This window comes from Oryctolagus cuniculus, chromosome 4 (genome assembly GCF_964237555.1).
Source record: "Oryctolagus cuniculus chromosome 4, mOryCun1.1, whole genome shotgun sequence".
Lineage (NCBI taxonomy): Eukaryota > Metazoa > Chordata > Mammalia > Lagomorpha > Leporidae > Oryctolagus > Oryctolagus cuniculus.
The window spans coordinates 17,472,165-17,544,253 of record NC_091435.1 but is presented as its reverse complement, the minus strand read 5'-3'; the positions used below and the strand labels follow the sequence as shown (position 1 = coordinate 17,544,253).

At 37.5% G+C, this 72,089-nt stretch overlaps 2 long non-coding RNA genes across 2 annotated transcripts in view; one reads left to right on the top strand and one right to left on the bottom strand.

The window, feature by feature from the left end:
* Nucleotides 1-6,087, bottom strand: part of LOC127494007 (uncharacterized) — a 16,385-nt gene extending 10,298 nt beyond the window's left edge. The window contains exons 1-2 of the long non-coding RNA XR_007924774.2: nt 5,707-6,087; nt 4,707-4,861 (exon numbers count right to left, since the gene is read on the bottom strand). This is a non-coding gene — a long non-coding RNA (uncharacterized lncRNA). The remainder of the gene's footprint in view (nt 1-4,706; nt 4,862-5,706) is intronic.
* A 16,564-nt stretch (nt 6,088-22,651) lies between these two features.
* On the top strand, nt 22,652-52,666 carry LOC127494002 (uncharacterized). The gene is made up of 2 exons (XR_007924768.2): nt 22,652-22,762; nt 52,416-52,666. It is a non-coding gene; the product is annotated as an uncharacterized lncRNA (long non-coding RNA).
* The last annotated feature ends 19,423 nt before the right edge of the window (nt 52,667-72,089 follow it).

Below are 72,089 nucleotides of genomic sequence, written 5' to 3'. Positions count from 1 at the left end.
GGGGCAACCGGGACAGAATCCAGCACCCCAACTGCGACTAGAACCCAGGGTTCCAACGCCACAGGCAGAGGATTAGCCTATTGAGCCTCGGCGCCCTGCACCCCATGGGAGACCAGGAGAAGCACCTGTCTTCTGCCTTCAGATCAGCGTGGTGCACTGGCCGCAGCGGCCATTGGAGGGTGAACCAACGGTAAAGGAAGACCTTTCTCTCTGTCTCTCTCTCTCTCACTATCCACTCTGCCTGTCAAAAAAAAAAAAAACAAAAAAAACAAAAAAAAACAAAAAAAAACAAAAACAAACAAACAAAAAAACAAAAAACAAACAAACAAAAAAAACAAAGAATATATAACATGAAGGATTGAAGGATCATCTATTTGTGGCTTATCTAATTCCCTTATATACGAATTTTAAGAATAGTCAGAAACCAGCCAATGGAGCATAATAGAGAAAGTAGTGTTAGTAAGTACTGACAGAAGTCTCTTGTCCCTTTTTACCACCAACCCCACCAGCCTGATCCTCTCCTCTCTCACACCTCACATACCTCCTTAAGATTCAACTTGCTTTATATCTTCCAGGGATTTTTTTTTTTTTGCCTCTACTTTTTGTTTGAATAACATTGTTTTTTTCTTTAATTCTTCAGAACTTATCTATTTTATGAAACTTTTAGTGGACTAATTGAAACTGTTCTCCCTTCCTATCCGGGCACTTCCAGTCACTGTTTTCTCTCTTTAATCACATTGTATTACGTCTGCTGATTTGCATATCTTCCTTGTTACAAGACTGTTGGCTTTTTAAGGGCATGGACTCATCATTTTTATGTACCCATTGCTTTGAACAATGAGTATGTGGCACCTTAAGTATTCAGTTCATGGAAGGATGGTTCTTTCACCACTTGAGGAAATTATGGATGAATTTATTTGATCAAATTATAATAGAAATATTTTTAAGAAAACAAAACCACTGTATTGCTCTTGTGTTAGATGTGAGTTACTATTATGATGTCCTAGGGGTTCAGAATTATTTCCCCATTAAGATTTGATGGTTAAATGGGGCCCATATTGTCTTTTGTGTTAATTGTAAGAGAACAAAGTCAAAAGAATTTGTCTTATTGTCAACTTACCTATTTTTCCCCTAGGAAGTTATTTTCTCTAATCATTATTTAAGCCAGTGTGTTTCTTTCTCCTCTAAATCTCTTTCTCTTCTTCCTCCTTCCTTTACTTCCTCTTTGCAATAGGTTTTACTTCCTTGTGTGCTGGTGTAGTTTTCATTTGGTCTCCCAGATCCACTCTCCACTTGACTCTGTTCTGTCCCTCAGAGAGCCTCCATTATTAATTTCATACATTATCATAGGCTCCCAAACAACATCTCCAAAATGAAAACTCATTTTGAAGTGAAGGCAACAATCATAGACATAAATTTTAGTGATTTTACCATGTGTCCATAACCCAAGAGCGGGTGACTTGCTGTAACATTATGGCCAACTAAGTACTCAACTCATGAAAGGGAAAATAATAAGGACTCAATTCATTCACCAAATGGAGAACATTTGCAAAATTAGAGTCCTATCCAATGTGAAAGGTTATATGCCTTAAACTGGCTCTCAATATGGAGGTATTACTACCATAACCAGAATATATTGGGCAAGGAAACAGATTAAGACATGCAGTAAACCCTTTTGCTTTTATGATATTATCCACTGGAATGATTTTGGAGTCAGATTACCTAAGAATAAATACTTCCATCATGGAACAGTCATGGCCTGTTTAATGGTCTTCCAGCCATTTTGAGATTCTCATGATTGAACCCAAGGAAAAGAGAGAGAGAGCACTTATTTACTAAAATGACTGAAATAAATTAACCGTGAAATTGGGCTGCTACTCGTTTGGGACAAGGAAGTCTACATATGAAACTCAAGGTCTTTACCGCTGTACATCCTGGGACTCCCTTGCTTAATAACCTGGTCAGTGGGAACTACAGCAACACAATACAGACAGGACCACCATGGACCCAGGTCATTCAGGACCACCTCAACAGGTAAGGAGTGTTATTCTCCTGAGATGCTGCTAGAGTCAAGGTAAGACAGATGGGGAGTGGAGAAAGGAGGCTCTCACTATCAGATTAGGCCTCATGACTGGTATCAGAAAGAAGACTAAAGCAGAAAAGCATTATGTTAATTATTTCTTTTCCATTTTCTCTTCTTTATTTTCCTGCTTAATAGGAGAACCCTGGTGCTGCCTTGAAGTTCCTTGAGAAAATCCTTAAATTACCATCGATATAATTTATAAGACTTTGTGGGGATGGGTCCTTGTTGGGTACATAACATCTCATCTTGACAAAATGCCGGAGTGAACACACAGGATTACTCTCTGCTGGGCATTTCCCAACTGACCTACAGATCAACTGCCTGTCTTTATCTACACTGATCTGTGTTCCTGGAGGCTTATCTATAGAAAACATCAAGGAGCTCTCTCCTTTAGTCAGCAGTGAGGTTCAGTTAAAAGGACTCAGTAACAGAACAGAGTAAGGTAGATTTAGATGAAATATTTATTTCTGGGGCCAGCGCCTTGGCTTACATGGTTAATCCTCCCACTGTGGCGCCGGCATCCCATATGGAAGCCAGGTCCTAGTTCGGTTGCTCCTCTTCCAGTCCAACTCTCTGCTGTGGCCTGGGAGGGCAGTGGAGGATGGCCCAAGTGCTTGGACCCTGCACCCACATGGGAGACCAGGAAGAAGCACCTGGCTCCTGGCTTTGCATCAGTGAAGTGCTGGCCGTGGTGGCCATTTGAACCAATGGTAGGAAGACCTTTCTGTCTCTCTCTTTCACTGTCTATAACTCTACCTGTCAAAAAAAAGGCATTACTGTAAAAAAAAAAAAGAAATATTTATTTCCCTGTGTCTTGTGGATTAACTCTATCCTTCTGCCAAAGGATATCCTTATACCACAAGTCCTAAAAGACATTTTTATCAGTTATCCTAAGGGTTTCCAGTTACTATTATTCTCTTGTCACTTAATGCCGCTACTAAATTTTTTTAAAAAATGTTTGGTTTTTAACAAATTAAATGTGCTTTGTAGATACAGTTCTAAAAACATAATAATATTCCCTTCCTCCTTCTCCTGCAACCTCCTACTCTATCCTTCCCAATCTTTCCTTCTTTCTTTCTTTCTGATTTTTCTTTGTAGTTTTTAAGATAGCATATTTTATATTTATGTTACAGTAAAAAGGCTTAATATTTCACCAACTAAAAGTTTAACAATAAAAATCAAAAAGACCCTAGTTTAGTGGGCATATAGACAATGGCCATAAACAGTATTAGAATGGACCATTTCACCCATATACAGTAGATTTAAAAGTAATCACAAGTCATTGAAACTATAGCAATATAACATTCTTGGGGCCGGTGCTGTGGCATAGCAGGAAAAAGCTGCCACCTGCAGTGCCGGCATCCCATATGGGTGCCAATTCTAGTATCGGCTGCTCCACTTCCTATCCGGCTCTCTGCTATGGCCTGGGAAAGCTGTAGAAGATGCCCCAAGTCCTTGGGCCCCTGCACTGGAGTGGGAGACCCAGAAAAAGCTCCCGGGTCCTGGTTTCTGATTGGTGCAGCTTCGGCTGTTGTGGCCATCTGAGGAACGAACCAACAGATGGAAGACCTTTCTCTCTCTGTCTCTGCCTCTGCCTCTGCCTTTCTGTAACTCTGACTTTCAAATAAATAAATAAAATATTTAAAAAAAGAAACATTCTTAACCATTGGTTTGACAAAAGTATAAAACAAAGGTTTAAAAACTATATGTGCAGCAATACCGATACACACAGACATTTCTTCCTTTTTTATTTATTTTTTGTTTGCTTTTGGAATTTTAGATCCCACATATAAGGAAGAACATGTGGTATTTGTCTTTCTGGGTCTACTTATTTCACGCATCATGATGTCTTCCACTTGTGTCCATTTCTCTACAAATGGTGAATTTCATAGTTTATAATAATATTATATATTATATATATACATACTATAATAATATTCTATTGTGCATATGTACCACATTTTATTTATCCATTCATCTGAAGATGGACACCTTGGTTGATTCCAAATTTTGGTTATTGTGAACAGTGTTGCTAAGAACATGGTGGTGCTGGTATTTCTGATGCATTGTGTTCAAGTATTTTTGGTATATACACAGTAATGGGATTGCTGGATCATATAGCAAATCCACTTCTATATTTTTTAGGATATCTCTACACTGTTTTCCACAGCACCAACACTAATTTTTATTCCCACCAACAGTGTATAAGTGTTCCCCTTTGTCTACATCCTTGCTAGCATTTGTTAGTTACTCTCTGTGTTTTGGATTTAGCCATTTTGCCAGGAGTAAGGTGATATATCATTGTAGTTTTGATTTGCATGTCCTTAATGGCTATTGATTTTGAACATTTTTTTGCATACTGGTTGGCCATTTGTATTTCTTCGTTTGAGAACTGTCTATTGAAATTCTTTTCCCATTCCTGAAGTAGATTTATTTTTATTGTTGAGTTTTTTAAGTTGCTGATATATTTGGGGATTAATCCTTTGTCAGATAGGTGGTTTACAAATATTTTTTCCTATTCTGTTGGATATCTGTTAATTCTACTGATCGATTTTTTTATTAATTTATTTGACAGAGTTATAGACAGTGAGAGAGAGAGAGACAGAGAGAAAGGTCCTCCTACCGTTGGTTCAATCCCCAAATAGCTGCAACGGCTGGCGAGCTGCACCGATCCGAAGCCAGGAGCCAGGTGCTTCTTCCTGGTCTCCCATGTGGGTGCAGGGTCCAAGCACTTGGGCCATCCTCCACTGCCCTCCCAGGCCACAGCAGAGAGCTGGACTGGAAGAGAAGCAACCGTGACTAGAACCCGGCGCCCATATGGGATGCTGGCACTTCAGGCGGAGGACTAACCAAGTGAGCCACGTTGCCGGCCCCTAATACTGCTGATCATTTGCTTTGCTGTGCAATGCCTCTTAAGGCCTTGGAGAACATTAGTTCCCAATCCTTACTAGCCCCAGGTATTAATCCACCTTAATTCAGTTTCCTTAAGCTCAGTACAAAGCCTTGAAAGAAACTACCATTTAGTCAACCATCCCTTATTATATCTCCTCCTGCCACAAAAATATTTGAGACACAGTTGTCCACATCCAAAAATTATGTTCATTGCTAAGTCATATTAATCAAATACTTCATTTTCTTTTATAATGCATCATATTGAACTATGTTTTCCCAATATATTATTGAAGTACAAGTAAAGCTATACTAAACAATATAAGCAAATAATCATGGGAGTACTAAAACTGAAACATGTCTGCCAACAGTAGCCAAAAAGTGTTAAAAAATGTTAAGATTATTAGGATACATGGTTATATAGAAGCAAAACTTAGATCAAAGAAAGCACATTTTAATATACATATGAGTCAAGGTTACAGGAGATTGTAACCTTACACTGTTGTTTACAGGAGACTGCCACTGTTGGTGATGAAAAAGAAAAGTCAATGGCTTTAAATCTGAAGTGGTTACAGAGTGTAGGAGATGCTTTGGGGTGGCCTTGACATAATTTAAGCTCCAGAATACTTACAAAGCTGCCAAGTCATTCAACCACTCTGCCCCCAGCTCCCACCTCCTCAGCACGCACAGAGCAGCTGTCCATTGTGTTTCCCAGCTGAAGACTTCATATTTACCCTGAACAGAAGAGTCTCCTGGGTGGTCCCACATTGCAGCTGCAGTTGCAGTGAAGGGGAACAGAGGCAGAAAGGAGTTGGGGACAGCTCTGGATCTCCTGGGCGAGCTGGGCATCTAAGATAGAGAACAATCAATTCTACCTCAAGTAAAATTAATCAAAATACTCCTTTCCCAAAGTACTGTCTTCCACCGACCGGTCATTGCTAGTCTGATTGCTCTGCATGCTGCTAGTGTAAAGAGAAGGTTTCCTAGTAAACTGGCCTGGCTCACACACAATCAGGCCTCTGTCTATGCAGGAGGTGATCTCAGGACAACAAATCTAAAAAGCAGTAAAACACATCCTGCTGGACAACAGATTAATCACCACCACAGCTAATTGGTAAATACGCACGACACACTGAAAACCAGTCAGCAGTTATTAAATCGCAACAGCAAAAATAAAATACTCACAGAAAATAGAGATAATGTAAAATGTAGAAATAATTATTCTAAAGGGTAAAATTAATTATCTTAGAGAGATTCAGAGGATACTGCATGTCTAAAATAAAATCAGATTTCCAAAATAAAAACAAGAAAGAGTTATTATAAATGAAAAGTATGATGACCAAATTAGTAAAAATAATCAACAGAAATACTTCATAAAATGAGTAGTTATGGATTAGCAATCTGAATAATAAAGGTAATGAAGTATTTTGGAATATAATTGAGAACAATAAGAAATAAAAACTATTTAAAATTTTATCTGCCATTTATAAAAAGTGTAACAAATTGGAGAACAAGAAGGAAAAGAGATACTTGATGAGCAAAAATGGTAATCGAAATAATAGGAAACAAATCTCTAAGAAAGGGAAAGACTCAAAGGATTCTATGGATTGTAAGTAAAAGGACGAGAGCAATCAGAAAGTAATGAAACTTCAGAATTCCAAAAACCGAATCATAATGATTTGTCAAGAAACAAAAAAATAATCTACAGAAGAAAGAGAATTATATTGGCACTGGACAGTTTATTAGTTCCATTGTGTGAGAGAAAAGAGACTACATATCTCAGAAAATATATTACATACACATACACAAACACAAAAACATACATACACACACACACACACACGTGATAGACTACTTCTCAGCCATAAAGAGTGAAATCCTGTCTTTCTCAACAAAATGGATTGCAATTCAGAACCATTATGCCTAGTGAAATAAGACATTGCTCCAAAAGACAAATATATATTTTCCCCTTTTTGTGGTAACAAATATGCAGAGTGCAAAAAAAGTAATATATTTGAGCAAAATTGACATTTTATACTCTTGAGGAACAGTGTTTTTTCTACTTATAACTCGTTGAATTCTTTGTTTAGTGGAGGGTTAAGCTTGTGAATATAAAATAAGTTGAAAGTATGTCCCTGTAAAAATTAAAAGAAAAATAAGAAAGGGAGATGGAGGAGGAGAGTGAGAGAGAGGGATTGATGGAGGGTAGGATGGGAAGTGTCATTATGCTCTTAGATTATTTATTTATTTGACAGGTAGAGTTTACAGACAGTGAGAGAGAGAGAGACAGAGAGAAAGGTCTTCCTTCCATTGGTTCACTCTCCAAATGGCCACAACGGCTGGAGCTGTGCTGATCCGAAGCCAGGGGCCACAGCAGAGAGCTGGACTGGAAGAGAAGCAACTGGGACTAGAACCGGTGCCCATATGGGATGCCGGCCACAGGAAGAGGATTTATCTTTTTTTTTTTTTTTTTTTTTTTTCCCACAGGCAGAGTGGACAGTGAGAGAGAAAGGTCTTCCTTTTCCGTTGGTTAACCCCCCAAATGGCCGCCATGGCCGGCGCACTGCACTGATCTGAAGCCAGGAGCCAGGTGCTTCTCCTGGTCTCCCATGGGGGTGCAGGGCCCAAGCACTTGGCACTTGGGCCATCCTCCACTGAACTCCCGGGCCATACCAGAGAGCTGGACAGGAAGAGGAGCAACCGGGACAGAATCCGGCGCCCTAACTGGGACTAGAACCCGGGGTGCCAGGGCTGCAGGCGGAGGATTAGCCTATTGAGCTACGGCAGCGCCGGCAGGAAGAGGATTTATCTAGTGCGCCATGGCACCAGCCCCTCACTATGCTCTTAAAACTGTATATATGAAATACATGAAACTGATTTCCCTTACACAAAAATTTAAAATAGAATAAAATTCTATGCTCAAGAAAATTTTTAATTTAATATGAAAAAAATTTTAAAACAAAAAATTTAAGATGTGGGTGCTAGTGTCCATGAGATTCCTTAGAAGAAAAATAATCCATGGCTGGACATTTGGACTAGTAATTAAGATGCTATTTGTAATACTCATATCTCATATCTGAGTGCCTGAATTCAAATCTCAACTCTGTTCTCAGTTCCAGCTTCCTGCTAAAGCAGGAGGTTGCAGATGATAACTCAAGTATTTGGGTCCCTGTCACCCATGTAGTACTGGATAGACTTCCTAGCTTGACTTCATCCAGGCCTAGTCCCAGTTGTTGGACGCATTTGGTGAATGAACTGTCAGATGGGAAATTAAATTCTCTCTCCCTTTTTCTCTCTCACCTCTCTTCCTTTCAAATTAATTAATTAATTTAAAAACTGTAATATAGAGAAACAAAAACAAAGCAAGAAAGAACTCATGGATCTGAAAGAATGACCCAACAGAAGAGTAATTGAAAGCACGGAGCAGTGTAAACAGAAGGCGATTTGGTACTAACAATTCTTCAAGAACGAAATAAGTGTCTTTATTATATTGTGCAATTAATTCAACTCTCAGTTTAATGATGTTAAATGACATATCTATTATTTCAACAGCAATAGAATAAAATTTAAAAATCAAGTAGAAAAAAAAGCTATGCATGGATGACAGAGTCCAAGAAATAAAGAACTATTGGCTTGAGCAACTGATTGAATGAGAGAAAAGATAATTTTTTGGTTAAATACACTGAGAAAAAACTGTGAGCCAAAAATTAGATAAGAAATTTTCCTAAATGTTGACATATTTAATTCTTATAAGTTTTTATGTAAGCATTATGGTCATATGACAATATATGGACAAATAATGAAATTAATTCTCAAAGCATTTAAATTCCTTGACCAAAGACCTTTCAGATAATAATAAAAGAAGTAAGATATAATGCCCAACAGTAAAATGGCCAAACTGAATAATGATGAGATTTCTGCCACTAAATTTAAAAATATTTTGGATATTCATTTGTCAGGAAAATTTAGTTTCCTTATGAAAGGAAAACGTTGGAGTAGAAAGCTAGTTTTCTTATTTACCTATTCAACAAATATTTACCATGTTAATATTATAAGCCAGATAGCATATTCAAAATGCAAAGAAAAATAAAATACCTCAGTCTTCAAGAAGAGTACAATTTAGTAGATTAGGATTCAAAGACAGAGGCACACTGGTGTCATTGAACTTTTGAATATGGTAATCCTACATCCTCCTTCCAGATACCTCATAAAGACACCTACAACTTATTTTTTTAGAGAAGTCAATACTATTTTGACCCTTTAACAGATAAAGTGACATTATTGAAGTTTCCAAAGCTTTATAATGGTGCCTCCAGATCTTTCTAATTCCATATGACACTTGTGAACAAAGTATACCTGAGAGAGGCAATGGGAGCATAAGATTGAAGAAATTCAAAAGGATATGAAAATGGAAAGAGAAACATGTCATTGTAAATTACAGGCCCAACTGAGTTCTAACAGAGGGAGAAGAAATTGAAAACGGCCCTTTGTTGTGAGACAAACTCAGCCTGTAACCCATTATGGGAATTTCACCATGTGACCTTTGAGAAGATTTGAAGTTCCTGGTTCTTTATAATACGTTATTGAGACATTTAAAAATTAATGGAAATTGTATGACTCAACCTTGTCCAGTAATATTAATTGGTGAAAAAAGTGACATAGATTTTATTGTAGACACATTAATTCCCAGAAGTGACATGCTTGCAAATAGTAACTCTTTCAGTTAATTAATTTCTTTGAATCATGGGATTTAAGGGACTCAGTAAGCATGAAAAGGAAAACATTTAAGTCAGTAAAACATTAACTGCTGTGTTAGACTAGGAACACAATTTTACACAATGTTCTATGCTTCATTAACTGTTACATTTTCTATCAAGCAGGTTAAGAAACTAGTTGCAACTCTTGACCACATTCTGGAAATTCAGGTTATAAATAATGATGATTTAATCTATTTTGTCACAAAAGGTAACAGATTTTCCTTTAGAAATAGCAAACATAACATAAAAGAAAGTGATTCCACTTAAATGTAAGATATTTTAAAGATATTTTGTATCTTTATCTTATATTTTTATATTTTAATATGCATTTTATGTTAAAGATATAATAAAGATATTCTTAGTTAAAATGTTTTCCTAATCCATTCTATTTCAGTGAGTTGTTAATTTGTTGTTGTTTACTGTTCAGTTTCTCCCTTCAAGATTTTATTGTCTTGAGTAAATGGCTACACTAAAAATTAATCATTGCTGCCTTTTTAAATTTAGTACAGCAACATTTAAAAATTCTATAAAAGCGGCCGGCGCCGTGGCTCAATAGGCTAATCCTCTGCCTTGCAGCGCCGGCACACCGGGTTCTAGTCCCGGTCGGGGCAACGGATTCTGTCCCGATTGCTCCTCTTCCAGGCCAGCTCTCTGCTGTGGCCAGGGAGTGCAGTGGAGGATGGCCCAAGTCCTTGGGCCCTGCACCCCATGGGAGATCAGGATAAGTACCTGGCTCCTGCCATCGGATCAGCGCGATGCACCGGCCGCAGCGCGCCGGCCGCGGTGGCCATTGGAGGGTGAACCAACGGCGAAAAGGAAGACCTTTCTCTCTGTCTGTCTCTCTCTCTCTCACTGTCCACTCTGCCTGTCAAAAAAAAAAAAAAATTCTATAAAAGCTCATGGAAAATGGAATTAAATCATAATTTTCTCAAAATTATAGGAATTGCATGCTACTGTAGTATTAATGATTGCTTTTATTAAAAAATATGAGTGAAGTTGAACATGTTTTCATTTGATTATAATTTATAGGGCTTGCCTATTTTCCTGCTTTTCTATAGTTCCTTTTTATTTGTTGAACTGTTTATTTAGCGGAGCCATTAAGCCTTTGATTGTAATGTATACTAAAAATATGCTATCTCAAAAATATATTAAAAATAGCAAATAAATATGCATAATTTGATGCAAAGATTGGAATCCATGCATATTTTTTCATAATATGTATTTTCCATGAAATTTTTGATGTCTCCTCAAATATACTGCCCTATAACTAAGCAAAGAATTCTCTGAGAAACAACAGGATGCACGTATAATTAAAGCATGTATCAATGATGGCTCACAAAAATCTCATTCAAAAGCAAAAATAAATATTTCATGAAACAAACATTTCACATGGATCATCCCATTTAACCTGTAAGCTGCATGTTACTATTATTCTGCTTTCTCATATTAGCAAATAAGAATCGGAGGTTTGAGAGACACTTGAACTTGCAAGGTCCACACAGCTAGCAATCAATGAACCTAGACTCCTTCCCGGACAATCAGAATCAACAGCCTGTGCTCCTAAACATCTTGAAATACTGAGGTACATTATTATACCTCAACAAGAGATGTAATTATGATGTAACAAATGCAACTACATAAGACAATCATGTTTTACTGAAAAGAAAATATGCACAAATATACATATGTACAGAGACATACATATAGACACACAGAGAAAAAAGATTAAAACCCAAATGATTAATATTAACTAAATTATTAACTAATTATTCACTAAAACCAAGCAATTATTATTGTAACTGGATGGTGGGACTATAGGTAACCCTTTTTGTTATGATCATTATACATTTCTATGCATTTCCAACTTTCTATAAGTCATATTCACTATTTGATAAACTAGCTTAAGTTGAAATCATTATTAATCTTTCCCTATAATACTAACAAATTTTATGATGCTGTCAATATATGAGTACAAAATAAATGAAAAAGTTTTATCTTTGATCTACTAAATCTAATTACATTTTTTGGAGATATGAAGGTTGTTACGGGATCTTATGGGGGCCAGAGCTGTGGTTTAGCAGGTAAAAACCACTGCCTGTGTCACCAGCATCCTATATAGGTCACCGGTTCAAGTCCCGGCTGCTCCACTTCCCATCCGGTTCCCTGCTAATGTGCCTGGGAAAACAGCAGAGGATGGCCCAAGTGCTGAGCCACTGCATCCACGTGGGAAAACTGGAAGAAGCTCCTGGGTCCTGGCTTTGGACCAACCCAGTTCCTGCTGACAGTTGTTGCCATTTGGAGAGTGAACCACAGATGGAAGGACTTTCTCTGTCTCTCCCTTATCCTGCCTTTCATATTCAATTAAAAAAAGGGAGATACTATTGTCTGAAAACACTTCCTCTACATAGATTGTGTATCTTCTAGATAGGTCCTATATTATATATTATATAATATATGCTATATTATTACCTATGACTTTTACTATGATTGATTAGATCTAAAGCAGGCATTCCTCCACAGTATACAGCTCTCTCTTTCTTTTTTTCTGGTATAGACAATTTACTAGGGGATAGGGAAGGGAAGATGGCCAGCAGTGGGTGTTATCAAGCTGGTTGCCACTTTGGGCAGTTGGAGCTGAATCCTACTGGGAACCTGGTGGAGTGACTGCAGAATCTGTGCCTCAGATCTATTCCAGCTGAGTGGAAGGGGAGCTGGTTATGCCTACTCAGACTCCCCTTAGCAGGTGTGCTTGGGGGAAGAGGTGTCCCTTCTGCAGCAATTCATTCCTGGCCTCTGGTGCTCCGAGGTGGGGAGCCCATGACCTGTTCACGCAGTGGAAATCAAGAGTAAGGCCCAAGCAGAACAGAATGTGACAGTCACCACTCTCACCCACCAGGAAGTAGGCTAAGAAAGAACAAGGTCTTGCTTCAACTGCACAGCAACAGGAAACCGACCCAGAAACTGGCTCAGACCAGCCAGATCCAACATGGCTTCTAGACTGACTGTTACCCAACCTTTAGCCTGATGATACATTAGCATAGCAAAAATCACTCCCCCTTGCATCTTGGTGGTTGACAATTCCATGAAAACCTACAAGGAGAGGGAAGAGGTGGATCCCTAATTGCTGCATATCACTGCCCCTTTCCCCAAAATAAGCTGAATATTCTGCCCAGATACTAGCATGCACTTGCTAGGCTCCACATGGGAGCAGAAAAGCACCTGGGGATGCTCTGTGGAGTAGCCAGCTATTTGCTGCTGCCTTTGATAAAACTCTCTTGCTTCCACTTTGCTGCCTCACAACTGATGTTGCTCAAGCCAAGCGCCCTCCTGGGGCCATAGTAACCCACACAGGGTCCCTGGCTGTGTGGTATCAAGAGGGGCTGTGGAAGGGCCACAAATGGTGCTTGCCTCATCAGGTCCAACTGTTTTAAGATTTAAGTAAGATAAGGTTCCTAGCCTCCTGCCTTGAAGAATACCCGCAAAATATAGCTATATAAGAAGGGTACATGAAAAGTTCATGAGTAAAAAGTGTAATATGAAAAAAGATGGCTGTCAAATATTTATACATTAAAACAAACATACTGTAATTCTATCCTTACTCAAATTTGTGAATATTCTCATACATCTGCAGAGAAATATTCAAAATATCAAGAATTTATTATTAGAAAATGATATTTTAATTTTTTCTTTCCAAGATTTTCAGTGCAATCAAAGCTGTCAGTGGAATCCTACTACTTAACCTATTTGTTTTATCTTTGTGTGCCACCTTGCTTGCACACTGCTACCCTCTTCATTTGAGTTGCAAATCCCAAGTCAGTTATGTTTTCCTTAAACTTTTTATTCTATTCATATATGATTACAATCTTCACCATTAACTTACACAAACAGAGTACATATAAGTTAAAAAGCTGGCATTTCAGGTCAGGCTTTGTGGTACAGAAGGTTGTCTATTTAGGATACATGCGTCCCATATCAAATTGCTTTGATTCCTGGCAAGTCCATTTCCATTCGGTTTTGTAAGGGAGCCTATCATGGCCCAAATTCTTGGGTCTCTGTCAGCCATGTAGGATATCCTGCTGAAATTCTGAGCTCATGGTTTCCACCTGGTAGAGCCTCAAGCATCATAGGTATTTGGGGAGTGAACCAGAGGAGGGAAGTTTTCTCTCTCTCCATCTTTCCTAGTTTCTCTGTCACTCTGTTGCTGTGACTTTCACATAAATAAATAAATCTTTTTAAAAGTTAGTATTTCAATGGGAAAATATTGAATAATTTGAGAAAATTAGATAAAAATGAATTTCCCAAACAATTGCAGTGAATTTTAAGAGGATTAATGAGTAAAATTTAGAGAAATAATAAAACATTGAAGAGTTCTGGTATCTAAATTGTTTAGTAATATTCATAAATTCTTATCATACTTCAAAAAAATCAAATAGTGTCTTCTGTGTACATGAATACTTATCATAAAGAATATAACATATTTTAAGTATGTTAAATATGTGGCCTAAAATAGCCAGTATTGCATTAAAACACTTGGTACTGTATATTTTATTTATAAAATAATTTTACAGTGTATATGCCATCAATTCCTTCATGCCTGTTTTTGCCTAAAAGATACTCATTTCAAAGCACTAATTTTAGTTATCACAAAAAAATTGTAATCACACAATACAATAAACAATTATAGTAAAATGGATATGACATTATTATATTTTTATTTCATTTTTTAAAAATGTATTTATGCATTTCAAAGGTAGAGTTATAGAGAGAGAGAAGAAGAGAGAGATCTTCCATCCACAGGTGCGTTCCGCAAATGGCCACAATGGACAGGGCAGAGCCAGGCTGAAGCCTGGATCTCCCAGGAGGGTGCAGGGGCCCAGGGACTTGGCCCATCCTCCGATGCTTTCTCAGGCTCAAATTAGCAGGAAGCTGGATCGGAAGAGAAACAGTCAAGACTTGAACTGATGTCCATATGGGATGATAGTACTATAAGCCAAGGCTTAACCTGCTGTGCCACAGTGCTGGCCCCTAATATGAAATGATTAAACTTCAATTCAATTTAAGAAAATAAAAGTCAAAATTAGCAAAGATAATTATATATAAAATAATAATTATATGTCACTTTAGTAATTTGATTTCGTGTTTTGTTCATTTCCAAAGATTTCACAAGTCTTACAGCCTGATAAATACTGAAAAATAATGTCAATGTACTTATCATCATAATTATAACTTAAAGGAATCACAATCTATTGTGAAAGGAAGTCCTATGAATCCATACATCACAGAGGATTTGCCAAAGTAACATATCAGTGTTGTTTAAATGAATCCATACCATCTGGATTTAAAAGAGATATCCAGCTACATAAATTCAATATATTAGAAATAGTTTTAAGAAAAATTAAAGTTAATTCAATATGGCTTTAATTATTGTAAAAACAATCTTTTCAAAATAATTTAGAAATATTCATCATCAAATTAATTTGTTTTATTCCATTAATGACACTTTTATCATCTAAACAACTAACACGTACTATGATTGCCAAATTAAATCATAAACTGACCCAATTTAAAAGGAGTTTGTAAATATTTTTAATCATTTTGATTTGGGAAATCTGTCTTAACTGAAGCATTAATTGTATATCTTCATGGCTCTTAAATGGTATTTATTACACAATTCTATTCTTTTATCCTTCAAGCAGTATTTTCTATTAAAATTACTCCATAGTCAATGTTATCCAGAACAACATTAATAAGAAATAATTTACCATTTTCCCCACATCCTTGATTCACATTCCCTGGAAATAAACTTAACAGTGAGTAGACATATTTAATGCTAATGGGAAAAACAAGGGAGTAGGTTAGTTTCATGTAAGAACTCATATTATGAATAGTGGAATATGTAGAAATATTTTTCCTGTTATGTTTCAAATGGATTCTGAAAGATTTGAATGAGAAGAAAATAGATGAAAGACTTTTCAGAAAAAAATGTGCAATCTACAAATAATTAAGAGAGGCTTGATCAAAACAAAAGAGCACATCCATACAGATGCTGGAAGAAAGTGCTAAACAGAAAAGAGCTGTGGCCCATATGGTAGGCTGCATTCACACCATAAATCTAAAGGTCTTTCATATAGAGAATGTGTGCTCCAAGATGCCAAAGAGTGCATTAAGATATCTTGGCTCTAATTGGGGCCTCTGTAAATGTCAGCACATTTATCATGTTGTTTAGGCTCCACACTACTTAAAATCACAGCAAAGGATTTATCTCCTTTTGGTTTGTGTTTGGGGTCAAAAGCTTCCCCAAAAATGTTCCCTCAAGTTTTAAATTACTCCCTATTTTGCTCAATCTTAATTAACACACAGGACTCTTTGGTCCCTCTCATGAAAAAATAATTTAAATTAAATTTAAATTAATTAATTAAAATTAAGTAATGATTTATGACATGTAAAGCAACTAACATTATTGATGATCTACTCGTTAAAGAACAATTTCAGTAAAAGGGCAATGTATTCAATGAAATTTGGCTTCAAGAAAGTATAAAAAATGAACAACTTTTAAAAGAAAATTCAGTATGTTATTAGAAACATTGCAAAATAAGTAAGTGAAGTTATGGTGAAAAAAGTCAAAGAAAAAAATTAGATGTGAACGTGGTAATTTCATAGAAAAGTCACTAGCATAAGATGTTATGAGGGATCCAAACAAAAATACTTTCTGCATTTCTTACCCAGTTGCCATGTCTCACCATGGTTGTTAGATAACTTTTAACGTTTAATTTTCATTGGGTATTTAAGCCATCACTGATGTAATTAAAACAAAAAATAATCAACATACTATTTACCAATGATGATTCTTGTTTAATGGATATAGAGTAATTTTTCATCCAGGAACCATGTTGCAGATTGCTTTATGAAGTCAATTAGCAGAAATATGTATAGTTTCCGTTGAATTAAAAAAGTTAAGGCAATAAACACAAAGAAGATCTCTCTTGATTACCATGGTTGCTCTTCATACTTTTAGGAATAATTCAACATAGATATTAATAGTCAGTTATGTAGAGTGTTTATGAGCAAAATTCCAAGCATACTAAAATGTATTCTTTGTTCAGTAAAGCAGATACTATGAGTGATTTTAAGAAAGCAAAATAATAAGACAATTGAAATTTGTGAAGCAAGACCACACATATGCAAAAATTAGACTAAAATCATCTAAGATAGGTCATAATTAAAAAGTGAGTTATGTGAGAGAGAACATATGATATTTGTCTTTCTGTGTCTGGCTTATGTTTCTCTCATGTGAGGAAGCAAAGACAGAAATAGTCAATCTGAAAACAGAGTATGATTACTAGAAGTTGGAAAGAGTTGAGGGAGGCAGGGTAGAAAGAGGCTGGATAATGGTTACCACAACACAGATAGATGTGACTAATTTCAGTTTTCCAGTGTGGTGACTGTAGTCTATAGTTACGTATGGGAGACATGAGTTGGTAAGCTCCAAAGAGAAAGAAAAGACAAGAAATATGAAAGACCAATTACCCAATTTGATTGGTTTACACTGTGTATATGTGTTGAAATACTGTACTATACCCCATAAAAGTGTACAGATATTAAGTGCTAGTAAAAATTTGAAACACTAAATAACAAATTTCTCAAAATATAAAGAATGATAAGAACTATAATGATATATATATATACATATGCACAATGGAATATTAATCAGCTATAAAAAAGACTGAAATTATACTATTTGCAGCAGAATGGACACAACTGGAGGACATCTTATTGAGTGAAATGAGCTGGCCCCAGAAAGACAAATAACACATATCTCCCTTATATGTGGAAATTAAAATTTAAAGCAAATAACAAGGAAAGCCTGTATCAGTATTGCTGCAAATATAGTTTTGAAAACCTCTGTTTTATACTTTGTCAAACCAGTGGTTAGGAATGTTATATTCACATAGTTTTAATGATCTGTGATTACTTAAAATTTACTATATATGGGCGAAATGGTCATTTTTCCATGCAAATATTGTTTATAATTGCTGTCTATATTCCCACTACACTAAGATCATTTTGCTTTTTACTTGTTAAACTTCTTATTTGGTGAAGTATTAATCCTTTTTACTCTAATGTAAATTTAAAATGTTATCTCAAAAAAATAGAAAGAAGGAAGGAGAATGGGAGGGAGAGAAGACAAACCACACTGAATCTGTTAAAAGCTAATTAAAACTTTTTTAAAAAAGAACCAAGGTGAGATATAAAAGCATTTTCACATCACCTACTCTTGTGTTGATGTGAAGCTACATCACACACCTACATTTTCACATCACCTACTCTTGTGTTGATGTGATTATCAGAGTGATTCATGTAAATCAAAATTAGTATTGAATAAAAAAGGAGGCAATCTGTTGACTTATGAACAGATATATGTGAACACCAATAAATTGTCAGTGTATGAGAAACATGCATACCATTTCTAAATTTGTTTTTCCTCTGTTTCATGGAAACACCAAGGCTGTTTTTACAGTGTTTGTCAAAGGATAGTCACCACTCAATAAATATTTGTTGAATGAAATGCATTGTTATCAACCTACAAAAATATATTCACTGAGGTATGTTGCCTTCAGATTTTCCCTCTAGCAAACTGCACCTGCTGAACTAAGCAAGTCTCTCCCTGGAAAATATAACTTTGTTTAAATTAATAATACGGGTTTAATTCATACATCTGGTGTGTGGTGTTTTCTTCTTACAGAGAGATAATCTGATTAATATTACTGAGAACAGCCCTTAGTGAATGTTTTAGATCTATGGTTGTCAGGCAAATTACAGGAAACTTAATTAAGCTTGGATGCCAGACAAACAATAAATAATTTCTTTAGTTTGTTTCATGTAGTACTCAAGGTACAATGCAATACGTGGTAAAACTCTCTTTTACCAAAAGAAATTTAAATTTAACTAGGTGTCCTGTATTTTTTATTTGCCAAACCTGGTAACCCTATTTAGGTTGGTATTCAGGCCATGACCATAAACTTCATTGACACTGACAGAACCATGAAACATTTACTAGCTCTGCATTCCGATGAGGCAAGTCTAGTAGGTGGAGTATTATGACTGGTTCCACTCTTCACACTCACTGTAAACACATTTAAAATTTGCTCTTTTTTACAATATTAATACAATGGCATGTTTTAGGAAAATAGTTAGAGGATTCCATAATGGTGTGTCTTTTTTGCTGTCAAGTCATCTCAGTGTGTATTAGAAATGGCAAATAGATCCCAAATGTCTTAGAGAGGCATAAAACACATTTTTTTTTAATCTCACAGAGTGAGAGAAAGGAAGAAAAACATGTGTAAACTCCATGTGTGAGAAAGAAGAGAAACAGAGGTGAGACTCAATTAAAGAAATTTGTCATAAGATTAATTCATTATGCTCAGTACATAGTGTTAGCTTTTAGAACTTCAGAACATTCGTTTGTAGCTGCAACCCAATTCACTGACAAGAAGTGCTTCTGGCCTTCTTTGTGACATGCTTTTGAAAGAAAATTTACAGACAGAAAATAGTGATTCAGATACCACCAGTAGAGTTTTACCACACTTAAGAGTGACTAACAGAACTGTTTTTATCTTCCTATCTACAATCATTTCTAATATATCTCTTAAGTTTTCATGCAATTAAAGCCTTCCCATCTTATCCATGTGGAAAGGAGGAAGTGAGGAGGATATTTTTCTATGTTAAATTTTCCTTTAAACTTCTCTAGCACACATTAGTCCAAAGCCACTGCACCAATTCCTTAAATATAATGCAAATGTTTTTAAAAAATTCTGTACGTCATATGCATATTTCTTACTATGATGACTTTGTCCATCTGGGCCCAAGCTTTCCATTTCCCCAGAGGAGAAGACAGAAGGGAAAATAAAAGAGAAAATTTAAGTTATCCCCTTTGCATGCCATGCTTGTCCCACATTATTATGGACTAGGCATGGAAAAATCACTCTCTGGAATGTTTTCACTTAGCAGAGTACTGTTCTGCAGACACCCTGACATGTTCCAGGGCAGATTTTCAGCCTCATGCCTCCTATCTTCAGCAAGCTGTGCAGATCAGCCACTGGTGTATTGCATGACTAATTTTCAAGAGTATCCTTTGTCTTAAACTGTGAAAAAAATGAAATAATTTTACTAGTTTGATTTTAAACACCAATAAAAAGTTAGAATCTACATATTTAGCTTTATTATACCCAAAGCACATAGTTAAACAAAATGCAAGTGGAAGTGTTTTAAAAGTGTACACAAGTCAAATAAATGCCAAATCCAACCTTCAGTGAAGCTGAACTCATGGTTGGAGCACCCTTTCTGACTGCATGGCATCTTCAGCATTCCCCAGAATAAACTCAATCTCAACGATGTGTCCAATACAATGAATCTGATAGCAGAAAATATTAACATAGAGTATTATATATTTGTTCCATACTTGACCAATAACATACTATGTTCCAGACCTACTTGTGAATGTTCAAATTCAGCAGCTGTTGAAAAAGTCAGGAATTTCTGTTTTCAGAATATGTATCTACCTATTATATATGAGCAGTCAACCCCAAGGAACATAGGTAACTTCCCCCAATAGACTGTCAAACTCTGGAAACAGTCTTTTCGTCCATCACCAAAAATACAGCCCATATGTATTTGACAAATTAGCGTAAATATCAAGAAAAAAATTGTGAGTCACATACAACCGCTACGTACTGTACCTTTCTGTATTTTCTTGTTTTGCTACTTAAATACAAGGATTTCAAATATTGGAGAGTCACTTACTCTTTTGAGATCTCTCATATCTCATCTATAACACATTGGTCCCTAAGATACCTTTCACCAAACATTTTGGAATACTATTGTTTATATTCCTAATGACTCAACCACATTTCTGTTTTTAACTACACATCAATATTTTTCATTCAATGACAAAATTAAAGAACAAGATATAAATAGGTTGAGTTCCAATGGGGGCAGTGTTTATTCCTGCATAATATTGAACACATTTAACATTTGAAGTGTTTCTTTCATTTAAAACAGTTTTACAAAACTGTATTTGCAATGATACTGATACATACACAAATCTTTCTTTTTTTCTTTGTTCTGTTTTTGTTTTTCTTTTTGTTTTTTTTTTTTTTTAAAATTTAGCTCCCACATATAAGGGAGACCATGTGTATTTGTCTCTCTTGGTCTGGCTTGTTTCCTTCAACATGCTGTCCTGCAGTTGAGTTCATTTTGCTGCAAATGGCAGAAGATCATTCTTTTTTATAGCTGAATAATATTCTGTTGTGTATATATACCACATTTTATTTACCCATTCATCTGATAATGGGCAACCTGGTTGATTCTAAGTTTTGGCTATTATGAACAGTGATGCTATAAACATGGTGGTCCCAGTATCTTTTTGACACATTGTGTTCAAGTCTTTTGTGTATATACCCATAGTGGGATCGCTGTATAATATGGCAAGCCTATTTCTAGTTTTTAAAGAAATCTCCACACTATTTTCCCCAGTGGCTGAACTAATTTACATTTATACCAAAATTATATAAATGTTCTCTAGTCTCTACATCCATGCCAGCCTTTGTTACTCTGTGTTTTGGATTTTGATAATTCAGACAGGAGTGAGGTGCTATAGCTCTTATATAATAATATATTTTTATTTATTCATAAAAAAGGTGTTTCATGTTAGACATAGTATGGCTTCTCATATAATGGGTAGGAACAGAATTAACTCAATATTAATGAAAATCTATGGAAAGACAACAGAGTAAATAAGCAAAAACCTCACCATCTTTTATGAGAGGACAACACAGTTTTAGCCCCACAATATATAAGGGAAATGACAATGGAAATGATAAAATGTGTGTGGTAACTATGTGCAGAGTATATTTATCCTGGAAGGAAGGTGAATAGTGTTGTGAGCCTGAACATGTTTTTAGACCTAGCAGCAGAATTTATTGAAATGAAAACCATTGTAATGGCTGGTTCTTTATAACAACGTAATATGTCCTGGCATGTAGCCCGCAGTATCAGTGGCTGCCTGATCCAGTTACTGTGAATTTTATTAAATGAAAAGTTCTAACAAATGCTTTCATCGGTCTTGCTATGGAGGAGCAAACCTCTAAAACAAAGACATTGCTGTCTTAGTATTATCACTTTGGACTATTTTATCTGTATATGAAATAAGCTGTTCTTAAAATGAAATAGTTCTTTTTTTCCTTGAAAAATGTTGAATTGCGATTTGATGAGCTGAGGTTTGAAGAGAATGAAGGTCTAGGAAGCTCATGTCTAGAGACAACTACCTTGACTGCTAAAGACATGGGCTTGGGGAAGTAGAATAAGAAAACAGAACATACAACTGAAACTCCTTATTAGCGAACCTAAACGTATTTCATAAATAATGTGTGTCTATACAATATGATTATAAGTCTGTTCTCATTCAAGCAATACTTCACATAAGAAAGCAACTTTGATGCATTCATTAAATTGGGTTACCTCGCTTACATACAGTGCGTACATTAGAATGTCAAAGATATAAGAAGAAACACACATTTTCTGTGACACAGAGTGAGAACCAAGAAGCCCTGTTGACAAGAATATGAGGGTGGAAGTGAATCCAAACTCCAGAAACTTTGGGACTATGATTGAATAAGCTTTTTGGGTTTGCACTTTCTTTGTTCACTTAGTAGACAGGACTGAGAAACTAATAATTAACCTGAGAGTCTATTTATAAAATTTTAAAAACACTCTCATTCCTGGCAGCTCTGCGCTGTTTATCGCACTGCTCTCAGTTGACAAGGTCGTGAAGAATTCCTGTGTGAAGAGAAACTACAACCTCCACGTCCAAATTCCCCAGGTTGCAGTGAAAGCACCCGGGCTTGAGAAAGCGATAAAAGCCCAGCCTGCACATTTTATCTTCCCCAGATCCTCCAAAACATCTCTTTGAAGGCGCTTTCACTTAGGTGCAATTCCATTAAGGACTGCTCAATTATCTCAACAGCTTCTCTTAGGGGTAAGTGAATTTACCTCAGGGTTCTAAAAGGAAACCAGACTCTAACAAGTTGCTAATACACACTCACTCACCCCTGACCGGGTCACATATAAACTAGCTTATAAAACTTACTGGGACTCTTTGTTTCATGCATTGTTCCTCCGCTCCACTCTGAGCTGTCTACCGCACCACTCACGTGTTTCCATTCTGTAACAATGAACATCTGGGACAGCATCTTGGCCAAAATAAATAAAATTAAACAGATGATTCTGTGGGGTTATGCTAAACAAGTTTTTAAACAGGTTCAGATTTCTTTCTGAGGGAGTACAAAATGTCTCCATATGCTGGCTATTGTTTATTATTGTGTGTGAGAGAGAAATGAAAAGCTAAGGAGAGATAGAAAAATCCTAATTTTAATCTCAAAATTGCTTAGCACAGATTTATGAATTATTTAATTAAGAAATGTTCTCAGTACAAACTGGGAGACTTGCTTTCTCATTAAAAGAGTTCAATGTTCTGTCTAAAATGTTTTTATTCCTGCCACTAAGATGAAAGCCCCTACGTCTAAGTGTAGAACTTGCTGGAAGTGTTTTGGTCATCACTTTTATCAGTTTTGCTCCTGGCTGTAGTAAAATCCTGTGATTCCCTGTACAGTGCTCCTTTTCTGGCTTTGCATGCACAGAAGAAAAACATGAACGCACCACGAAAGGGCAACAGAGGATTTTTTTTTTCCATCGCATCACAGATCTGAAACAATCTAGAGAAATGTTGACTACTCTATTCTATTTAAAAGCTATTTTGTCTGATAATAATAGTTACACAACGTTTCTTCCAAAATGCATCTTTTCTTTCTTCAGCTAAAAATTGTCCTTTGTTGCTAGAGATATTTCTAATTAACAAAATGTAGTAGGAATTTTATTTTCCTATCTATTGCACAAATCTATTCTTTTTGCATCATTCATCCTAAATCGTTTTTGCTGCCTCCTACCTGTTTGTTATTTTTTTTCCTTTTTCCTTCATTTACTTGATTTTATTATTTCTCCCGCCCCCCATTATACCAGATCCCTTTCTTGCTCCTGATCTATATCCTGGCTTTGTGAATTTTAATTCAATCTTTTGATCACAAGATACTATTTATTGTTGTTTTATAAATGAATATTTATTTGCTCCAATATTTTTCAAATTTAGATCAGTGGTTTTCAATAATGCTCCCCAGGGGACATTTGGCAATGTCTAGTGTCATTATTGGTTGTGATATATGGAGTTTGGGGAAGAAAGTTTATACAAGCGTCTGGTAGGTAGGACAAGAATATTGCTAAACACCTTAGAATAAACAAGACAGCCACCACAATAAGAACGCTTGGCTCGTAGTGTCAATAATGTTGATCATGAGAAATCCTGATTGACATTAGTATATATTGACAACTTTTTTGAATTTCATTTTTATTGCTTCTCTTATCCTTCATCTGAATTCACTGTCCTTCTTCCTACCCAGGAGGGTCTGCTCTTAATAAATTCTCAGTATTTATTGTTCTTTCTCCTCTCTGTCTGCCTGTCTTTCTCTGTAAGCTTATTTTTATTTTGTCCTTATTCTTGAAGTTTGTTTTGCAAAGTATGGAATTCCAAGGTGGAAGCCTTCTGGGAGTACACTCCTGCTTAGAGTTTATTTGGCTTTTGAATCTATGGATAGCATATTTCATCAGTTTTGAAAAAATTCTCAACTCTTCATATTTTTACACTATTCCATTATCTCTCCACTCTTCTTAAATACCATTTAAACACATGTCAGAATTTGTTAATAATCTACATACTTCTTAACTCCTCTTAAATATCCCATATTTTTTTGCTTCATGAGCACCATTTTGAATAACTTATTCTGATTAGGTATGGGATTACTATTTACCTCTTCAGTTCTGCTATTCAGATGTTTAATCCAACCAATGAGATGTAACTTTTGGTTAATTGATTTTTCATTTACAGAAATTCATTTTTTTCTAAATATACTATTATGCATTTTACATTTCCTATAGATTGTAAAGCTATTCTATGTACTGAAAACAGTAAAAATACCTACTATTATTTTTTGAAGTCACTATATTTGAAACCTTTGTAGCTCTGTTTCTTGTATTTTTTTCTGTTATTTCTTCCTCATAATATTGTGTTATATTATGAACTTGGTTATATTAAGATACACTCACTTAAAAAAGAATTTGTAGAACTCTTTAAAGACTAGACGAAGTTTTCCAAACCAAGTATTTGGCTTTGGCTTGTGGGTACACTTTTTATCTGAAAATTCTTCAATTCAGATTCATAGTTTGAAAATATTAGGAATACTCAACCAAGGCTGGGAAACAAATTCACAGGTACTACTTTCTACCCTCCTTTACTTCCTATACTCACATTTTCCCTATGTGTATTTTATGGTTTGAAGATGGTTTATCCCCACCAAAACTAATGCTAAGACTTGGACCCCAACATAATAATGCTGAAATGTGGGGGCCTGTCAGAATTCAGGTGCTGAGTGAGCCACTGTCTTGAAGAGATTAATTCCATCTCCTGGATTGAGTTCATTCTTGCTCTTGGTATTCTGGATCGGTTGCCATAAAAATAGGCTGATATAAAGCAAGACTTCCCTTTGTGTTTTGTGCCTTCATGTGCCTCCACTTGCCATTCTGCTTCTTGCCAGGCACTGAAGGAGCAAGAAGCTTTACCAGGATTGAAGCAGGTGCATCATCAAGCTCTTGGACTCCCCAACCTCTAGAAGCCTAAATAAAACTCTGTTCTTTATAAATTATCCCATCTCTGGAATGCTGGTGTGCAACAAAAAATGGCCTAAAGCAGTAGTAACTCTTTGATGATCTAGCTTAATGATCAGAAGGTCTCAATACATTTCCCACCTTGGTGCATCCAGGCCCTTGACTTGGTACCTATCTCTCTTCAAAGCCACAAGATATGAAGTCCAAATATGCTTAGGTTGGTCAATGCCCTGGAAGAAAGTAGACTTTATACTATGTGCTGGTTACATATGTAGAATCTCATTTCCATTCAATTTTTGCACAATAGTTCTTCATTGGCTCATCTGCTTTCGAATAGTTTGAAATAGCTATTGTTCATAACCCTTTTCTCTACTGTGGAGGAGCAGCGCTTTTTTTTCCTTACTATTTGTTGGATTCTTTATGTAGTGAAAAGTTAAGCTTATGGTTATAAAATCAATTTAAATCATGCCATTGTAAAAGTGAAAAGTAAAGAAGGAGGAGGGAGGGTGGGAGCATGGATGAGAGGGTAAAGTGGAAAACATCACTATACTCTTAAATCTGTATAGATATGAAATACAGGAAATTTGTTCACCTTATATAAATAAAACATTGAAAAAGAACTATTTTAAAAACCTATTTTCTGGGGCCGACGCTGCGGCGCAGCGGGTTGAAGCGCTGGCATCCCATATGGGCACTGGTTCTAGTCACGGCTGCTCCTCTTCTGATCCAGCTCTCTGCTGTGGCGTGGGAAAGCAGTGGAAGATGGCCCAAGTCCTTGGGCCCCTGTACCTGTGTGGGTGACCAGGAAGAAGCTCCTGGCTCCTGGCTTCAGATAGGCCAGCTCTGGCTGTTGCAGCCATCGAGGGAGTGAACCAGCAGATGGAAGAGTTCTCTGTCTCTACCTCTCTCTGTAATTCTGTCTTTCAAATAAATAAAATAAATCTAAAAAAAAAAAAACCTATTTTCCTACATTGTTAATGGATTAAGTAATAAAATGAGTAAATTGTCACCCACATGAATATATTGTTATGTTGGAACAGCTAAAAATATAGTTTCTACCTAATGACAAATATTAACAATTTCAAGTGCTGTTGATGTAATAATTATAGCTATCATAGAGCTGGTGCATACCATATGACAGACATGAGTATTACCTTATTTAATCATCAAACTCTGAGAGGTGAATCATTTTGCATAAGATAAAATGGATGCACAGGAAAAATAAATGTTTAAAGTCATACACTCAGTGAGTGATGACAAGATTAGTCCTTAAGAATATAACTCTTGAGTATAGGTTCTAAACTGTAAAATTACTTAATTCCCTGGTGTTGGCATCTATATAAACAATTTGGTTAATTTAAGGGATGTTGGTTGATGTAGCAGCTAATGCCAATAACTGCTGTTACTGAAAAGCCAAAATTTTCACTCCATCCTGGAAGAGAATTTTTGTCAGAAATGGATTACCCTCTTCAAAAATCACTTTTAAAATTCCAGAGATTAATTTAATTTTATACCAATGATCAGCAAAATATATAGTGGGATGAATAAAATAGTATGAAATGAAACCTTATAATGCTAAATAAAAAGTCATTGCTAACATATATTGTTTCACGATTGATACGGAAGGATTTTTTTTAATTCTGATTTATTTGAGAATGTTCAGGACCTCAAGGAAATCTTTCCAAAGGGACTCTTATCAAGAAGAATTAAACCTTTCCATTTAGAGACATTTTTGAATCATCAGTTCAATAAAATGACAGGAAAAAAATGTCACACATCATGGAAAAAAGAGTGATTTGTAAGAATGCTTTTTATTTATTTATAAATATGGCAATCCCTAAAGGATTAAATTGATTAAATATCATTTGCATGGGTAATAAAAATAAATTTTCTCTCTCCAAGAATTTGACATTCATCAAAAATTTTTGTGTTTTAAAGATAAGAAAATTATAAAGGAAATATATAAAATTAAATCAGATTTTCTAAACCTTTTCCAAAATCCTCAAATACCAAGTTAGTTGACTTTCTTTCTGCCATTTGGCTGGTGAGTGAACTTGGAATTGTTTTGAAACAAATTGTTGTCAACGGACTCATTAATTTTTAGAATCAGTATATAGCTTACTTTCTTTTTTGAAATATCTTAATAAGTGTGACAAAAATAAGTTAAATTAGAATCATGCTGGTTGAATTATTTGTTATACTTGAAGCCTTATGGGAGTGAATTATCCAGAAAGATATACTCTGTCACTGTTTTCTCAGCTTAAATGAACTTAAAAGTGAATTTTAATCATTAATCTACAACAATAACATGATCTCTGAAAAATATATTTATTTTGTCTTCAGTCACTGAACTTTCCCTTTTGACTCCGTGAGCTTCTAAAATGCTACAACCATTTTAAAATCAAAATATACAATGAAGTTTTTCTGGATTCACAAAATCCAACTTTGTTAAAATATTTAACAAAGGTACATTTCATTTTAGAACATAAAATGCTCAGCATCAGCATTGTGGGACAGGGGCTTAAACCAATTGTCTGCAACACTGGTATTCCATAGGCGAGTAATTCATGTCCATGCTGCTCCACTTCCAATCTAACTCCCTGTTTATGCATCTGAGAAAGCAGTGGGAGATGATAGGAGTGCTTGTTTCTCTGCCGTACACATGAGAAACCTGGACAGAGTTCCAGGTTCCTGGTTGTGGCCTGGAACTGAACCAGCCCTTGAGCCTGTTTGGTAATGAACCAGGAAATGAGAATCTCCTTCTTTTTCTCTCCCTTTCTCTCTGTAATTCTGCCTTTCAAATAAATAAGTGAATCTTTAAAAAGGAAAAGAATATATAATGCTCAGTATTATTACTTTTAAAGGGAAAAAAGGCAAAAAGCTGATAACACTTATCAGAAAGACCAACAAACTTATTTATTACTATAAAGAGAATAGATTTCAGGTATTTAATATATAAAATTGTAAGCACATAATAATACTTCCCACCCTCCCTTGCTCTCTCCCTCCTCCTTTCTTTCTTTCCCTTTTTTCTTCTAATTTTTACAAAAAAAAAAAAAAACCCATACTTCCAATTCAATTTATAATCACAGGCTTAATCCTCTACTAAATAAAGAATTCGATAAGTAGTAAGTAGAAAGAACACTATTCCATAGGAGTGTAGACAAGTGGTAAAGCAATAATCAAATCTCAAGATGTCAATTTCACTCACAAACATTATATATGTCTTTTGTACTCTAGATGCTAGCAACCACAAATCAGAGAATACATGGTATTTGTCTTTGTGGATCTGTCTTATTTCATTAAGCATAATGGTCTCTAGTTACATCCATTTTGTTGCAAAAGATAGGATTTTTTTTTTATTTTTTATGAGTATGAAAAGTTACCAGAGTAGCTAGCATTGTGGTCTAAAAGGTTAAGCCACTGCCTGTGAGGCTAGTATCCCATATGGTTGCCAATTCAAGCCCTAGTTTCTTCACTTCTGATCTAGCTCCCTGCTAATGAGCTTGGAAAATCAATGGAAAATGATCTAACTCTTGGGTCCCTGCACCACACTGGAGACCCAAATGAAGGTTCTGCCTCCTGGCATTGGTTTGGCCCAGCCTGAGCCATTTCAGCCTTTTGGGGAGTGAACCATCAGATGGAAGATCTCTCTCTCTCTCTCTCTCTCTCTCTGTGTGTGTGTGTGTGTGTGTGTGCCTTTCCTTCTTTCTTCTGTAATTCTGCTTTTCAAATTAATAAATATTTAAAATAGAAGAATAGAAGTTACTTAACAATTTAGGTTCATTTATAGTCAAACCGTATTTTTTGGAACAATTAGGTAACTTTTATATGACATTTATCAAAATGACATCACTGTAGTTTACGATATTCATGACGTTAAACTAAAAAATTAAGAACTTGGTATGAAGCTACTTTTCAGTTTCTAATATGTGACAATGTATTCTTTTATTTTTGGTTTCCTTCATATTTCTGTAGAAAGATATCAAAATAGAGCCAGGAATCTCCAATTTACTACCCATGGAGACTGCAGGTTTCTAAGAGAGATATAGAGAGACGTCAAGTAAAATCATGTAGCTTATACTCACAGTGTTTGGTTCTGAAATTCCATTTCAGAAGTGGAGAGTTGTACCCCACACAAGTGTGAGCCTCCTGCACTCTTTCTTGCTCATCTGGAGAGATGGTTGATTATGACTCTCTTTCTTTATATCTACAACCTCCTATTTACTGAATATGATATAAAGGGATTCAGAAACACGAATATTAGGAGGATATCACACACAGCGCTGTAAGACGTATTCCTTCACTTCAACCAAAGTAGCTCGTTCAAACTCCTCCCTACTAACTTCATTTTTGTTCCATCATCTTCCTCCTAAAAGTCAATGGAGATTCTTCATTACCCACAGAAACATCACTATCCACATCTTTCCCAGCCCACTTTTTTTGTCTGCCTTATCAAAAGCATTGCATCTATAGCAGGCAAGCAACACATGCTTATGGCACTGCATAAGGAAAAATGAATGAAGATGAATAGTGACTGAAATAATATGTTTTCTGAACCCTTCCCTTCAAAAGATAAAGAAATTAAGAGCAGCATTTTTTATGAAAGATAAAAATACAGGTGAAATTTTTCTTCTAAACTTTGTTGAGTATGAGGTGCCAAAGAGACAGAAAAAGATTCCACTGGACATTCAGAACGTAATCCAAGAAGAATAGGAATAAGAACTTTTGATTTTGGAAAGAATGCTCAATTGCTTTCATTCGGAATGCCAATAATGAACAGAATGCTGGCCTTCCTCATTATTTCATAAGAGTAATTGCAAAAACCTGGCTGAGAAGGAGGCCCTTATAAATGGTTGTTTGAACTCCACTTTTCTCTATTTTCTTTCAATAGTCTAAGCCCTTACTTATACCATGGAGCACCTACATTTGAGAAAGTCTTCCTCATATTTATCAAAAAGACTCATTAGCCTTTTTGTTTAGGTGAAGTCTAAGTCCTCTACTTTATCAGGAGTTTCTGTAAAGTATGCTCTGATTAGGAAACTGACCTTGTACTGTGGTGCTCAGAGCAAGGCCCTAATACAACTGGACATATTGCCTTTTAATTTCAATCATCAGGAAGCTATCCAGCCTGGCCAAACCTGCTCTTACCTGACAAGATAGGCACTAATGAAAAAATACAGGATTGGAGTAATGTTGAAGCTCTTTATGAAATTATCAGAAAAGGGAAACATTGAAAAAGGAAACGCAGGATAAACTTTCAGAAATTTCATTCTAAGGTAAGGACCAGGGGAAAATACGGAAGGAAGACAGCATGGATAGTAAGCTATAGCAAATATGGACACATCTGTAGAAGTGGTTTAAGAAAAACATCAATGTAAAGCCCATATTGAAAATGCAAGAAGGGAGTGTTCACACTTTAAGGTCAGTCAGCACATGTCCTTCTCCAGCTACATTTGGAATCCACTGTGGTGCAGATGTAGGAGTCATGGGAATGGAGACCAAATACAGTGTCACCTTTATTAACATTAATGCTTAGAGGAGCAACAGGTATAAATCTAAGAGATCCAACCACACGCCTCACAAACACATGCCCCACACTGAAGAGCAAACTACACCAGACACTGCATCTCATGAACACGTTAGTATTGGTCTAGGTGCTCTTACCAATTAAGTACCTCCTAATATCTCAGGTAGCTCTCAACCCTTCTGAGGGAGTGAGGGGCAAGGAGTGTGGGAAGAGGCCACATGAAAACAGGAAGACGTACAACTTAGTGTCCCAAAGGGAGAAAGGGCAAGATGAGAGAGACACAGGGGTTAATTAATTTTGTTTATAATTCTAAAATGGTCCTCTCCTGGGGATGATGTTATGGCCTTTGTTGCAGTTTTGTTCTCACTTGCTAGAGAAGTTTTTCATTTTTTCAGAGTTCATCATTTGGTCTGATGAACGAATAATTGGCTCTAATTGTTAGGTATTACTGAAAATGAATTCATTGTCCAAAAATGGTGAATTTGTGTCTTACACAGTGTACTTCAAAAAGCTTGTGGGAAGTGGAATTAAAAGATAAGTTTATTTTGGAGCAAATGATTTTGAAATTCATGCATAGCTGTTAATAGGCAATTCATGAAGTTTTTTGAAAACTCATCATATGCATGAACTTCATATTTGTACCAAAATATTATCTTTTAATCCCATTCTCTGTACATTTATAAGTACATTAATATTATGTAGATAAAAAACTGAAATCCCTAATAAAGTTAACATCAGTATACATGAATTTTTCTTACCTAAGGTTTGTTTTTTTTAAGTTCTTTTTTTTTATTTAATAAATGTGAATTTACAAAGTGCAACTTTTGTATTGTTGTGGCTCCCCCCACCCAACATCCCTCCCTCCCGTGGCCCTCCCCTCTCCCACTCCCTCTCCCATCCCGCCCTTCATCGAGTTTCATTTTCAATCACCTTCATATACAGAAGATCAACTTAGCATACACTAAGCAAGGATTTCAACAGGCTGCACTCACACAACTGCACAAGGTATAGGGCATGGTTCGACTAGTAGTGTTGTTTTTAAGTTTCATAGTAAAACACATTAAGGATAGAGATCCTACGTGGGGAGCCTGTACTCAGTGACTCCCGTTGTTGATTTAACAATTGGCACTCTTATTTATGACATCAACAATCACCCGAGACTCTTGCTATGAGCTGTCTAGGATATGGAAGCCCCTTGAGTTCACCAACTGTGAACTTGTTTAGTCAAGGCTGTATCACAGTGGAGATTCCTTCCTCCCTTCAGAGAAAGGCGCCTCCCTCCTTGATGGCCTGTTCCTTCTGCTGGGGTCTGGTTCACCAGGATCTTTCATTTAGATTGTTTTTTGCCACCGTGTCATGGCTTCCCATGCCTGTGAGACGCTCATGGACTTTTTAGTCGGATCCGAATGTCCCAAGGGTTGATTCTGAGGCAGGAGTGCTGTTTTGGGCATTTGCCATTCTATGAGTCTGCTGTGTGTCCTGCTTCCCCCACAGAATCATACTCTCCCTTTTAATTCTATCCTTCATTGTTTGCTTACACTGGTCTTGTTTGTGAAGTCTCTTCGACACTTACCCTATCTTTTTGATCGGTTGTGTATTTATACTCATCACTTTACCAAGTGCACTGGCATTGGTACCTGCCTCCTTGGTAAGACTGAGCTGAAATCCCCTGGCACATTTCTAGTTCCACCATTGGAGATAAGTCCAAGTGAGCATGTGCCGACCTATATATCTCCTCCCTTTCTTATTCCCACTCCTATGTTTAAGAGAGATCACTTTTCTGTTAATTTTAAACACCTAAAAATGATTGTGCATTGATTACAGAGTTCAACCAGTGGTCTTATGTAGAACAAACAGAACAACAACAACAACAACAAAAATACTAAAAGGAATAAAATAGTAAGTTGTTCCTCAACAGTCTAGACAAGGGCTGATCATGTCATTGTCTCTCATAGTGTCCATTTCACTTCAATGGGTATCATTTTAGATGCTCGTTTAGTTGCCATCGATCAGGGAGAACATATGATATTTGTCCCTTTTGGACTGGCTTATTTCACTCAGCATGATGTTTTCCAGCTTCTTCCATTTTGTTGTAAATGCCCGGATTTCATTGTTTTTTACTACTGTATAGTGTTCCATAGAGTACATACCCCATAGTTTCTTTATCCAGACATCAGTTGATGGACATTTAGGTTGATTCCATGTCCTAGCTATTTGAACTGAGCTGCAACAAATATTGAGGTACAAATGGCTCCTTTTTTTCTCCCCTTTAATTCCATTTGGGTATATTCCAAGGAGTGGGATGGCTGGGTCCTGTGGTAGTGCTATATTCATGTTTCTGAGAACTCTCCAAACTGTCTTCCATAGTGGTTTTACCAGTTTGCATTCCCACTAAAAGTCTACCTAAGGTTTGCTAATGGTCTTTGATAGAAGCAATGGTTTATCAGTACAACAAATGATAAAATCTAGAAGCAGATAACCAGTAAGACAAAAAGAGGGGCATAGAACATGCTTAAGTGGCTATTGTTTTGAACAAACTCCATATAATTTCTAAGGTATTTGGAAATGCATAGCAATGTCAGAAAGACATTATATCTCAAGTGTAAAAGAAACATCAGACTAGGAAATCGACAGTAGCATTGATCAGTAAGCCAACACAAGTTTTCAAGCCAGATAACTTTTATACATATTTACATATGATATGGAGTTCTGCTGCTTATCTATAAGATTTTACACACTAGGCACTCACAAAGCTAGTAAACCAAAGCCACCTAGTAATGCAAACTGTCTTTCTGCATGATCATAAGACTGGTCTTTTTTGATGGTTATAGTTGATGACATTTTCATTGCATAATAAATAAGAATTAGAAACAGAAAGTCTTCCAGATAGCTTAAAACAGACCTTACTTCTTTCTTAATTTTTGAATTTGGATTGTATATCAAATGAGTGAACAAATAGCAGATGCTTGGAGAAGTGGAGTTCCAGATTTCAAACCAGGAATACAAAACAAGCTGCTATTTCTGAAATTATTAATTCTGAGGTTGTTCTTATTCTCTCTAGAACTGCAGTTCACACTCATGGTGGCTTATTGATCATATATAAAAAACAAATGGACTTAAATAATCAACAATTTGAGTATTTCAGAATGATAGCTCCACCATTGAAAATGCTACCACCAAACTGGATTAAAGGGGGAAAATTGAAAGTATTGATGCAGTGGTCAGTAGAATTTTCAGTATTTAATCATATTTTATTCATGCACATAGTTCAATCTTCCCAGAGATATTACCATCAATTAATATTTCAATGGTTAAAATATTTCCAGGTGTTAAAACTTGTATCACTTTTTTTTTTCAAAGATTTATCTATCCATTTGAAATGCAGAGATACAGAGAGAGAGACAGACAGATAGGCACAATGACGGGTTGGTGCAGGTCGAAGCAAGGATCCTGGAGCTCCATCTAGGGCTGGCAGGGGCCCAAGAACTTAGTTGATCCTCAGCTGCTTTTCCAGTTACATCAGCAGGGAGCTGGATCAGAAGCAGAGTAGCTGGTATTCAAACCCATATTATGACATGGGAGGATGGCGTTGCAGGTGACAGCGTAACTAACTGCACCATAATACATGCTTATTTACCAGCTTTTGTGCAATCACCATATTATTAGACTTGTAATAACAACTTTTAATAATGTTAAAACCTTTTTCATAAAAATCTTAATAAAATACTAAATTAATAAAAACTCAGTGTGTCTTCAGTTTCTTTTTTCTTTTTTCTTTTTTTTTTTTTTTTTGGCAGGCAGAGTGGACAGTGAGAGACAGAGAGAAAGGTCTTCCTTTGCCATTGGTTCACCCTCCAATGGCCACCTCGACCAGCATCCTGCAGCCGGCCCACCACGCTGATCCAAAGCCAGGAGCCAGGTGCTTCTCCTGGTCTCTCATGTGGGTGCAGGGCCCAAGCAGAGAGCTGGCCTGGAAGAGGGGCAACCGGGACAGAATCCGTGCCCCAACCGGGGCTAGAACCTGGTGTGCCAGCGCCGTAAGGCGGAGGATTACCTTATTGAGCCATGGCGCATTGACACTCAATCTGATTTCTCATTAATCTCATTGGTTTGATTTCCTTTAGAAGCTTGAGCTTACATATATTTTCACCAGAGATAAAGAAGCAAAATAGCTTATATGTAATTATATTTAAGTAACTTTTTTATTAGCTTAAGACTTTGCTGTGGCTTCATACTATAATGACGTCACCACACAGTGTTCCTTTTCAACTATCACTAAATTAAAACTGACTATCTTTGTGATGTTTGAGGGCATGTGCTGTCAGGGCAGGCAAATCTGAGTGTTCAGCGTGCTGCACTGCACTGCCAGTGAATTACCTGAACTTTTCAGCGATCACCTGTGACACTCACATATGTGTCTTTGGAATGAAAAAACATAAGTTTTTAAGTGACCAGCACAGCACCCAGAACATTTTTGCATTACCAGCACAGAACTTGGAGAAAATCAGCTGTTGTCATGATGATCTGGGAGCCACCTCCCATCACAGCTTTCTCTAATCGCAGTATGTATCACACCCCTAATTTAGTAATGCCAACCAGAATATTTACATCCAACTTCAGTTACTTCACATTTAGTGATATCACCACACTTTGATAGTTTTCTCATGCGCTTCCTGATGAAAGACTAGATCCGAGGAAACCTGCATGCAAAGAAAAGTCTTAAAATTTATGTGAAGAGAGGCATGTCAAGGTGGGTATATCATTGATCTCCACTGGAGACATATCAACAGAATACACCTGTGTTTATATAATCATAAATATTAGCATATGTATACATGTATATTTATACACAAAGAGATACAGAGAGAGATTGTAAGACTTCCAGAGTTTGTTTTATTTTACAGAACTGGCTCACAGGGTGGTAGGGAGTGACAAGTATGGAATCTGTAGAGCAGGCAGGGGATGGAAATTCACTAAGAGTTGATTCTGCAACCCTGAGAATCCTGCAATACACAGGAGAAGGCTGGCAAAGCAGGGAAGATTTCTGCCTAGCAATTGTAAGGAGAGTTCCTTCTTTGGTAACCTTTGTATGAGGCTCTACATTGGGGATAATCTGCTTCACTCAAAGTCTACTAATTTAAGTGTTAATCGTATCAAAAAATATCTTCTCAGCAACGTCTAGACTGACACAACTGGACACCACACTTCAGTTCAAGTTGAAATATGAAATTAGCCATGACAATAGTTTCTCAGAAAGGGACATAAACACTCAATAAATGATTTACAATAAAGATTCAAAACTTACAATGTTAACATCACTCTAACAAACACATAAAAAAAAAAAAAAGTGCTTTTCATTTACTAGAAATGCCTACTATTCAGTAAATTTCAAACTTTCTCTTGAAATTAGAAAAAAAAAGTTGATATTTAATTATAGGAAAACCAAAATTATGCATTTAAGTCAGGGACAGAAAAAAATTTTATAGAGAAGCCTCCCTCACAATCCACAGATCTTCATTTTAATATACTTCCAAGCTTTTAGAAACAGCAAAAAGGAGTTAGGCTGATTTCAAATACATTACTTATCATCTTGAAAAGATATATTCATGCCCAATTCTTCAGCAACAGTGTTGATGAGACTGCAACTGCCTGCTCTAATTATTTAAGTTAAGCGTATATTTTATAGACATGAAGCCATTTAGGTCATAAGGAAATAATTATATTAATGTTTGAACTTTTAAAAATTTAGCTATTTTTGACTTGAATAAATTGATGATTTTTTAATCAACCAGTAAAAATTGAATATACAGACATTACAGACCCTTATTTTTTAAAACACAGAACAAATCAAAACAGTCCTTTTGAAAACAAATTTTATGAACCCTAGTAGATATGTAGATCATTTCTATATCATTGTTAGCCCAGCTACAACCCAACAATCTTCACCATCTAGGGTAAGGGACTCAAGTCATATTTGCACATTATATTGACTACTAGGTGAGTTTTGCAAATAGAATTATTTAAAAAGTTTATCTACCAAAGTTTAAAACAACGTAGTTTCAAAAACTACTTAATAATCAACATGGTTTAGTATTGACTTGGACCCTTTGCATGATATTGATCTACATTTAAATTCACATTTTCCAGGTATCAACTATATAGGGCTAAATAACTTCTTCTCATCTCTTAGATTAATTGCAGGTTATAACAGTATTTATTTATTTATTTTTAAGGGTTTAAAAGCAAAATTTGTTACAGTCAGAGACCTCAAGCCAGAGTGACATGGAGAGAATCTCCAAGGGAAGCAACACCCAAGGAGGCTAGTGGTAGTGCTGTTTGATGGCTGTAGAAAATGAATCTAACAAGCAGATTAATCTCACAAGGTATAAAACAAAGGATAGGGGCCAGTGCTGTGGCGCAGTGGACTAACGTCCTGCCTTGAAGCACCAGTGTCCCATATGGGCACCAGTTGGAGACCTGGCTGCTCCTCTTCCGATCCGGCTGTCTGCTATGGGCCTGGAAAAGCAGTAGAAGATGGCCCAAGTCCACCCACATGGGAGACCCGGAAGAGGCTCCTGGATCCTGGCTTCTAATCAGTGCAGCTGTGGCTGTTGCAGCCGATTGGGGAGTGAACCGTCAGAAGGAAGACCTCTCTCTCTCTTTCTGCCTCTCCTTCTCTCTCTGTGTAACTCTGACTTTTGATATTGGGAGTGAACCCCTAAAATATATATGAAAATGTGGCCCTTTAAAGTTCCCCAGAAGTCCCATCTGGGTGCTACCAGAATTTGGGGTGCCATATGATATCACCACATGGTTATTAATAAATCCCCAATATTAATAAGCCCGAGAGGGTTCTTGCCTAATATCTAGAGAAGAATTCTAAATAGCAGCATAAATAAATGAGGCAGCATGGTACATTTTAGGCTTTTATTTAGTGAGAGAAATAGTAGGAGAGTGAAAGCTTTATCTAAGAGAGAGAGGTAAATCTGGGTTCATACCGAGCACCAGGAACCAGCCACATGGAGCAGCATCCAGGCCAAGAAGCCTAGGGTGGGTGGCCCAAAGGAGGCGCAGGGCTAAAGCCAGCCCCCTCCTGACAAGAGGCCAGGAAACAGAAGCCAGGGGCAGGACACACCCACTGTGTCCTAGGCTGTTAACCCGCTTCCAAAGGGGAGTGGTTAATTAACCTGATTGGCTGGTGGGCACCCAGGTGTGGCCAAGTAGGGGCATGAGGTCACACAGGGGCATGGTAAAGGTATCAGGTAGGGCATGAGTTCACACAGGGCCGTGGCTATGGCGTGGTCTTCCAGCTCACAAACCTAATTGATTTTAACCTGTATGCCTGCCTACTTCAACTTTCAAGTAAATAAATAAATCTTTAAAAAATACATAAAACAAAGGACAGAGTCATTATTAGAGGACCTAAGAAAGGTGCTATCTAAAATACTAGCAAGTTTTTCCATTGAGAGGCAAATAGAAAGTGACAGAAGAGGCTTGATAATGATCAGGTGGGCTTTAAGGCCTGGCCAGGTTTATATGAGGTCGAGATCCATCTCTTCACATGGGGTACAGGAAGAGACACAAGGGAGGTATGAACCTTCTTAGAGAAGGCACCCTGTTAACTTTTATTACCTAGCTGGCCTGGGAAGAGAGCAGTATTTATTTTATATGTTACACTTATCCTGAATTAAATTGGATTTTAAAAAATACCAATTATTAGTAAAATTATACCATCTCCCTAAGCCCAGCCTGGCTTCCTTGAAGTCACATGACCAAATGGCTCAATCATAAGCATCAGCTCCACCCCCACCCTTATCTCAGAACCAGCCCTTGTCCGTGTCTACTCCCCATGCCTTATCTATGATCCTCTCCAACACCCTCCTCTAGAGCAGCAAAGGCACATTTGGGATTGGGCCTTCTCCATGCCATCACTCTTTGCCCCTCCCCTTCCTGATCCAATTTTATCTTGAATAGCAAGAGAGTGGCAATTCCATCCTTTTGAACTCACAGTTTACTATAAACAAGTCACCTATCCCACCTTCTTTTTTTTTTTTTTTTAAAAGATTTATTTTATTTACTGGAAAGACAGAATTACAGAGAGAGGCAGAGACAGAGAGAGAGGTCTTCTATCTGCTGGTTCACTCTCCAGATGGCCAAAAGGCTGGAACTGCACCTATCCAAAGCCAGGAGCCAGGAGCTTATTCGGGGTCTCTCACATGGGTGCAGGGGCCCAAGGACTTGAGCCATCTTCTACTGCTTTCCCAGGCCATAGCAGAGAGCTGGATTGGAAGAGGATCAGCCAGGACTTGAACCGGCGCCCATATAGGATGCCAGCATTTCAGGCCAGGGCATTAACTGGCTGCGCCACAGCGCCGGCCCCACCAGCCTTCTGAAAATCAAGTCTTTTGATGGTTTTTTCCCTGCCTTATAACTAAATGTCAAGCTGACTTCAGCAGGTCTCCTCAATTCCTACAAACTAGATTTCCCGGTCCCTTTAGCAAGCATTTCCCAGACGTTTCATTCACTAGCTCTGGGTTAAAGTCTATTTATCCCTTTTGCAGACAGTTTTTCATCCAGACTCCCATTAGATATAGTCTTTTTGTGGTCTGAACCTCTGTAGACAAGTTTCAGCATGTCTCTGGTATCCCCTGTCTTCCTTCTTAAGTTTCCTCTTTTGGGTCACTTCTGTCTGGTCCTCCCTATGTAGCATATATCTCAGAGGAGGTTTACTGGGGAGAATTTTATTCCCCCACTGTGCTTTTTTGTAACTTCACCTGCCTAGTCACCAACCTAGGTGGGAACCAAAGCTGGCATTCTCTAGCTTTGCTAAGGCTCTCTCCATGAAGGCTCATTGTCGAAATTAAACCAATTAGATAAGACTCAAGATTAAGAGGCATAGAACAGGGGCTGGGGCTGTGGCACAGTGGGACTTTAACCCAGAGCTAATGAATGAAACATCTAGGAAACACTTGATAATGGGACTAGGAAATCTAGTTTGTAGGAACTGAGTAGACATGCTGAAGTCAGCTTTACATTCATATGGACACTGGTTCGAGACCTGGGTCTTCCACTTCTGATCCAGCTCCCTGCTTTAGCCTGAGAAAACAGTAAAAGATGGCCCTAGTCCCAAGGCCACTGTGCCCATGTGGGAGACCCGGAGGAAGCTCCTGGCTCGTGGCTTTGGATCAGCACAGCACTAGCCATTGCAGCCGGTTGGGGAGGGAACCAGTGGATGGAAGATCTCTCTTTCTCTCTCTCTCTGTCTCTCCTTCTCTCTCTGTGTAACTGTGTAACTCTGACTTTCAAATAACTAAATAAGTCTTTAAAAAAAAAAAAAAAAAAGAAGAGGCATAGAACAACTATTTTTCTTCATGTAGGGGAACAAACCGACAGTATATATTTGAAGGCAGAGGCTCAGTCTACACACCGCTGGTAAAGGGGACTGACCACTCCCTGTATGTGCTATATATATTTATACACCCCAGGCTACAGGTATGGAAGGGTGAGTGAATGTGGGTAAAACATGCTAATCCCACCCTCACCTTCCTCCCTTCTTGTGGGCTTCAGTGCATGTCTGGATGTCATAGGGAGTGAGAGAATTTTGAGAGACATCTTCAATCCTGAGCTTAAAGAAAAATGCGGCCAGCGCCGTGGTTCAATAGGCTAATCCTCCGCCTCGCGGCGCCGGCACACTGGGTTCTAGTCCTGGTTGGGGCACCGGATTCTGTCCCGGCTGCCCCTCTTCCAGGCCAGCTCTCTGCTATAGCCAGGGAGTGCAGTGGAGGATGGCCCAAGTGCTTGGGCCCTGCACCCCATGGGAGACCAGGAGAGGCACCTGACTCCTGCCATCTGATCAGCGCGATGCGCTGGCCGCAGCGCTCCGGCCGCGGCAGCCATTGGAGGGTGAACCAACGGCAAAGGAAGACCTTTCTCTCCCTCTCTCTCTCTCTCTCTCTCTCACTGTCCACTCTGCCTGTCAAAAATTAAAAAAAAAAAAATGCCTCATCTTTTTCTATACCACTATTTGGCCTGGTTGATATTTCATTCATTAGCTCTGGGTTAACAGCCAGAGCTCTCTTCCTAAACCTTCCTCCTCCATTCTGCCACTCCCTCTCTTTTAACCTAACCACTTTGGCAGCTGTTCTGCCCTGCATCAAGGGGCCATAAAACCTTGAGAGAAATTTCAGAAATTCTACACCCATATATCTCTCTTAACCTATGTGAAATAATGATCAAGACTACTGGCCCTTCAAATCAGCAGGGTCTTTGGGTTAATTACTATTTCCAGAACCTATCTCCTTTTCTATAATTCCCCTTATTCTGTCACCCATTGGATTCTCTTTAGGAATCTCTGGAGGGGGGCCCATTTGCCCTGATGGATGTCTTCCCCTGTTAAACCCGACATAATTGTGAACAGTAACTTGCAAAACTTGTTCTACAACTTAGTTTAACAGGTTTCTGATAGCAATGTGTATCTCTGATTTAATGTCACTGATTTATAGTTAACGGAATAGAATTCTATATAAATACAATTTTGACCTTAATTCAGATGGAGGTATGATATAATATCAGCATCTTCAGTCATCCAGGTGTAATTGCTAAATGTAAATTGGGTAAAGGAAAATTAGATAAATGTGTCTAAGTGTAAATACTGGTACTCTTAGCACCTTATGTTCTTTAGAAAAACTATTTCAGTTTGTTAAAAAATATGCTTTCATAAACTGTCTATAAAAATAGTTCAACACTGCTTAAAAGTAACTAAGGCTAAAATTTGATATGTTATCTTATTTAGAAAATGTTATCTTGGAGATTTTTAAATATTTTTAAAGGGTTATTTCAAAATGTAAATCAAGGAAATCAGCAGGTGGAAAGCAAAAGCTATTAATTGACATAGAACTAAAATCTGATCCTCTATTAAAGCAATGAGACTTTTACAATATTTTGAAATCATCTTAAAAATTTGTTGAAAATCTGTAGCCTCTTCTTTTAATAGTTTTGTTTAATTGGTGACTTGGTTTTCTGGCCAGCTCCAGTAAGCTATTTTCTGTTCCCTAATTCTCATTCTGTTAAAACTGTTCCAAGTTATGGCATATTATTCCATGCACTAGCTCTTAAATTTAAGGTTTTATTTCCAATTTTTGGAACTACCAAAGAGACACAGATTTTGTGTTCTGTTAAAGTAATTGATAATGTTCTCTCAATGTCTCTGTTACGTTCTGATTGTTTAAAACAGCTGAGGTTTTATTAAGAGTTATGGCTTTTTAACATATATGCTTATTCCACAACATTTGAGTAATCACTTTGTAACATTGATCAAATCTGGTCTATATTATGGCATGATGTTAAGGGATCCTATTTATACCAGATATTCTGAAATGTCTGAACAGGCATTCCAAAAAAAAAAAATCAAAGTTCCAAATTCTTTGGACTTTGATATTTCTCGTTAGGCCTCTGGAAATATCAAAAAGAGACATATATCTATATGTCTCTCCTTTTGTAGAGACACCAACTAATTAGGCTATTTGGATTATATTTCAAGTACTGTCAAGATGTGAAGTGGTATTAAATTTTAAGTTACAATGTAAAATGCTACTTATACAAATGTCCAAATGTTAGAAAAAAGTCTAATGATCTTGTGTTACAAGACATGATGATTATCTTAATGAGAAAGGCCCAGAGATCGAAAAGGAATAAACGTTTTTGTAGAATCCTATCATAGATTTCTAGTTTAGACCATGAAAGATTAAGAGATGGGACTTAAGCTCCCCCTTGACTTGCATCATCTTAAGTTTCCTCCCATCTGCTTTAACAAAACCAGGAGGAAGAAAAAGCTAAGGAGCAGAAGCAATGTAAAGATAGGTGGCAGGACAATTCATGGCTGTTCTACACAGCGATCTTCCATCAAGGAGAACCAACAGGCCAGTCCAAACTGCACTGGTTTATATGGAAAGCCAGGGCTGTAACAGAACTCAGCTTATGAAGAGCTCTGGCAACTCTGCCTGCCAAGAGTTGGGTTACTGAAAATGGAACTACCCTGGAGTTGAAGGACTGCAGGTCGGAGCTGCAGACCTTCATGGCTCTAAGCTGAAAAGCCCTTCACTCTGCCCAGCTTCCGAAGCAAGCACTGCTAATGAGTAGGGTCAGCAACATTGTAGGCAGAACTTTAAATTTCCTGTTAGAGATGCCATTTGCCTTTGCCTGACCAGCTCTCCTCCCAGGCCAGCTAGGGAATGGAAGTCAACAGGGTGCTTTTCCAAAGGAGATTCACACCTCCCTTTTGATGTATCCCATGTGAAGAGATAGACAAGTCTGAGCCTCATAACTGGCAAGGCCTTAAAGCCCTCCTGATCATTATCAATCTCCTTCTGTCAGTTTCTACTTGCCTCTCAATGGGGAAACTTGCTTGTGGTTTGGACAGCACCTCTAATAATGATTCCATCCTTTATTCTAGACCCTGTCTAGCCCACTTGAGGCCTCATTTCTTTGTAATCACACCCTCTATTCTTAGATCCATGGCTCTGCTCCTGACCCATGTGTATTGATAATCCTCTCCTCCTCACAACATTTTCTACAGACAAACTTCTCCTCTCCCCCTGCCTACGGAGCCCCCTCATCACTTGGTTAATGCTGCTCTTAGGACGATTGGCTACTATTCTCATCCTGGCTTTTATACTACACTGGCTGTTTAAGGTTTACAGGAAGTGATAATGGAATGAACCAAACCCTTCACCAATCAAGTGTTCAAATAAATGCTACTACAGGGATATGCTCGGCTCCCCACCCAGGACATCATGACTTGAGACATTGCCCCATGCCAGTGCAGAGTAATATGTTGCCCCATGTCAGCAGGAAGCAGCTCTAGAAAATAGATCATTATCCCCCCATCCTTCCTGGATGTTTGGGGCTGGTGTAATCCCACACAACGCTTTATAAAAAACCAAACAGGGGAATGTTATTAAAATAGTACCATCTTCCTAAGCCTAGCCCGGCTTACAAGAAATCAGGTGACCAAATGGCCCAGTCACAAGTATCAGCTCCACCCACACCCTGTTCTCACTTGCTTACCTCTTCAAAGCTGTGTAAGACCAGTTCTCCCAGTACAGGCTGCTGTTTTGTGCATGGGGAGGCAGCCTGTCAGGTTTCCCCCATTTGACAATAAACCTTTTCCCTTATTCCAGTGTTTGGTGTGTTTTGTGGTGGCCTTTCCTTTCACCAATATTTGCTAAATCAATATTAATCACTTAAGAAAAGTCTGGTACATGTATTTTCTTATAATCTAACATATTTGTCAGCATTATAATAAATGCGTGCATTTTGGGTGGTTAGTTCTGGGCTTTGACTAATGTAAACAGCCATGCAACTTATACCACAACAGGACACACAACATCATTATCACCACAGAAAGTTCATGCATGGTCCTTTTCAAACAGTTCCCGTGCCCTGTTCTGATCCCTGGAAAGTGCTGGACTATACTTTAGAGCTCTGATTTTCCTATTTCTAGAGTTGCCTACAAATGGAATCATCTTGTAGGCTGTCTTTTGAGCCTGCCCTCTTTGACTTGTTAACTTGTTTTTAGCTACCCTCATGAAGCTCTTGAGACCCAATCATGTTGCTGTCTGAATAAACCTCGAAACCCTCTATGTAGTATGCATATACAAACTGTAATGGGTCAGTTGGATATCTCTGTATTTCTAAATGTTCATTTATATGGCTAGGCAAAGATATCTAATTATCATAAATGAAAGAAAAGTTTTAAGAAAAAAATTGAAAAATGGTTTCTCATTGCATTTAACTTTAATTGGTCTTAACTACAATTAAGAAAAAGGACTTAACAGGCATTTTTAAGAGAGAAAATTCAAATGACCAACAGACACTTGGAAAAATGATTAGCATCATTAGCCATCAGGGAAATTCAAATCAAAACCACAAAGAGGTTTCACCTCAACCCAGCTAGAATGGCTCTCATACAGAAATCAAGAAACAACAAATGCTGGCAAGGATGTGTGGAAGAAGGAATCTTAATCCATTGTTGATGGGAAAGTGAACTAGTGCAGCCACTGTGGAAGACAGTACAGAGATGCCTCAGAAATCTGAATATAGAACTACCATGTGACCCAGCCATCCCACTCTTGGGAATTTACTCAAACATGAAGAAATCAGTATATGAAAGTGATCTGTACCTGCAGCTCAACACACAATAGCTAAGATATGGAATCAACCCAAATGCCCATCAACTTAAGGCTAGATAAAGACATTATGTATATATACACTGTGGAATACTACACAGTGAGTAGGAGGAGACATGGTGGGCCCTCTATGGCATTTTAAATATTCTACCCCTTGCTCTGGGTGATGAAGACATGAGTCTGTACACATGAAACTTAACCAGTTGGTTCATTAAATACCTATGCATGTAAGCACATGTAAGATTCCTCAATGAATAAAAACTCTTTGGAAAGTACATCTCATCATCTGTAAAGGTACTCTGAGACAAAAAAATCAGCTTGATCAGATCAGGTTTCAACTCCACAATTAAAATACACTCGTATTTTCTGTTAAAGCCAATAGACAGAAATGACATGTTCTATTACTAAATTTAAGTTTATAGCAAATTTAAAATTTCTTTAACTTTTATTTAATAAATATAAATTGCCAAATACAGTTTATGGATTACAATGTCTTTTCCACCCCCATAACTTCCCTCCCACCTGCAGCCTCCCCATCTCCCACACCCTCTCCTATTCCATTCGCATCAAAATTCATTTTCAATTATCTTTATATACAGAAGATCAATTTAGTATATATTAAGTAAAGATTTCAGCAATTTGCACCCACACTGGAACACAAAGTGTACAATATGGTTTGAGTACTAGTTATAGCATTTATTCACATTGTACAACACATTAAGGACATAGATCCTACATGAGGAATAAGTGCACAGTGACTCCTGTTGTTGACTTAACAATTGACACTATTGTTTATGGTGTCAGTAATCACCCTAGGCTCTAGTCATGAGTTGCCAAGGCTAAGGAAACCTTTTGACTTCACTAACTCCGATCTTATTTAGAGAAGGTCATAGTCAAAGTGGAAGTTATCTCCTCCCTTCAGAGAGGGGTACCTCCTTCTTCTTTGATGGCCCGTTCTTTCCACTGGGATCTCACTTGCAGAGATCTTTCATTTATGTGTTTTTTATTTATTTATTTATTTATTTATTTTGCCAGAGTATCTTGGCTTTCCATGTCTAAAATAATCTCATGGGCTCTTCAGCCAGATACAAAGGCCTTAAGAGCTAATAATGAGGCCAGAGTGCTGTTCAGGACACCTGCCATTCTATGAGTCTGCTGTGTACAGGAAGCACATAGAACCCCTTATAAACATAACCAAACGAGATCCTCACCACGACAAATTCAATCAAAGTCACCACAGTGAAACATAAGAAAAGATTCTAAAATGTACAAGAGAGAAACGTCAGATTACTCTCAGAGGTTCTCCAATTAGATTCACAGCTGACTTATCAGAACCCCTACAGGCTAGGAGGGAATGGTGAGATATAGCCCAGGTACTAAGAGAGAAAAACTACCAGCCCAGAATATTATATCCTGCAAAACTCTCATTTGTCAATGAAGGTGAAATAAAGACCTTTCATAGCAAACAGAAATTGAAAGAATTTGTCACCACTTGTCCAGTCCTGCAAAAGATGCTTAAAGATGTGTTACACACAGAAACACAGAAACATGGCCATCAATATGAAAGAAGGTAAAGGAAGGAAACCTCACAGAAAAAGATTACAGGGAATTCAAAGCATATATTAGAACTTATCTTTGGCAAATGGCAGGGCAAAGTTACCACTTATCATTAGTCACATTGAACATTAATGGCCTCAACTCTCCAGTTAAAAGACACAGACTGGCTGAATGGATTAAGGAACAAAACCCATCTATTTGCCACTTACAAGAAACACATCTGTGTCTGCCTCTGTTGGATCTGAGAATTAAATGTAGCTTTTGATTAAAAAAAAAAAAAAGAAACACATCTTTCCAACAAAGATGTATGCAGACTGAAAGTGAAAGGTTCGAAAAAGATATTCCATGCCAACAGAAACCAAAAAAAAAAAAAAAAAAAAAAAAAAAAAAAAAAAAAAACAGGCTGGCATAGCCATATTAATATCAGACAAAATAAACTTTAATGCAAAAACTATTAACAGAGACAAAGAGGGGCACTATATAATGATTAAGAGATCAATTCAACAGGAAGATATAATGATTATCAATGTATATGCACCTAACTACAGGGCACCGGTTTATTTAAAAGATATGTTAAGGGACTTAAAGGGAGACTTGGACTCCAGTACAATAGTCCTGGGGGACTTCAATACTCCACTCTCAGAAATAGACAGATCAACCGGACAGAAGATCAACAAGGAAACAGCAGATTTAATCGACACTATAGCCCAAATGGATCTAACAGATATCTACAGAACTTTCAATCCTACACTTAAAGAATTTACATTCTTCTCAGCAGTGCATGGAACCTACTCTAGGACTGACCACATACTAGAACATAAAATGTTTAAATTATATTTTTATTTATGTGAGAGATGGAAACTGATGGAGGTCCCATCCTCTGGTGCACTTCCCAAATGCTCACAATAGCAGAAAGGAGTCAGGCCAAAGCAAGAAGCCTAGAACTCAACCCAAGTCTTCCATATGGGTGGCAGAATCCCAATTACTTAAGCCATTGCAGCTGTCTTCCAGAGTTTGCACTGGTGTGAAGCTGGAATCAGGAGTCAGAGACAAGAATCAAACTCATCCACTCATCATATGTGAGATATAGGTACTCTAACCACTATGCTAAATACTTGGTCCCTATAAAGCAATTTTTAAAGATAGTTCACCTTCAAATATGAAATTATTAATAGTTTTACTTAAATCACACTAACAATATGCTGTAGTTAAAAGTAAAATTGTAATGGCAGGTGTGTGGCACAGCAGTTAAGATGCTGCAGCCCATACTGCAATGTCCTGGGTCAATCATTGTTCCCTTTCCAATTCTAGCTTTCCTCTCAGTATCCTAGTAGAAAGAAAGTAATGGCTCAAATGCTTGGGTCTCTCCCACCCACTTAGGACACTGACATTGAGTTCTGGATCCTGGTTTGGGCAGGTCCCAGGCTTGACTGTTGGGGCGATTTTTGGGGGAGTTAACCAGCAGATGGAAAATCTCTGTCTCTCTATGTCTCTTTCTCTCTCTGCCTCTCAGGATTTCGAATACAATTTTAAAATAGAAATAAAAATTTACTAAATAAAAACAGAAAACCTTAAATTTTATTATATATTGATTATAAAACATATATTATATATATATATATATGTTTTGTGTATGTATATATACATATCCAGTAACACATAGTTATGTTTAGGGTAAAAATATGAACTTTTAGTTTATTTTAGAATTTGTTATGATAGGCCTGCACCGTGGCTCACTTGGCTAATCCTCCGCCTGCGGTGCCGGCACCCCAGGTTCTAGTCCCGATTGGGGTGCCGGATTCTGGATTCTGTCCTGGTTGCTCCTCTTCCAGTACAGCTGTCTGCTGTGGCCTGGGAAGGCAATAGAGGATGGCCCATGTGCTTAGGCCCTACACCCGCATGGGAGACCAGTAGGAGGTGCCTGGCTCCTGGCTTCAGATCAGTGCAGCATGCTGGCCGTAGCGGCCAATTAGGGGGTGAACCAAGGGAAGGAAGACCTTGCTCTCTGTTTCTCTCTCTCTCTCTCTCTCTCTCTCTCTGTCTCTCTCTTACTGTCTAACTCTGCCTTTCCAAAAAAAAAAAAAAAAGAATTTGTTATGATAAAAGCACTGCAGAATATCCACTAAATAAAATGTAAGGCACTCATATTTCATTACATACATTCTCATTCCCTATACTGTAAGGAAAAAATTGTAAATAAAGGGTGACTTCTTAATTAACTGTGTAGTATTTATTTATAACAGAAGAAGATATAAAACACCTATCTTTTATTGAGGACTTTTGTTGAAGACATCGTATGTACCAAAGCATCTATGAGGTGTCAGAACACAGGAATATGACCGAAATTAAAGCCTCCAGGATTTATAGTAAGAAGGCAGACACACATACAGATAGTTATAATACGATGTTGAAATTGGGTCAGAGATACAGATGTTATGCCAAGGTCTATAAAACACTGTTCCAGCCCAAGGAACTTAAAATTCTAACTACCAAGTGAAACTCATTAAAAACAAAACTCAGTGTTAACTTCTCTAAAACTTGATATTTATGGTAACTAAACTTTAAATGTGATGTAATCATCTAATTGCAGAGTCTCTGTATTTTTGTTTAGGCATGTGTGTGTGTGTAGATACACGATGAAACGAATGCAAGTGAAAGACAGAAGAAAGATGATATTTTTGTCATGTGTTTTGCACTCTAAAAGTTCCCTAATAAACATCTGACAATGAGTCCAGGCTTAAAGGATCTCTTTGCCAAATACCAGTGGGCAGGACAACTGACCCACACATCAGGACTTTATAGACCTCTGTTACATGTACTCTCAGACAGAAAGCAGACACCTCACCATCTGCTTTGCTTCATGCTGATCACTCTCTTTCTAGGTTAGATAACATCCACAGAAACCATAAACAGATCATATATTCCATGATAATTACCCTTTTTAAAGGTAATAGAACAAGAAATCTATTTTCCTATATCACTGACTCCAGTGAGTTTAAAATTCAAATGATAAACAAATATCTGTTCAATGAAGAAATTAAAGCAAATTTTGAGCATGCACTGAAGGAATCTGGGATAGACTTCCATACAGCTTTCCTGAAATTGTCTTTATAACACAATACTACATAGGTCAAAGGTCAGATTGTTTAAACAATATATATTCTAAAACAGATAGTCTTCCACAGAGGCACTGTGGAAAAAGTCAGAATACATGGCATACTACAAAGGTTTCTGCTATGCCATAATATCAGTCCTCATTATTATAGTGGAATATTTTAGCTCAAAATGGAATTTTCATGGTGAAAATGCCAAGAAAATGCATGATGATGAACTCCATATTTGCCAAATAATATTTTAAGAATGATGCCCTGAACTATTTAACTCTAAAAGCAAATATTGAAGGCTTTACAGTCCGTTCACTTGGAAACCATTTTGTGAGTTGGTGTCTTGTCTTACGTACTTCCCTACACATTCTTTTTAACTTCAAAGGTGTCTCAGATCGTGATTATTAATCACACAGTGAAGGATTTTGGTCACAGAACTATATTGCTTCTTTTGTTTTACAAGGTCTTCAATCTTCACTTCCCTATAATCATACAAGTACAGTGTTAAGATCCTATAACAAAAATACTTGGTGATGAATTCACTTGATGCTGAGAATTCAAGGCCATCAAATATGTCTATTCTGCTGCCAGTCTCATATCTAGCAAGAATTTAAGATTTACTATGCTTTTTGACTCCTTGCAGAAAACCATATTAAGACAACAACAAGCCCCCTGGAAGAAACTGATCCTTAACATTGTGACATGATGTGCCCTTACACTAAATGGAAAAAGAAAAACAATTCTTGCATATTCCCTTCATTCCTCTCCAGTTACAAATCTATAGCTTTGACTTTGCCTTCATAGACAAATTTCCAGAAAGGTTCGACTATAACTTTTGTTTAAGATGTATTTATTTATTTGAAAGCAGAGATACAGAGAGAAGGAGAGAGAGAGAGAGAGAGAGAGAGAGAGATCTTCCACTTGCTGGTTCACTCCCTAAATGGCTCCAATGGCTATAGCAGGGCCAATCCACAGCCAGGAGTCAGGGGCTTTACTTGGGCCATCTTCCACTGCTTTCCCAGGCACATTAGCAGGGAGTAGGATAGGAAGTGGAGTAGCCAGGACTTAAACCGACATTACATGGGATGCTGTCACTGCAGGTGGAAAGTTAGCCTTCTTCTACTCCAAAATGCTGGCCCCTGTGTATAAGTTTTATATGAAGTGTGGTCTCTTGGTTTTCCTCTTGTCTGACCGTATTTTCTGTCCCTTTTGAAAGCATCTCACTTCCTGTCATTTAACTCATGATCCAAATCTAACTCCTCTTTCCATCCTATACTGTCTCAATTGCCAGCTGTACTCATGCTAAAGCCTCAATAACTGCACAGATAGCTTCTTAATTAGTATCTGCAGTTCTATTTCACCAGCTACTTAAGATCTCACAAATATGAACTTGTGATCTCATATTTGTATCTTCCCGTATTCCAATGCTATCTAGACTTAGACATCCTGTTTAAAATCAGAGTATGTCTAAAGGCTTTTGAAAAATGGAATTAAAACTTAGGTTTTGGTGCAAAAACTTTTGAAATACATTAATGGAAAAGGGTATTCAAAAACTCAATGATTATGCATGAATTTCAATTTTTCCCCTAAATTAATCTTTTAATTTCATTTTGTATGACCCTTTTGAAGTTGAACCTTTATGAAAGAGCTAGCAGGTAGTACACAGGGAGTGTGAAAAAGTCAAAGAGAACAGGATCTCCAGCATAGATAGGTTGCAACTGGCCTAAAACCAGAGAGGGAAATCCCTTTGCTATGGCAAGTGAGTCACGTTTGGTATCAGAAAAATGAAAAATGTTCCTAACAGCTCTTAATTTCATTTTTAGTTCAACATTAAGTCATCTACTGAAAGCGAAGAGAAAAACAGTTTGGTTGAAATTTTTATGAGAGCCCAGAGAAACATGATGGAATTATCATGGGATTTCAGAGTTCTCTGAGTATAATGATGACTAATTTATAATGAAAGCATTTGTCCTGTGGTTGCAACTCTCTTTAGCTAAGTTCAATTTCTATTGTAATGTGGTGGTGAAGGACAGATGTAAGCTTGCAATCCCTTATCCATGCTTCCAAAATCCCAAAGACATGAAAATCATTGCTTTGTTCAAATTCTTTTAACTACAAACCCATGACTTTGTATGAATTGATGTAGAGTATATATTTATTCAAATTTCTGCTAATATATTTAATATTTCAACATATACTGATTGTGTTAGCTTATAGGTTACTACCTACATTCTACCAGTGGAGTTGCATTTTTTTTTTAATTTGAAACTGTGGATCAGTAAGCTTCAAGGTCTTTAGTAAGATTGCAGATTTGACGTAAGTATCCACTCAGAATCAGGTTTGGAATTCTACTGGAGCTTACTTATTCTTTAATCTTTGGCAACTCAACCTGGGGAATTACGTTATGTGGGTACTGATAAATAAAAATCAAACTATTGGGGCTGGCGCTGTGGTGTAGTGGGTAAAGCCACTGGCTGCGGCACTAGCATCTCATATAGGAGCTGCTTCGAGTCCTTCCTATCTTCTCCATTTCTGAACCAGCTCCCTGCCAATGAGCCTGGGAAGGCAGCAGAAGATGGCCCAAGTGCTAGGGTTCCTGCACCCATGTGGAAAACCTGGAAGAAGCTTCTGTCTCCTGATTTCAGATCGACCCAGCCCTGGCCATTGCGGCCATTTGCAGACTGAACCAGTGGATGGAAGAACTTGATCTCTTTCTCTGTGTTGCTCTCTATAACCCTGCATTTCAAATAAATATTCTTTTAAAAATTAAACTATTAAGTTGTACACATTAAGTTCTACCTGCTGTTAATTGTATGTGAAAATTAAGCCATCTTCTGATATATATCACAAGAGAATGTAACAAAAACTTTTATGGGAAAAGTTTTGAAAGTACTAATTTGACTCAATGAAATTACATGATTTTAAGAGGCTCTGATGTTCCCTTTTGTGTTCTTATTGAGAATGGATTCATATGATGGGAATGTATTAACTTTCATTTTAAACTGCTAACTTCCCATTCACATTAGTATTCCTGTATGAAATAACTAAGTAACTTAAAATCTGTCAAGATTTTTTTAGGTCAGAGAAAAGGCCTTACTGGATAGTTTTGGCTGAGGATCAGAAGGTAGCTGGACTTGGAGCAGTAAACCTGTAAATGTCTGTCTAAGTGGTCTCAGGCCTTCTCCATATGATCTCTCTGTGTGAGCTCTTTGAGCTTCGGCACAGAATGATGGCTCAAGTCTTTTGCCCAAGGGTCCCAACAAGCAAAGTGAAAGTAACCTTTCCAAACTACTTGGAGAATTTATACCACATGACTAATATCACATCCTATTTGTTCCAAGCAAGTCATAAACCTAATTAGTTTTAAAGGGAGGAGAATAATGCCACACCTTAATCCCTATCAGCTCATCCTATTTGAGAACAATGGGAGTTGTCATAGCCTTCAATGTTGCTGGCCCAAAGATCACACTTCATAGCCCTGTTTCTTTATCTTTCAGCAGGACTTTACATGATGAGTATTTCCAAAATCCAGTCTTCATTTCTCCCAAACCTAAAACTTCACCCCAAGAATTTGTATTAGTTTCCTGTATCTGTTGAAAAGAAGGAAAGAGAGAGAGAGAGAGAGAGAGAGAGAGAGAGAGAGAGAGAGAGGAATTAAGGAAAGAAGGAAGGAAGGAAGGAAGGACGGACACTTGGTAACTTAAAGCAAGAAATATTTTATCTCACAGTTATGGAGGCCAGAAATCCTCAAACAAGGACTCAGCAGGCCCTGCTCACTACTCCCCCTCTCCTAGAGGATAGGTGGGAGGTAGGGGTGGGAGGGGGCTCTGTGCCTTGTTTCCAGATTCTGATGGCTGTGAGCTTCCGGGTACATCACTCCAATCCCTCCATCTTCACAGGCTTTCTTTCTCTCTCTCTCTCTCTCTCTCTCTCTCTCTTTTTAACACCTACACTTGTCCGGATTTAAGGCCCATCTCAATAAGTCAGGATGATCTCTTCATTTCCTTTCATTTAAGTACATCCACAAAGACCAATTTTCCAAATAAAGTAAATTTTATAAGTTCTAGGCATTGAACATACACATATTTAGGGAGTTGGCACCATTCAAAGTAACTCACCATGCTTAACCTATTCCGTGGATTTAATTACCACGTACTTAGAAATTCATATCCCAACCTTATAGATACCTCTTCTGAGTCCTACATCTGCATATATCTATATCTATATCTATATATATACACATATATATACTTGCTCACTGTACATCTCTTTTCCATGTAGACAGGACCCTAACAAGTTTATCTAAATCTGCTCTTCAAGTATTTACTTTCTCAAAAATGGGAATTCATTCACCAATTATACAATTGTCCATAGATACTAGTTGTTTCATTCACAGCCTGTATTAATAAAAAGATGTCATAACTCCATTATTTGAGAACTATCTCACAGTGCTCCCCACTTCTAACTGTACACACTACCACAGCTCTGCCAACACCTGAAGTCATCAACAACATTGCAACTCCAGGGATGAAGTTATGAAATCTGGGTGTCATCTTCATCACTTACTCTCTGTACCTTCTGAAACATAGGTGTTGCCACTGCAACCAACAACAAGCACTCAAGCCTTTTACTTACATTGATGTTTACTGTTAATATTACCATTATCTATCACCTGGACAACCACAGTAGCCTCTAAGTGATCACTCATCTACCATCACTCCACTGTATGCCATTCCACTTCACAAAAATACAGTAAGTACACTTAAGTGTTCCTGTTACTCTAGTATTTCAAATCTTCCACTACTTTTAAGTGATCTCATGATAATATGTAAAATCCATCTTTATAACTTTACTTTTGTGACCACTCTTTAGCTCTCCAGGCTCACACCCCAGCATGTCCCTGCTTGCTTTCAACATGACTTCCTTCTTTCTACTAGGCCTCTGTGAGTTCTTGCTTATCTGCAACATTTTGCTCTTAATGTCATAATGATCAAAACTCTGATGAAGATTCCACCATACCGTATTGGAGTGCATGTATTAATTCCTAACTCTGCTCCTGATACCAGCTCCCTGGTAATGGGCAACCTGCGATGCAGCAGGAGATGGCTCAAGTATTTGGGTCCTTGCCACTGATGTGGGAGACCAGACAGTACATTGATCTCATGGATTATAGCCTCCAAAACCATAAGATAATAAATTTGTGTTGTTTTAAATTACTAAATTTAATTACTAAATTTAAAACAATTAGTATTTTAATAATTTGTGACAGCAACAATAAAAAATACAAAAATTAAATTACTAAATTTAAAACAGTAATTTAATAATTTGTGACAAAAAATAAAAAATACAAAGGGATTAAGGAGTTTTCTCTTTTTAAAATGGCTTATTCTCCAATAAATAAAAAGAACCAGAATGGCATTATATTCTTAGAATTGTAACTATGAACTTTATTGAATCTGTTAAAAATAAAAAAATTTAAAAATAATACATAATGTGTTACAAATTGTGATTTAATGCTATAACTAGTACTCAAACAGTATTTTTCACTTTGTGTTTCTATGTGGGTGCAAACTGTTGAAATCTTTACTTAATATATGCTAAACCGATCTTCTGTATATAAAGAGAATTGAAAATGAATCTTGATGTGTATGGAAGGGGAGAGGGAGCGGGAAAGGGGAGGGTTGCGGGTGGGAGGGAAGTTATGGCGGGGGGAGCCATTGTAATCCATAAGCTGTACTTTGGAAATTTATGTTAATTAAATAAAAGTTAAAAACAAAGTAATACATAATCTTGAGAGAGAGAGAGAGAGAGGGAGAGGGAAATTGAAACTAAAACTAGGGTGAGGTCCTTAGGTAATCGGAAGAGCTACCTTAGTACTTAGGTATACTCATGGAATCCTTGAGCTCTTGTGAGAGTGACGTTTTACACCTGAATCTTTCTTGGGCTTCCTGTTTTGTGATGTAACCTCTTCCTCCCACAGGTGCTCCTCCCATTGTGATGATATCCATCACAAAGTGCTCACCAGAATCCAGCCAGTGCTGCTGCATTGCCCTTGAATCTCCAGAAATATAAGTCAAAGAAGCCTCTCTTCTTTAAAACTTTTTTTTAAAGTTTATTTAGTCATTCATTTGAAAGATAGAAAAACAGAGAGAGACCAAGAAATCTCCTATTTGTTGATTCTACCCCCAAATACCTGCAACAGCTAGAGTGGACCACAATGAAGTGAGGAGGCAGGAGCATCATCTGGGTCTCCCGTGACCCAAGTACTAGTACCATCATCTACTACTTTCTGGAGTATGCGTTAGTGGAAAGTTGAATTGGAAGCAGAGGCAAGCTTCAAATGAAGCTCTTGGATGGAGGATGTGGACATCCCAATCTCTCTATAGATGCGCTGCAAGGTCCACCCTTTCTCAGTGACTTCATTTTCACAGTGAGGGAGCAGCTGCAACTCAAGCATCTTTGATGTCAACTTCCATCTTGCTTCTCATCTTAGTGTAGAGGAAATCACATTCAGAGACCAATTCACATTTGTAAAAGAAAAGTGATTCAAACTACTCAACTGGAACAATGAATTTTCAACAGTGAAATAAAGGTTAAGAATGAACTAAAATATTTTAAAATGATAAATAACTAATTGTTCCTAAATGCATATAGAAAAACTCTATCAAATTTTATTAAGCTAAACTTCAGGCTAGATGTCCCTCCTTTTGTTGTGGATCCAAATTTGATCACTCTCCAAGCCTTTTTCTACTGGCTTCTCTTGGAGTTGGCCTATTTCCAGAGCAGATGAAAATTATAGTTTCCCAAATCTGTATGACTTGTTACAAAACACATCTTCTTTTACACAAAAAGGTGAAAGTTTACTCAAACTCTGTTAGTTCATGATTATCTTCAAATTGACATAAATTTTAGAATTTTTTTTTACTAAATGTTGAATATTGTTTTATTTTTATTGCTAAATTCTAGCTTATAAAGGAACTGTTCAATTCATAATTGATTTATTTATGAGATAAATATTATATTTTCAGAGATATAACAGCCCAACAAAACAGATATATATATATAAACATGTTTTTCATAATAAAGATATTCACCTCATTTGAATTTCTAATATATAAAGTTGTGTTACTTTATAAGCACTGGTATTTCTACAAACCATGTTAGAACTTTATGACTAAGATGCTTTCCCAGATTTTATAGAGGGAAATGAATCCAATGTATCATCCCTGTTTTGTAAGAGTTTGGATATAAAATTGATATATGGGGAGAAATTATGAATAATAAAGCAAATCATTGGATCTAACACATCCCTAAAAGCACTATACTCCCTCTTCAAGCCACCCTCCATATTACTGCTACAGAAAGTCATAATGACCAAAATGTCATGACAAATAATAATTATATTTTTCTCCCTATCTTTTTTGGAAGAGTCAGGCAAGGCTTCCTTGAGCACTTGGAGCTCATAGTGCTGGGAAGGGTTGTGAGTCCAGGAATTTGGAAGGCAGACAAAGGCAATAAGCGTGCATCTACGTGAGTGACTTTCTCAGGAGTCCTTGTGTCAGGAGAAATGGATCTGAGACTAAACAGTTGGGTGAAGGTCAGTGTCTCAGTCCATTTTCTTTTGCTATTCTAAAACTTCACAGATTGGGTAACATAAAAAAAGCCAATTTATTTCTTACTTTTCTGGAGGATGGCAAGTTCAAGAGCAAGATGGCCTTCTTGCTGTGTCATACCATGGCAGACAGGTCATCAAGCATACAGAAGACAGAGGAAAAATAAGCAATCTCATCCTTTTATCAGGAGCTGCCGATCAATATAACCTAAATCCATTCCTGAGGTCAATATAACATTAATCCCTCCCTGAGGGAAGTATCTCCATGATCCAAACACCTGCTCAAGAACATAGTACTGGCATAGTGACAATGAAAAATCAGCTTGCATTCCATAGGAAGCATTCAACCCATAACTGATAGATTACAGAAAATCTTCAATGTCTTTCTCTACAATTTGTGTTTAATCATTCTTGGAAAATCTTTTAAAAAGTAAGAAGTACTTCTCATACATAATGGGTTCTTACCTTTTATGAAGGCATGTTTTATAAAATCACCGGCAGCACTGAATTAGTGAACGCTGAACTATTGCTCTCACAAGAAGTGCAAGATTAGTTTCCCAAAAGCCTCTGCTTACAACATCCCCTGCAACTTAAACACCATTTGCATCATGTAGCTTTGTTTGCCACCAACCTGTTAAAACTAGTCTCATCTATGCAGGCAACCTACTCTTCCACCTAACCCTACTTCTGCATGACATTCGCTGGGCATTTTTAAATTCTTCCAAAACTTCCTCATATGAAGAACTTCCATGTTCTAGTTCAAATTTCTAACAAGATACTACCTTTCAAAACACTTGAATTTCTCACCACCAGCTGAAAAGAGTTTAACATTTTCCTGACCCTGCATAATGCAACAATAGATTTCTTTGGCTTTCAGCCTCACAATAATCCTGTCCACCACATTTCTGAAAAATCTGTCACCATCTCCCGGAACCGGATTTAGACACTTTTCCATCTTTTTCGTAGACTGATCATGCATTATAGATGCTACTTTGGCTCTTTCCAAAGTGACCTTACATACAGACCAGTGAATTTCCTCTTCCTCCTTCTAAATATGCCATTTTATTGACTCACTAACATTCATCTTACTGCGTGTAGCACTACAACTCATGCCCAAAAGACTTTATTTAAATCACATGTTTTCTGCAAAAATCCTTTTGTGCTTAAACTTAGACTTTTTGTCCTCAGAAACACTAAGTGCATTACACCTGAATGACCTTTATAAACAGTGAAATTACTAACAAAAAGCATAGAAATGTAAAAGAATTCAAAGTAAATAAACCAGGTAAAGGAAATTTGTTTTTTGAAACATGAACACAAGTGAGAATGCAGAACATCAACATGCTCAACCCACTCTTGGAAACCTGCACATTGGATGGCAGTTTCTCTTTGCCCTGTATATGTCCATAAGACTGTGGAAGTCCTACAAGTATTGATTGCAGAGTTACAAATAAATGTTGGCAAGTAGGAAGTTTGAGAAAGTGAGGATTAACTGTATACTAAAGACCTAGCATGTGCAGGAAGCTTTTTTTGAACAGGTGAATGGAGACTGAAGATATGCTACTAAGAGAATAGATCAAAGGATGACACTTCTTCAATTATTTCTCAATTCCACAACAACTGCAATCCAATATAAGGCAAGAAGAATGAGAGGGGAGTGCATTTGTGTGTTCTATGATTATAATGATCACGTTGTAAGGGAATGGCTTATTACAACGATTATGGAAGACAATATGGAGATCGCTCAGAAATCTGAAAATAAATCTATCATATGAGCCAGCAATCCCCCTCCTGGAAATTTACCCAAATGAAATCAGTATATTAAAGAGTTACTTTACCTCCATGTTCATTGCAGGTCAATTCATAATAGCTAAGATATGGAATCATTACTGACAACTGGATAAAGAAAATGTGATGTATAGCACTATGGAATACTACTCAGCCATAAAAAGAATGAAATCCAACTTTTGCAATATAATGGATGCAGCTGGAAACCATTATGCTTAGCGGTATAAACCAGTACCAATAAGACAACTACCATAATTTTCCCTGATTTGTGATGATTAACATACAAAGCACTAAAAATGTTATGTATATGAGTGAAACTGACATTTTGAGACTTGATTATTTTTATAGCCTTTGTACTCTTGAGGAACTATGGTTTTTCTACTTCCTACGTGTTGAATTCTTTTTCAGTGGAGGCTTAAACTTGTGATTATAAAATGAGAGTGTGTCATTATAAAAATTAAAAGAAAAAATAAGGAAAGAAGGAGGAGGAAGGGTGGGAGCATAGGCAAAATGGAGGATCATGTGGGAAGTATTATTTTGCTCTTAAATCTGTGCATATGAAATACATGAAATGTGTTCACATTATGTAAATAAAAATTAAAATTAAAAAGGGATTGACTTATTAAAGAAAGCTAGCTGATGGCTGAACTAATAGAGTATCATTAATGTTTTAAGAAACTTGTGAAGGGTTGTATGTATTAATAGTTGCATAACTTTATAGCAGGTGATATGAAGTCTAATCTCCTTTTTAAAGATTTATTTATTCATTTGGGATCTGGTGCTGTGTCATAGCAAGTAAAGCCACCACCTGCAGTGCTGGCATCCCATATGGGTAACGGTTCCTGTTCCAGCTGCTCCACTTCCCATGCAGCTCTCTGCAATGGCCTGGGAAAGCAGTGGAAGATGGCCCAAGTCCTTGGGCCTCTGTACCCACGAGGGAGACTGGGAAGAAGCTCCTGGCTCCTGGCTTCAGATAGGCACAGCTCTGGTTGTTGTGGCCATCTGGGGAGTGAAGCAGCAGATGCAAGACCTCTCTCTCTTTCTCTCTGCTTCTACCCCTCTATAACTCTGCTTTTCAAATAAATAAATACATCTTAAAAAAATATTTTTATTGATTCATTTAAAAGGCAAAGATACAGAAAAGGAGAAACAGAGACAGAAGTTTTCCATCCACTGATTCACTTTCCAAAAGGCCACATTCCATGGACTGGGCCAGGCCAAAGCCAGGAGCCAGGAGCTTCATCCTGGTCTCCCACATGGGTGCAGAGACTCAAGGACTTGGAACATTTTCTGCTGTTTTCCCCAGGCACATTAGCAGGGAGCTGAATCAGAAGTAGAGTAGCTGAAACATGAACCAGTACCCATTTGGGATGCTGGTGCTGCAGATGGCAGCTTAACCTACTAATGCCATAGTGCCAGCCCCCAAATTTACTGTTTTTTTTTTTTTTTTTTTTTTTGACAGATAGAGTTAGACAGGGAGAAAGGTCTTCTGTTGGTTCATTCCCCAAAATGGCTGCTACGGCTGTAGCTACGCTGATCCAAAGCCAAGAGCCAGGAGCCTCCTCCTGGTCTCTCATGCAAGTTCAGGGTCTCAAGCACTTGGGCCATCTTCCACTGCCCTCCCGGGCCACAGCGGCGAGCTGGACTGGAAGAGGAGCAACCAGGACTAGAACCAGGCACCCATATGGGATGCTGGTGCGGAGGGTGGAGGATTAACCACGTGATCCACAGCGCTGGCCCCCAGTCTACTTTTCTTATATGCAGTTTGTGTAACACAGAAATCCAGCCACACTATTCTTTGGTCATAAAATACATACAGCCAAAGAACAACTCTATGTTTATTTTTAATATTTTTGGTTCAGATATGACTTAAGGCTACTTATTAAGCATGAACTTGTGGATTATATTTGCATACATCATGCTAAATAGTATCTACTGAGCTGATATCACCAGCCCATGATAGATTTCCCCAAGAGGAATTGAGTATACATGATGGTAACTTACCTTTTGATCATTGTTCCCAAAACACTTCTGAAAACAGCTCATTTCCACTCCAGCTATAGTTTTCCTGGTTTAGCCTTCTTTAGCCCTCTTCTGATCTAGCTCAACAGCTTACCGTAAGTTTGTAAATGATCTTGAATTCCATGCTGGCAGCTCCCCTGTGGACATGTCAAGCTTGCAAAACTACAGCTATGCCTTCACTTTACACTCAGAGAAAGAAGTTTTTGACAGTTAAGATTCTCAGAAGATATATTCATTAAACAAACTATAGTCATATTTCCTAAAACATAAAATAGCTTATATTTGAACTTGGACAATATATTTAACCTGGTAAGACTGAATTCTCTCATTTGTAAGGTCAGTCTAATAATATAGGTACAGATTCATCTCCCCGTATTTTTCTGTGCCTATTTCCTTCTATGTAAAATGAGGAAATTAATTTAATTTTTTAAATTATTTTATTCATTTTAAAGGCAAAGTTACAGAGAGGTAGAGACAGAAAAAGAGATAGAAAGAGAGAGAGAGAGAGAGAATCTTCCATCTGCTGGTTCACAACATTAATAGCCACAATTGCCAGGGCTGGACCAGCCCAAAGCCAGGAATCAGGAACTCCATCTGGGTCTCCCACATTGGTTGCAGGACCCAAGCACTCAGAACATTTTGTGCTGCATACCTACTTGCATTAGCAGGGAGCTGGATCAAAAGTAGAGCAGCAGGCGCCACGGCTCACTAGGCTAATCCTCCACCTAGCAGCGCCGGCACCCCGGGTTCTAGTCCCAGTCGGGGCACTGGATTCTGTCCCGGTTGCCCCTCTTCCAGGCCAGCTCTCTGCTATGGCCCGGGAGTGCAGTGGAGGATGGTCCAAGTGCTTGGGCCCTGCACCCCATAGAGACCAGGATAAGCACCTGGCTCCTGCCTTCAGATCAGCGCGATGCGCCGGTCACAGCACGCCAGCCGCGGCAGCCATTGGAGGGTGAACCAGCGGCAAAGGAAGACCTTTCTCTCTGTCTCTCTCTCTCACACTATCCATTCTGCCTGTCAAAAAAAAAAAAAAAAAAAAAAAAAAAAAGGAAGGAGAGCAGCCATGACTCAAACCAGTGCTCATATGGGATTCCAGAGTTCCAGGCAGCAGTTTAACCCTCTCTGCCACAACACTGGCCCCAGAAAATTAATTTTAAAAATCAAGTCAAGCAACAGAGTTAGAGCATGAGATTCTTTTTTAAAAAAAAAAGATTTATTTATTTGAAAGGCAAAGTTACACAGAGAGAAGAGAAGCAGATTGAAAGAGAGAGAGAGAGGTCTTCCATCCGATGGTTCACTTCCCAACTGGCAGCAACAGCCGGAGCTGCACCAACCAGAAGCCAGGAGCCAGGAGCTTCTTTCGGGTCTCCTATGTGGGTACAGGACTTGGGCCATCCTCTACTGCTTTCCAAGGCCACAGCAGAGAGCTGGAAGTGGAGCAGCCAGGATTGGAACCCTTGGCCATATGGGATGCTGGTGCTTCAGGCCAAGGCATTAACCCACTGTGCCACAGCAGGGGCCCCAGCATGAGATTCTTTTATAAGGTTTACAATGGCCTTCAAGATGAAGCTTTGCAATGTTAATTTTGGCCATTTGAACAGGTCCATTCCTCAATTCCAAGTTCCCAGCAGTGTTCAGAAGTGTAGTTTGTTAGGCCTCTTAGTTTCAGATATAAATGTTGTTAAGTTATATTCTGGTCATGCATGTATAGAAAGTCACTTATTCAATGTGCAACATTCAAAACCTCCACTTGATCACTTGCCTCTAGAATCAACTAGAATTTGTGTTAAAATATTTTATGTGTGGAAGAAGTATATCTTTAACAGACAAGACAAAATTCCAAGATGTGTATTTTGCCATTTGGCATACCCACATCCCATACCAGATTTGCTTTGTAGCTCCCAATTTCAGCTTCTTGCTAATGCCCAACTGTGATGCAGGAGGTAGTTGTTCCCTTCCACTCACACAGGAAACTTGGATGGATTCCTGGCTTCTGGCTTCAGTGTGGTCTACTGTGGTAGAATGAGAAGGCCATGCCAAGATGTCCGCTGGCAACAGAAACTGCCTGGCAACAGGCTGTGATTGGATGGTTCGGAAACCACATGACAGCAGAACCTACCTGGCAACAAGCTGTAATTGGATGGCTTCAGAAACTGCCTGGCAACAGGATGTGATTGGTTAGGGCATAGACTGTCCCTTGACCGGATTGGCTGCCTTGGCTATATAAGCTGCTGTAGCAACTGAAATAAACAAGTCTGCAGGCTGCTTGCTTCAGGCCTGCTTTCACCCCACTCCTGGGGTCTGTGTGGTGACTCCGCGCCTCTTGCCCCCACCATGCTCCTACTCTCAGAAAGAATCCACAGCAATAGTCTACCCCAGTCCCACCTGTTACAGGTATTCAGGTATTAGGGATGTGGATCAGCAAGCAGAAGTTCTCTCCCTCTCTCTCTTTCTCTCTCTCTTTCTCTCTCTCTCTTCTTAACTTATCATATAAATGATATATAAATAATTTTATTTTAAAATATTCCTTTAAAAATATAAGTAGTAACACTATAACTGGTAAAATTTCTTAGAAAATCTCATTGGGTTTATACTATAGTAAAAGTAAATAAACAAGCTTATGGAAATTAGACTCTTTTAACAATTCTGCTAGATTTTAAATGGAAGGCATTTTGTGGTATTTCTAATCCAAGTTTCTTCTGACTCCAGCAAACTTTCCTACTCTTTTACCTCTTCTGTTTTCTTCAAAGCAGGAAACTCTTTAACAAAAGCAGGAACTGTTTAGATGTTAGATTGACCTAGTAGCTGAGAAGTTGCAAAGCAGCTTCTCACTGGAGGGGTCTTTTGGACTCAATTTCTCATCATTGGCCAGAGAGATTATGTGTGCCCCTTAAGTGCCTTCTTATCTGTTTTTCTGAGGAAAGATAAGCGGTGCTCTGGTCCCAAAGTTCAGATAATAATACTGGTTATGGACAATAGGCCAGAAGCTCTGGCAGTTTTCGCTGAACAATCCTTCAGTAAATCCAAACAGACTCCCCAGACTTGCTTTGATCAGCATGAAAGTTCATGAGGCAGAAAGGAACAGCCTGATGCTAGATGCCACTGGGAATAATGCATTGCGACCTTTGACCTTGTTACACACAGGTACTTTGGGAGACAAGGAAGGAAAGTGCTTGGCAAATCACCCACAATAACTTACTTAAGGGTATGTCTGATTCAGGATTTCTTTTTTGCTGTATTTATTTACTTGGCAAAGTTTTGAATTCCATAAAGACAGAAGTCAGCCAGCCTGCCAGCACATTTGACTTGATGGATTGTCTGTCTACTGTACAACACCCTCAACATCAGCATTTTTTGTGAGGTTGGGCAGAAGATAAAAAAAAGATCTAGATTTAGAAGTCATTGTTGCATTGTTACATGAAGAAGTGGTGCCAGCCTCTAAAGATATAAATAGTAAAAAATTAAGGCCAGAGGGCTGGGGCAAAGGGTTGTCTAAGCTGAAGCCCTGTCAGTGTAGTGTTGCAGCTATTTATATGATGGAATAAATCACTTGGAAATAGGTCAAGGTGAAGTCAGAATGCTTCAAACAACTGTTTGTACCTTATCAAAGAAGGTTTTCCTTCTCCTTCTATCAGTCAGCTCCCATATGAAAACCATTAAGATTTAAGAGAAATCCCACCCCTGCCACTAGCTTCTGCTAGTCAAGCCTGAGGTTTTCCCGATAGCCTATAGCTCTGGAAATATCAAATAGAAAACAGCAAGGCATGCTTAATGGTATTTTGGAAGGGAGTGCATTTTTATGTATCTTTCAAGTACTTCTCTTTCCTTGTTTGATACCTATTTTGACTACACAGGTTTTTTTTTTTAATTAAAAATGCCATATTTTTTGTTAATGGTATTATAACCTTTTTTTTTTTTCAACTGTAGTTACAACCTGCTCTGAATCCTGAAGGGGCTCATACTATCAACAGAAAAAAAAAAAAAAACAACCTGGGATCCTATATATTATTAAACACATATGTGGATGCCGTCAATTAAAGATTTCGTAGAAAAAGCCACGTCTTCAAATAGGTGGTAAATTTAATAGAATATCTTTGTGGCAGGATCTTCGAAAGGTATTTTAAGAATACCAAACAATTGAAATGCAAGGCCAAAGATAATCATTTTATTACATCAAAATACAGAATTTTAATTAATGAATCATAGCATAGACAAAGAGGCAGATAGTGAGATAACAGATAACAGCAGATAGAAGCATGCAATTCTATAAACAAGTAAACAAAGATGATCCTAAAACAATTGTGAAAAAGAAGAAACCAGAAAAGCTAATACGTATATAAAAGGAAATAGTAACGTAAATGTAAGTTAAAATAAGGTGTCACTTTATACCTTTTAAACAAAGATGCTAGGAATATTATGTGTTGGTAGGAATTCAAGGACAAACGAATGTTCGTGCACTGCTTGTTAGGGAAGGAAATCTCTTTCTCTATAAATAGGTGGGGCAGGAATGTTAGGGCCAAGACAACTCATCAATTTTGCTACAGGAAGCGGAGCTCCAAGATATTCCCACACAGCCCCACAAGGGACATGTAGATGATCATCATTGCTGTGCTCGCATTGAGAGTTAAGTAGATCCCACCTCCTGGAGAAGAGCCAATTAGAATGTGCTGAATGAGCAGCATGCAATGTCATGCAACGGTCCCAAGGAATGGATTCATTGTACTCAAAACACCATGTTTAATCTTTTTTTTTTTTGACAGGTAGATTTATAGACAGTGAGAGAGAGAGACAAAGGTCTTCCTTCCTTTGGTTCACTTCCCTAATGGCCGATCTGAAGCCAGGAGCCAGGAACTTCCTCCCAGTCTCCCATGCAGGTGCAGGGCCCAAGCACTTGGGCCATCCTCCGCTGCCCTCCCGGGCCACAGCAGAGAGCTGGACTGAAAGAGAAGCAACTGGGACTAGTAGACAGTGCCCCAACCGGGACTAGAACCCGGGGTGCCAGCACTGCAGGCAGAGGATTAGCCAAGTGAGCATGGCACCAGCCCATGTTTAATCTTAAAACCATATTTTTATTGGGAAAAGCATGAAAAATAACAGAAGCAGATATGAACATAATACTAACATAAATTACAAGTATGTGCCTACCAAAAATACACATTTTGTAAAACATACCAAAAAAGATGCACATTAAACATATTACAAAGGTTGTCTATAGGGTCTGGAGCTGGGACTGAGGAAGAAAGATAAAAGAGACCATATGGATCTAGGATTTAAACTTTAAAAAGTGCAGGGACTGGGAAAAGGGCAGAGAAATCACGAATTCTGTCAGGATGAATAGAAAATATTTATCTTCGTTTTGGTGAGTCAGTTTGATTTTATGTTTTTAGATTATGGGAGCCCACAAGACTCCGGTGTAGTTATTAACATAAACCAGAAACTGGAATTTTGGAACATAGGTACTCGCTTATCATCTGATCCTTATGAGTGTCTTTTAAATACATATCCAACTCAGGCGTCAACCACAAGCATAAGACCGAGGAGATGAATTCATTTCGTAGAGCCAGACAGGCTATATTAAGTACTTAATACTTTAAGAACATAGACACATAAAACATAGTACAATAAACAGACATATTTGTACCACCCAGAAATAGCAATTGTAACATTTTCAATCATTCAATTTTTTTGCCAGGCAAAGAGACAGAAAGCAGGTCAGAGAGAGAAAAATCTCCCATTGACTGGTTCACTCCCCAAATGCCTACATTAGGAATGGCAAAGCCTGAAGCCAGGAATTCAGTTTGCATTTCCTCCATGGATGGCAGGAACTCAGCTACTGGAGTGATCCTCTTAGCACCCCAGGATATGCATTAACAGAAGCTGGAATGCCTTGACCCTAAGCACGCCCACAGAAGGTGCTGCAGCCCGGGCAGCATCATAACCACTGTGCCAAGCGTTCACCTCTGCAGTCATTCTGTTCAAATTAGAACCATTTTTAAGCAGTAAAATTTCCCTTTAACCATACTAACTTTCTCTTCTATTGTTCTCATGAGTAGGATGTATGTATGTATGTGTATCTCCCAAAGACAAGTCGATGATTTTGCTCGACATCCATGCAATTCATTTTGCATATGTACCTGTGCATAAACATTATATATACACAACATATGATACATATGTTAAATATATTATTGTTTAGCAGGTACTAGTTCTTAAGGTTATGCATAAATGTCATTGTACATACCATCCTACACCCTGCTATTTTTAGTCAATATTAAACCTTAATGAATAATTTCAAATAGATATTATATTGTATATGAGAAATAGATTTTAGATTGTATACTTGTGAAAGCCCATAACTCACTTTCCCCCTGAATCCTGACTTAACTACCATTACTAGTTGAGAGATACACTTCCATAGAAGTGTGTATGCAGATATGACCTCTTTTTTAATGCCAAATGTGTGTCAAAGCATTTAAAATCAGTTCCTTTCTCAACTAAATTGATTTGGTTTTTTACTTTCTTTATTTCTCCTTTTGAACTGATTTATTATTATTCATAAAGCAATAGCATTAAATTTAGTTATTTGAGTTTTTAAAGGTTACTTTATTTTATTTAAAAGACAGAGGGACACACACAGAGAGAGAGAGAGAGAGATCAGCTAGAGCCAGGAGCCTAGAATTCCATTCAGGTCTCCCATGCAGGTGGCAGGGAATCAAGTATGTGAGCCATCATCTACTGCCTTCCAGAGTGCACAGTAGCAGGAATCTGGAATCAAAAGTGGAGCCAAGATTCACATCCAGGCACTCTGATATAGAATGCAGGCACCCCAAGCAGTATCTTAACCAGTGTGCGGAAATGCCTGCCCACAGCTACGTTACTAAATTTAGTCTACTTTTGCTTAGTGGTAAATTAAGATCAAATACCTATAGTTGAAAAAAATCAAGAAAATAAGATCTTTGTCTTGTTTCTCCCAAGACTGAGAAAATGAAAGGAGAGATTTTCCTTCATGTTTTTCCTTTGTGAAAAGAGAGAACTTGTTCTACTCTGTCTGCTAACCTCATGGATTCATTCAAACTAGATTTTCCAACCTCATCCAGAGGGTGTTGAATCACCCAGATTGCTGAGGCGAGGTGTGCTGGAATAAAAATTTTGTAACAGGAGTATGGGTTCTGTGGCCCTGTCCTCTCTCATCTCCAGTCCTTTCATTCCCTCAAGTTCCTTCACATACATCAAGCTCCCTTTTCTGGGAGAAAAACCCACCAGGCTAGCTCCCACTAGCTGAATCCATGTGGATTTCATAGCTGCCTGCCTGGGACTGCTTAGGTCCCTGCCCTAGGTCATCACTGTGTGCTCCTTTGCTCACCTTTCAGCTCTTTTCTAGACACGTGCCTAGATTCCTTTGTTCCATCTTTCCCAGGGACTGGGGAGCTTGTCCAGATTGTTTACCTCTTACATCTATTATCAATTTTCTGCTTTTTTTTTCAAGGTTTTCATCTTTGCATCTTTTTAGGAGCATGCACCCACCTGTTAAAATGTTCAGAATTTTTCCCAGCTCCAATTTTCACCCATGAGCATGGTTTGACCCAGTAATTTCTTCAATGACCCTAACTGCAATTACTCATAGGATTATCCTCCCCCAACTTCTGCTTTTACCTAAAGAGGTTGTTTCAGATCCAGCTGATTACCATAAATTATTTATGCCCTGTGACTTCAAAATTGACTCCTCTCTCTCATCTCAATTCTGGCTTTCCACACCAGCACCTAGGTTAGCCCTGATAGTATGGTTTTCCAGGAAGTCCCTGTTACACTCATTTCACTTCTTCTCTGCTATGATTCAGACCTGCTGGTTTCCAACTCTGCAGTGTAATACTAAGAAAGACATATCTGGCATTGAGTAGATCAGTTGTGCTTCCTAGATATCTCAAAAAATCAAGTTCTAGAACTTAATTATCTATAGAAAAAAAAATTCTCCCCCCCCGCCACATGAAATAAGAGGACTAAGTGAACATGAATTAGTAAATAACAATAAAAATCATACTAAAGTAAAATTACCATGAGGTCACTAACTGCCTCTACTTATATTGTGCCCTCCCACTCTCCCTCAGCACACACACACACACAGACAGGTTGGAGGTTGGAGTCCTAATTCTCATTATCGCAGACTGTGACCTTACTTGGAAATAGGGTGAGTGAAGATGTTAAATTAAGATGCTGTCAGACTGGAGGAGGACTGTTTCCTATTCAAATACAAGCAGTGTCCTTATAAAAAGATGGCTATGTGAAGTGATAGAATCACAGAGAGGACTCCATGTGAAGTTGCTTACAAGGATGCAAGAAGAAAGGTATGGAACAGATTTTCCCCAGGAGCTCTCAGAGAAAGTCAATCCTGCTGACCCCTTGATCTTGGACTTCTGGCTTTCAGAAATAATAGACACCAAATTTATGTTTTTTTAAGCCACCCAATTTGTGATATTTTGTGGCAGTGGCCCTGGGAAACTAATACTCCAGTTCTGGTTGAGGTAAGAAATAAAGAAATAGAGATCTGTTATTGATTAACAAATTATGCAGTCATTTATACAAAGAATAAGAATGTTAACAGTATGAAGACTAAGTTTTATTTTGCATAGAAATGGGTGTTGCTCCTTTTGTTTTTGTTTCAAGAGAATGCCATGATTTAGGAAGGCCAAATATTATTGTTCTCTACAAAACATATTTTTCCACATCACGAAACTTTAGTGGAGTATTAAAGAATATACTTTCCCAGTAAATTATTTGGTTACATGCAGTAGTAAAATACCCAATAGAGGAAAAATGTATTTTATCATGGCTACAAGCTGTCTGTATTAAATTTTTTAAATGGCCAGTTTACAAACCTTAAAAAAGAGGAAATATAGATCAGTTATCAAATCGCCAGCTATTTAATAAAAAAGACTGAAATAGTTGGTGTGTGTGTGTGTGTGTGTGTGTGTGTCTATTTATAAATAGAGAGAGAATATTTTGACTTGTTTCAACACACATTCCTGGCTTTAATATAATTGAGATAGTAACTCAAAACTTGAAGAATGTAGAACTATATATAATATTCATTCTTAGAACTAATTCACATAGCCTTCTTTATTGTTATGAACTTCTAGTAGGATTAGAAAAAGAAATCTGTGGACTCTATTCACATGTAGAACCGTGCATTAATTGCCCATTTCTTCCTTTTTCCAGCCCACTCTAAAACTGGGCCCTTGATCATAGCAATGCAATACCTAGCAGTCATTGAAGACTTCCTGTGTGCCAGTCAGAGTACTAAGACTTTAATCATTATTTCGCTGAACATCAGACTCAGGAGTTTTGATAAATATAGTATCAATTCTGCCAGGAATTAAGGCATGTTACCATTCCCATTCAATATTGACTTGGAGTGACTTCAAACAATGTGATCAACATCAGATTAATTTTTAATATTCCAATATGTTTCTAAGATGGTGAAGAATACTAGGCAGTTTGTTATTCCAAAATAGTATTTGCTTTGCTTTACAGGCATAGTCTGACTTCTAGTATAACAACTGTGAGACTTGGAATTCTGCTTTTCACCACTGCACTCAGCGTGAACTTGCCAGTACCTGGCAATCATACAGTTTTGAATTGATTTTTTTTAAAAAAATCGTTAATTTGGGCCAAGAATCATTAAATAGAAAAAATAGATTTACTCATTTTTTCCTTTTTCTGGTAGAACTCAATGAATTATTCATAGAAAAACTTAAAAGAAAAATTAAATCAAGTCCAAATCAGTTTTACTTCATTTTTTTTAACACTTGGAAATGCTCACTTATGTTACTTTTCAGATTCATTTCCTTATTCTGAAATTTCCCCAAATTCTAGACACAAATATCATACGCCTCACAAATCCTCACCTACATACTGTATTAAAGCAATTCACCTCTACTAATTTGGATATATGTAAATTATATCTATCAGAAATACATAGATGTTAATAACCAGATTGGGTTTTAAGTTTGACTTAAATGATAGAGTTACCAGACATGTTTCAGCACTTATCTGTCTATATGACTAGATTGGCATCTCTGAGTTTAAATGCCTTCCACTGCTGATGTGTTTCATCTGTTTTAACATAGTCTTCCAAATAGACTCATGAGATCACTTATTTTGAATACTAAAGTAATTTAGTCATTTATAAAACATCACCTAATTAAAAATGAATTTGCATTCAATTATATTTCATGTCCTCTTAACCAGTGAAGAAATTTAGAAAAGTTGGATTATTTGTAATGATCATACAGCTATATCAAGTGGTAGAACATAAAACTGGTTTCTTGATTAGGTTGTGCACTATTCTGTGAAATCTATCACAGTATGTTTATATAATTCATAAAGACAAAAGTGTGTTGGTAGTGAAATAGACCCTGATTTGATCTCTTTTTTCCAGTAGTAAAATGTTCTTCCATATTTTACAAACAGCAAATACAAATGCTCATGGAAAATATTTTTATATTAGTATATAACGAATGTGGACAATGCTTAGGTTTTTCTTCTGACAATGCTATGTACTGTCATTTTTTGAGTCACATTGTCTTCCTGCTTTAGACTGATCAGTAACAAAGTAAATGCTGTAATAGTCCAGAACCATGAGAAAGTAAATACCTATCACTAAAGCCACTAGTTTGTGGCTTATGTTGTGGCGGTCTGAATTGACTATTATACTCTTATAGGAACGATACCCGAGGTCCTGTTTGTCCAGAGAATTGATTCCATATCCTGCCTTGGGCAGGATTGTGTTTACAAGG